Genomic DNA, 71,701 nt, shown 5'->3' with positions numbered 1-71,701 from the left:
TCGATACGAAGTTTCAAAGACTTTCAAGCCGCCTTCTAGCACCACTTCGCCAGCAACCGACGCTACCAGAAGACAAGCGTCAGCCTCTTCACCCTGAAACAAGGGCCCAAGGAAGCGCTCCGAGTGTACATCCAGCGCTTCAACCAGGTGTTCATGGATATCCCCTCGGTCTCATCCGAGACCATGATGAATGCCTTCACCCAGGAACTCACCGAAGGGGACTTCTTTGGGTCGCTCATCCGGAAGCGGCCCCGGGACTTCGACCACATGTTGAAAAAGGCCAACGAATACATAAACGTGGAAAAGACCCAAGCAGCTAGAAGGAAGGAGGTGTCGATCGAGCATTCAGCACCAATCGAGCGTCGACCGACTAGCAGCCATATGCCGCCCAAAGGACCGAGGGCTGAAGGAGCACGACTGCACCAGGAGACCAGGGCACATGTCGTATAACACGTGGCATCTGGTCGGCCAAAGGCGCCCAAGAGCAAGGTATAGACGTCTATGTTTTGTTCGTTCCACCAGTCGGTAACGCACAACACACAGAACTGCCGAGGACTGACGCCAATCGTCAGTCGACTGGCCCCCAAGGCATATTGCCATCGCTCTCCATCTCCTGATTAACGGGATCACCGCTGCTCGACCAAGCAACGAGAAGAGAGAAGGGAGCCCAAGCACCATCACCGTCTGCAGAAGGAGGAAACCGATCCCTCTAGAATCTCGACCAAACAGAATAGGTCATCCGCCCGGGAAGAGGAAAACAAAAATAACGCTTCCCGAGGAGAGATAGACATGATTGTCGGAGAGCTGACCGACGGAGACTCCAACCGAGCCAAGAAATCATATGTTCGGCGGTTGGAGATCCACACCGTCGGGTGCAGCAAGGAGAAGGCCGAAGGGCCTCAGATCAGCTTCGGCCCCAGCGATCTGGAAGGGGGTCGAAATCCCTCATGATGATGCTTTAATCATCCGAGCGGTGATCTCCAACTACACCATTCACCGGACCTTCATCGGCATAGGAAGTTCGGTGAGCATCATTTTTAAGAAGGCATTTAACCAGCTGCAGATCGATCGCAGCGAACTGCTGCCCATGACGATACCGCTTTACGGATTCACGGGCAATGAAGTTCTGCCGATCAGCCAGGCAAGATTAGCTATCTCACTGGGAGAGGAGCCGTTGAGGAGGACCCGGACCACCAACTTCATAATTATGTACGCGCCATCGGCCTACAACGTCATCTTGGGTCGACCAACCCTCAACGAATTCTGGGCGGCAGTATCCACTTACTGCTAGAAAATAAAGTTCCCAGTGGACGATCAGGTGGGTGAAGTCAAGGGCGACCAACTGGCCGCTCGGGGCTGCTATGTGGAAATAGTCAAAACCAAGGCCAAAGCAGCGCGGAAGGCTCTACAGCTAGAGGTAAATGCTATTACCGAGAAATCCCCCACCTTTATATATAAAGGAAAAAAAGAGGTTCAGATCCACCCTAGCCGATCGAAAACCACGACCTTCGTGGTTGCCGACCTAGAAGAGAAGAAGAAGGCAGAGCTGATCATCTACCTCAGGGAAAACCACAATGTGTTCGCCTGGTCGACACATGAGTTACCCGGCATCTGCAAGCGTGGCTTAGCACGAGCTCCACGTCCGACCAAACGTTGGGCCGGTCAAACAAAGAAAACAGAACTTATTTGGTGTAGTGTTAGCACGCTTATCTGTTAAAAAATCACTTTTGGGGGCTTCTGTGATGGCCAAGTTCAGAACTTGCACGATGACGTTGGGCAGAATTCTCTCGGCGTGCTTTCACCTCGCCATTGTTTAAAGTAATGATTTTTGTCTAATGCCTCTGTGCTGAATGGTTTTGGTAATGGATTCATTTAATCCAGATGTTGTATGGATATTCAACACTTAGAACTTTAAAATTGGAAATTTTAAACGGTTGAACAAGAAAGATCATATAAATTGAAAGGGCATGTAGAGTGACTTGAAGATCCATTACCAATTCAACTTTTTTTTTTCATATTTGCAAGAAATTATTTCTTTTAGATCATGCTGATATACTTTGTAAACCAATTAAGCTTCTGTTTAGCTACTGGAAAATTAGTTAAATCCTTAAACACTATTACAAAGGTGATAAGTCAATCTAACACAGTCTATCAGGAAAAATAAAGAAAGAAATGCCATCAAAACATCAAGATGATAGCACACTATCCTATCTAAAACAATAACATAATCACATATTGACAAATGCAAACCATAAGTTTGGCAGTAAGGTTCTAGTCCAGGTAAAGCAGATATCTACTTGTGTGACTAGCATCAAAATCATGGCCTAAAATTGAAACATCTTAATTAGCAAGGCAACAATATAATTGTTGGATTTCCATACCAGTATCGACAACATGGAATTTAAACTGATGGTTTGCATCCATAATTACAAACATTTAGCCAATTACATTACAACACCAACATTATTTAACACTAACTAACAAGATGAACTAACAACATAATCAGTATTACGACTAGGAGAATCAGGTTCACCATTATTGATATTAAATAAATTTTGGTACATGGATTATTCCTGGATTATGCCCATGAGAACCATTGTGTTCACTTTCAATATTGCCAGATGAACTAGTATCGAGCGTTACCCACTTTTTCCATCCATGTTATCCACATCTGTAATACTATCTTCCAGGATTCTTGGTTGATCTAGAAACACAAACCATTATTCTTTGTTTACAGTCCCTATTGTTGGTGCAGCGGGTCGCCAAGAAGGGAGGGGTGAATTGCCTGAAACAGAAAAAGATACCCTCCTCGTTCTTTCAACTCTTAAAGTGCAACATAAATAAATAAAAGAAAACAATAGAACTTAAGAAGACTCAGAGTTTGACTTGGTTACAACTTAGGTGGTTGTTAATCCAAGGCAGTTGCAAAAGCTCAGTAAAAATCTCCTTCTCTGAAGGCGGAGAAGCCTTTTACACACTATGAAAGCTTAATCATTGCTAGGAATTGAGTACAAGAGTTGATCGTTAATTTCCTAGCTCCAGGGCCCTTTTTATAGGGTCTGGAAACTCTATCTTCGGCTTGAGGGCACCTCGCATAAGCATGGAGTGCGCCTCCAGCGTGGCATTTGGATAAAGTTTTATCCAAATGCGAAACAGTCACTTTGACTGGGTTGAGGGCGCCCTCAACGCCATGGAGGGCACCCTCAATGCTGTAGCATATAAATAGTTTCAGCTTCTTTTCACTCCTTTTCTTCTTCTGAAGCTCCGATCGCTTGGGTGATTGCAGCCAACCGAAATATGGTTCACCCGAACTCAATTTTAGGCATTCTCCTTGAGTAGGCTTCCGCTCCAGCTTCTTATCCCTCAAATGTCGTGTACGTTCTTCTCATCCACTAGTGTACTCTTCCACAGCTCTTTCGTCCCTCAGACGCACCGAGTCCGTCGGCTCCCTACCCGTGTTATCCTTCTCGCCCGCTGTGTCTTCCGTTCGACTTCCTGTGCTCCTAAGTTTCTGCACAGTTAGACACAGGGATCAAAACCAAACAAGACCCAACTTAACTTGGTTGATCACATCAAAACAATCACGTGGTCCAACAATCTCCCCATTTTTTATGTGCATCAACCCAAGTTTAAGTTAGGGTAAAACAAACAAGTAATTTAAAGAAATTACAGAACTAACATCATTTCAAGCATAAAGTTTTGCAACAAAAAAAAAGAAATTGCAATACTAATAAAATAAAATAAAATAAAATAATTTGACAAAATATTCTAACTCCCCCTAAACTTACACCTATCTCTCCACCTTTGATCACATAAAAAAAAACAGGGTACACATAAAAAAACAAGGTACAGAAAAAAAATTTTGAGAAAGAAAAAAATTTTCATGTTGGAAATTTTCAAAATTTCCAAGTTAAACAAAATTTGAAACAATTTCCAAGTTAGAAATTTCCAAAAAAAACTTGAAACGTTTAAATAGTTGACAAGAATTTAAAAGCATTATCTTAATTGCTTGTTAGTTTGTCAATTAAACATTTAATTCGATAATCGGCTTCCAGGCTGTGGCGAGGTACTAGACCTTCTTGGTTATTGAATCATCAACCACTTCTAGACAAAGTCTTTTAAGGAATTTAAACATTTAACTTTTTTTGAAAGCCTTAATTAAAAAATGTTTAGTCTAAATAAGATTTTAGAACTCAATATAGGTTCTTACCTACTAGGTTAATCAAAAATTTAGGAGGTATATATTTTCTGGGAATTTTTTTAAGTTAACCTTGATGATGTATAATATACCAATTTAACTTACCATAACTTCTAATTTTTTATTTTTGAAAGTTATTCAAGCATGCATGGTCATTTTTCATTTTTTTTGTTTTCTATTTTTAATTTTTTATTTTCTAATTTTAGATTATCATACAATTGTAGAGGACATGCTTTTGTTAAATTCAATTTTAATTCAACATTTTCCTTTTCTAGTTTAACTAGATCTTTAGTAAGACTTTTAATAAATTTAAAGGACTGTTTGGGAGATAGAGCATGTACCTCACTTACCTCAATTTTTTATGCTCCCCCTTCATCGCTACTTTCTTCTTCTGATGATCCTCCCCCTTCATCTATGCTCATTTCTGAGCAGGTCTCATCTTCATCTTGGTGGATTGTTGTTAGAGCAAGTCTGGCGTAGGCTTCGACTTCAGATTCGGAGGACGATGATTCATCCCATGTGACCTTCAGACTCTTGCGTTTAGAGGATGACGATCTATGAGACTTTTCTTTCTCCTTGTCCCTTTTCTTTGATTTTGGACAGTTATCCTTGATGTGTCTTTCCTCGTTACAGTTGTAGCTTCGGACCTTCCTTTTATTTCAATAATCTCTCTTTGTCTGCGATTTAAACTTATTAGACCGAACAAATTTATTGAGTTTACTTACCAGAAGAGCTGCTTCATTTTCATCAACTAATTTATCGGAGTCTGAATCGTTGGTCCTAGCCTTCAGGACAACGTTCTGACTCGGTCCTCTTCTTTGTCCTACTCATCGAGATTCGTGTAATTCGAAAGTAGAAAAAAGATTTTCTAAAGTACTTACCTCGAGATCCTTGGATATATAGTAGGAATCTACTATAGTTATCCATTAGGATGTTTTCGGGAATGCATTTAATGCATACCTTTGTGCATCCTGATTCGTTACTGTTTCTCTAAGGTTTGTTAGTCCGGTGATCAGCTCCTTGATTCTTCCGTGTAGTTGTGCTACTGACTCTTCTTCTTCCAACCGGAGGTTCGTCAGTTGATTCCGGAGCACGTCCCGTCTCACAAGCTTTGTTTCGGAAGTCCCTTCGTGCAACTCCAAGAACTTTTCCCAAAGCTCCTTCGCAAAGTTGTAATTTCCGATCCGATTTACTTCCTGAGGTGGTAGCATACTAAGCAGGTGAAACTCGGCTCGTCTGTTTGCTACGAAGTCTGCTTGCTCCTTCTTGGTCCAGTGATACTCTTCTTTTTCTTCTCCTTAGGGATTTTTGGGAGCTACAAAATCATATTTAATTATTAATAATATTTCAAAATCGATTTTTAAAAATGCTTCCATTTGTTTTTTTCCACAACGCAAAATCTCCCACGAATTTAGGTGGAAAGATTATCGGTCCGACCATCGTCTTGATCTTGTTGCTTTAAACGGTGGTTAGTCCTTCTGAGGCGGTTGGGATCTGATACCACTTGTTGGTGCAGCGGGTCGGCAAGAGAGGAGGGGTGAATTGCCTGAAACAGAAAAAGATACCCTCCTCGTTCTTTCAACTCTTAAAGTGCAATAGAAATAAATAAAAGAAAATAATAGAACTTAAGAAGACTAAGGGTTTGACTTGGTTACAACCTAGATGGTTGTTAATCCAAGGCGGTTGCAAGAGCTCAGTAAGAATCTCCTTCTCTGAATGTGGAGATGCCTTTTACACACTATGAAAGCTTAATCATTGCTAGGAATTGAGTACAAGAGTTGATCGTTAATTTCCTAGCTCCAAGGCCCTTTTATAGGGCCTAGAAACTCTATCTTCGGCTTGAGGGCGCCTCCCATAAGCATGGAGGGTGCCTCCAGCGTGGCATTTGGATAAAGTTTTATCCAAATGTGAAACGGTCACTTTGACTGGGTTGAGGGTGCCCTCAACGCCATGGAGGGCGCCCTCAATGCTGCAGCGTATAAATAGCTCCAGCTTCTTTTCACTCATCTTCTTCTTCCGAAGATCCGATCGCTTGGGTGATTGCGGCCAATCAAAATAGTGTTCACCCGAACCCAATTTCTAGCCTTCTCCTCAAGCAAGCTTTCGCTCTAGTTTCTCGTCTCTCGAACGTCATGTACATTCTTCTCGTCCACCAGTGTACTCTTCCGCAGCTCTTTCGCCACTCAGACGCACCGAGCCCGTCGGCTCCCTACCCGTGTCGTCCTTCTCACCGGATACGTCGTCCACTCGACTTCCTGTGCTCCTAAGTTCCTGCACACTTAGACACAGGGATCAAAACTAAATAGGACCCAACCTAACTTGGTTGATCACATGAAAATAATCACGGGGGCCAACATGTTACATATTGATGCTACTATAACTTGATAATGTCATGAAATAGCAACCTAATAATCAAAATTTGATTACTTAGATTAAAATAAAAATTACAACATTCTAGAGAAGGAATACTGAAGATATTTTGTTATGGAACTAATACTATAGATTATATTTAGTTCAAGCTTACCTTTATAGATTAGCAATATCATATCAGAAAATAATGAAGAATCAATACTCACATGAAAACTTTGAAATTTGTGAATCTAGTATATTTTCAAAAGAATTCAACTTACTAATTATGTAACAATGCAAGTAGAAAGCTAATTTTGACATGTCTATGCAATCATAATAATGTGATTATATGCTCAAAAAATAATTCTTTTATGAAGATATTGGTTTAAGTTGTAATCACAATTAAACTCACAGCTTTACTCTAAGGTACTACAATATATGCTTTACTGCAGTCCACTGTCCTTGTCCAGGGTTACTTTGATATTTGCTAACTATGCCCTTGGCAAAACAGATTTTTGATCTCGTGCATAGCATACATTAGGCTTCCAACAGCCGTAGCATAAAGAACTGCCTTTATTTCCTTTATCTCCTTTGATGTCTACAGAAACATATCTTTAGATAAAGTTACTCCATCCTGAAAAGGTAAGAAACCTTTCTTGGAGTTTTGTATGCTTAAAACGAGCAAGGATTTTTCCCATGTATGAAGCTTGGGATAAATAAAATATTCTTTTCTTGCGATCCCTTATTACTTTGATCTCAAGAATATATACATTCTCCCAAGTCCTTTATGTTGGTGCGGCTAGCACTAACGATTTAACCTAGGTTTTGATGAATGACAAATAGGTTAAGTTAGTCTTGTTGTTGTCTGACACTTTGATCGAGTGTGCAGGAGAAGTCCAGCTCGGTCGACGGGCTGACCGGATAGCTGGCAAGAAGTCCAGCTAGGTCGACGGGCTGACCGGATAGCTGGCAAGAAGTCCAAGCTAGGTCGACGGGCTGACCGGATAGCTGGCAAGAAGTCCAAGCGGGTCGATGGGCTGACCGGACGCTTGGCGAGAAGTCCAGACGGGTCGACGGGCTGACCGGACGTCTGGCAGGTAAGTGAGGTAAGTCACTGGAGGGGAGTGACTGTGAGGACGCGTTCCCGGGAAGGGGACATTAGGCGTCGATCCGGCTTAGATCCATTTCGGATGTCTAAGTCGAGATCGTGACTAGATTTCGGTCTCGGAAAGACGGAATCTAAGTCATACTACCTTATGCTAATTCATACTATTACAAATGTGCTAATAATCTGTTTTGCAGGATATATATTGCCTCGGACTAACTTTGTTTTGCAGGAAAAAGGAGATTTCTGGAACAAGGTGGTCCGGGCGCTCGGAAGGGATCCGGGCGCCCGAGCCGAGTCGTCGCCACGTGGAGCATCACGGTTTGTGCAGCTACGTCGCATTCCAGGCGCCCGGAAGGGATCCAGGCGCCCGGAACAGCATATAAAAGAAGCCCCAGGCAGGAGCTTCAAAGACAATCAAGCTGAGAATTCTTCTGCTGCTGGTCTTGCTGCTCAACGTTCAGTGCGACGCCAACAAAGCTCTGAAACTACGCTCCATTCTTTTCCCTTCTTGTCGGTATTTTGTTTTTAGTTTTCATTAGCATTCACTGTACGGTTCTTTTGTAATCATTATTTCGAATTGCTAGTGATTGCCCAACGAAAGTGGTCAAGGACCACGGGCCTTCGAGTAGGAGTCGTCACAGGCTCCGAACGAAGTAAAACAACTGTGTCTATTTTACTTTTCCGCTGCGCCTATACTCTTGTTTTTCGAATCGATATTCACCCCCCCCTCTATCGAATCTAACGGTCCTACAAGTGGTATCAGAGCGAGGTTCCGCTCTGATTTGGTGCAACCACCAATCAGATAGGGGTGAATTTTCTTTTGTTTTTTTTTAATTTTAAAAACGGGTGTTTCGTTAACTTAATATTTCTTTAATCAATTTAAATTAGTGCAACACGAATCTAGTTTTTTTTCTTCCCGCACTACTAATCCAAGACCAAGTCTTGGGATATTTTTTGGTCATTTACCTGTGCACAGAATGTCCCAACAAGAAGGATTCAGCATAATACGACCTCCACTCTTCAACGGGGATGACTTCCCTTACTGGAAGAAGCGCATGGAGGTCTACCTCAAAACTGACTTTGACCAGTGGATGAGCATTACAAGACCTTACAAAATTCCAGTGGACAACGCCGGGAATCTAGTGGATCCTGAAGACTGGACAGCAGATCTCAAGAAAAAAGCGTCAACAGAAAACAAAGCGATCAACACTCTACAGTGCGGACTAACAAGAGAAGAGCTAAACAGAGTCGGTCCACACAAAAACGCTAAAGAATTGTGGGACAAACTGATCGAGCTGCACGAAGGAACAAGCGACGCTAAGGTAACAAAACGAGACCTGCTTTTAAATAAAATTTTTAATATAAAAATGCAGGAAGGAGAAACAGCGAATCAACTCCACGCGAGGATCAAGGACATCCTCAACGGGCTCCATGCGATAGGCCACCAGATGGAGAACAGAGACTTGATAAGGTACGCATTAAACGCCTTTCCACGTAATAGTTTGTGGGCATCAATAGTGGATGCCTACAAAATTTCTAAGAATCTTTCTAAATTAAAATTGGATGAGCTTTTCTGTGAATTAGAATTGCACGAACAAACTAATGCTGGAGCCGAGAAAGGTGTAGCCTTATTTGCAGGTTCCTCCAAGAAAAGCAAGCCTGAATTTGAAGAAGAATCTGACCAAGACTCCGAAAACGAAGAACACCTGGTGAACTTGGTAAGAAAAATGTTCACCAGGAGAAAGAAGAGCTTCAGCAAAAAGGATCTTCAAAAGATCAGCTCTCCCTCAGAACAAAAGAACGTGACTTGCTACGGCTGCAACAAAAAGGGACATTACAAGAACGAATGCCCAAAACTAAAGTTCGACAAACCAAAACCAACAAAAAGGAAAGCACTCAAAGCAACGTGGGACGACTCCTCGGACGAATCAGAGGAAGAAGAGCAGAAACATCAGAGCCACCTCGCACTGATGGCCCGCGAAGCCGAAACTGAAAATGAGTCGGAAGATGAAGACGGGTCCGAACTCGAAACAAGCCACGTACTCGTTTCCGAAGGCTCGAATGAGGTATATCTTAATTTAAACAAAAAGTTCTTTAGAATCATTTCTTGTTTAAATAGTAAATTAACCAAAGTAGAAAATGAAAACAAATTACTTCTTGAGGAAAATCAAAATCTCAAGGAACAATTAAAAAATTCAAATCCAACTCAAGATCTAACACTTGAGGAGGAGAATTTATCATTAAAAAATGAAATAAACAATTTAAAGGAGATGTTAGAAAAATTCACAACAAGATCAAAAAATTTAGACTTAATCCTAAATAATCAAAAAGCATGTTATAATAAAATCGGACTAGGATATAAGTCGAATTCAAATAAAACCTTCAAATCATTAATAACCCAATACAAGTCAACCAATCTAGCTTGGGTTCCGAAAGCGTGTCTAACCACGCAAGTAGGACTTAATCAATATTATATACCTAAAGAAAAAAATACATTATATAAATAAACCAAACCAAAATCCAAAATACAAACCTAAATCAAATTCAAAATCTAAACAGTTTAAAAAACAACAAAATTATCACCAAGTTAACTATAACTATAAAAAGAATCGACACAAGCCTAAAATCAAAACTTAAATTAATGGCCAATAATTCAGGGGGAGGCTCCAGAATAGCTGGCACCTCCAAAACTAACTTACCCGACAGGGTAACCCAAAACTAACAAACCCGGCAGGGCAATTAGAATTAGAGACCAAGTTTAAACTTGAATCATGGTATTGGTGAAATTTTTGGATGATAGTACGTTAGGGAAACTTGGGCATCGCATGTCTAGAAAGATATGGTTTCGATCTGGTGCATTTGGCCAAGTGGAACTGACCGAAGCTACCCTTAAACGAATCCTAACCAGTTAGACCAAGATTTAGTACTAAGTTCCGTGGATAGGACTATTCGGAAAACCTCGAAAGGTTGGTTATTTCTAATGATGTCCTTGTGACTCACCAAGCTTAGAAGTTTATCCGAAGAATGCCTATTTGTGGAAACCAAAGCTAAGTCTGAATCTAACACAAGTTAAACCAAAACTCTGTAATCAAACCAATTTCATCTCACAAAATCATAGGATTTCCTGATTGATAATATAGATCGGGTGAGATGAATAAGGCTTTAAAATTAATTTTAAAATTTTAAACTTAAATTAATTTTTTAAATTAATCTTAAACTTAAAAATTATTTTCAAAATTTTAATTTTAAACTTAAAAATTATTTTCAAAATTTTAATTTTAAACTTAAAAATTATTTTTAAAATTTTAATTTTAAACTTAAAAATTATATTCAAAATTTTAAACTTAAAAATTATTTTCAAAATTTTAAACTTAAAAATTATTTTCAAAATTTTAATTTTAAACTTAAAAATTATTTTCAAAATTTTAAACTTAAAAATTATTTTCAAAATTTTAATTTTAATTTAAAAATTAATCTCAAAATTTAAATTAATTTTAAACTTAAAAATTATTTTCAAAATTTTAATTTTAAACTTAAATTAATGCATGCTCAAAAGACTAACTTTAGATCCTACTTACTGTAGGAAACCAAGTGGATTTTGGACAGTGGTTGCTTCAAACATATGACTGGAGATCACACCAAGTTCACTCAACTCACTTACAAAAGCCTAGGAACAGTTGCCTTTGGAAACAACGGCAAACTCAAGGTAATTGGTATAGGTAATATTGAATTAAAATTAGACTTTATAATTACAAATGTCTTACTTGTTGAAAACTTTAAATATAATCTTCTAAGTATAAGTCAATTGTGTGATGCTAGGTATAAGGTCAAGTTTCTATCTACAGAATGCTCAATCAAACATCTAGATAATCCTACCATAAGCCTAAAAGGTTTTAGAAAAGACAACATCTATGTCATCAACTTAACCATTTCTTCCATTAAGTGCTATTTAACACAAAAAGAAGAAACTTGGTTATGGCATAGGAGAATGTCTCACACCAACTTTAGAAATATAAGTAAACTAAATGGACTTGTAAAAGGCTTACCGAAGTTACCTAACTTAGATTCAACTATATGTAATGCTTGTCAACAAGGAAAACAAACTAAATCAACCCACAAACAAACAAATCAACCACAAACTAACTCAATCTTAGAACTTATACATTTAGATCTTTTTGACTCCCATGGAGTCAAATCCATTAATGGAAACTTATATTGTTTAGTAATTATAGACGATTACTCTAGGTTTACTTGGGTAAAATTCTTAAAATATAAAGATGAAACTTTTGAAATTCTTACAAATTTTTGCAAACAGATTGAAAACGAAAAAGATATTAAAATTAAAAGAATTAGAAGTGACAATGGGGGAGAATTTAAAAATCACAACTTTAACAGTTTTTGTCTAGAAAATGGTTACCATCATGAGTTCTCATGCCCTAAAACCCCCCAACAAAATGGAATTGTAGAAAGAAAAAATAGAACCTTACTTGAAGCTTCTAGAACAATGTTAAATGAGTATAACCCGTTAGTACAGCCTGCTATGTCCAGAACAGAACAACAATAAATAAAACTCATAACAAAACTTTCTTGAAATATTTTATAATAAACAACCAAACATAAAATACTTTAAGGTATTTGGGTGCCCAGTTTTATCTTAAATACAAGAGAACACTTAGGAAAATTCACCTCTAAAATTGAAAATGGAATTTTTGTAGGATACTCCCTAAATAGTAGAGGCTACAGAATTTATAATAAGGTTACCTTAAAAATTGAAGAAACTACTAATGTAAAATTTAAAGAAACTAAACAAGACATAGAACCTACACAACCACCGGAGTTTGTTCCAGAAATCAACCAAACACTAAGTCATGAAGAAGAGGAACAACATCAAGAGAATCAACCTCCTAAAACAATAAGGGTAAACCCAAATCATCCAACTGATCAAATAATTGGTGACCCAGACTTAAGAGTTCAAACCCGATCATCCTTTAGAAACCTAAGTCAAATTTCATTAATTTCAAAAATTGAACCTAAAACTGTGGATGAATCCCTACTAGACCCAGATTGGATTATAGCTATGCAAGAAGAACTAGTCCAATTTGAGCGTAATGAGGTCTGGGACCTAGTCCCACTACCTAAGAATAAGAAAATAATAGAAACAAAATAGGTATTCAGAAACAAACTAAGTGAAACTGGGGAAATTACTAGAAATAAGGCTAGGCTGGTTGCCAAAGGATTTAGTCAAGTTGAAGGACTTGACTATGACGAAACATATGCCCCAGTAGCCAGATTAGAATCCATTAGAATGTTACTAAGTTATGCAGCCCATAAGGGATTTAAACTATACCAAATGGATGTTAAGTCTGCCTTTCTTAATGGACTAATCAAAGAAGAAGTTTATGTAGGTCAGCCTCCTGGGTTTGAAAGCTTAGAACACCCTGATTATGTTTTTAAATTAAAGAAAGCCCTATATGGACTTAAACAAGCACCCAGGGCGTGGTATGAGAGGCTAACATCTTACCTAACATCTAAAGGATTCAAACAAGGTCAAATTAACCCAACCTTGTTTGTTAAATCATTAAATACAAATATATTTATTGCACAAATATACGTGGATGACATAATATTTGGCTCAACAAATTCAGAATTTTTAGAAGAATTTATTAATCTAATGGAAAAAGAATTTGAAATGAGCTTAGTGGGAAAACTAACATATTTCTTAGGATTACAAATCAAACAGACAAATGAAGGAAACTATATTTCTCAACATAAATACACCAAAGAATTACTTAAAAAATTCAGAATGGAAAATACAAAAGAAACAAAAACACCGATGGCTGTAAACACAATCTTAGATAGTGACCCAAATGGAAAACCAATTGATTTAAAGTATTATAGAAGTGCAATAGGTAGCCTACTGTACTTAACTGCAAGCCGACCTGATATTTTATTTGGAGTTAGTATGTGTGCTAGATACCAAACTTGTGCTAAGGAATCCCATTTGACACAGGTTAAAAGAATTTTTAGATATCTTAAAGGAACAACAAATGTAGGAATCTGGTATCCTAGGACAAATAATTTTGAACTAATAGGGTATTCTGACTCAGATTATGCTGGATGCAAACTAGACCGCAAAAGCACGAGTGGTGGATGCCAATTATTAGGTGCATCACTTGTTAGCTGGTTTAGTAGAAAGCAACATCGTGTTGCTCTGTCTACAACTGAGTCAGAATACATAGCTATAGGCGAATGTGTTGCACAAATATTATGGATGATGCATACTCTAAAAGATTTCAACCTAAATATCACTAATGTAAAAGTATTAATTGACAATATAAGTTCAATTAACTTAACCAAGAATCCTGTGCATCATTCAAGAACCAAACATATTGAAATTAGACACCACTTCATCAGGGATCATGTTACTAAAGGCGATATTGAACTCAAGTACATTGAGTCCAAATCAAATTTAGCTGACATTTTTACAAAACCTCTCCCTGAAAGTGAATTTAGTAACTTACGACGAAAATTAGGGATGTGCTTAATAGACTAGGATCTTTCAAAGATACTTTCAAAAATGATTTTACCAAATTATAAGTCAAATTTATTTGTTTTCAAAAACTTACCATTTTTAGATTTTCAAAAACAGTTTTGGCCTTAGACTAGTTTTGAATCCTTAGAAAGTATGTACCCATAGGACTAGTTTTTGAGGATCTCACCAACACCCTAGGTTTACCTTGCTTGTGTTTGACAAACATAGAAAGGGGTGAGATGCATAGGCCAACTGTCTGGACTTAAGATGCTTATTTCAGTGCATCAACATAAGTCTGGACGTTAAATACAACTCAGATATTAATCAGATTAAAGTTAATCAGTCAAGTCAAATATAAACTGATTGCTTGTAATCAACTTAATCTGACTAACCATGTGAAAGCTACTATCTTCTGATAGCTAGTGAGTACCTAATTGGTTAGACAGCTGGTTAAAGTCAAATATCAAGTTCAGGGGGAGAATTAACTCAAATTTTGTGTGTTTGAAAAATACCTTTTAAAACCTAACCTATGTTTGAACATTGATTTACAAAATTTAAATTTAACTAAGTTTATTCCCACCCAATTTTCAAACCTAATTTGAAAAATTAACTATTTCCAAATTTAGCCTTCATCAAATCAGCCTTAAAAATTAATTTTGGCAAAAAATTTATTTCTTGAAAAATTATTTAATTTTTGCTTTGTTTTTGAAAAATCGAAATTGAAAAATTTACCTAGTATATGTTATTTAAACATAAAAAGTAAATTTGAAAAACCTATTTTGAAAATTTCCACACGCTTGAGAGTTAAACTTCAAAACTCAACCTGTCTCACCCAAGTCAACTTGACTATTTTTCTGACTTGGTGTTAAAAATTGCAATTTAATCTTTCAAAATTTGATTACCTGTTACAGTAACTCTTCACTATGATTATTTACCTTTGTTCATTTTTTTTGATGAATGCCAAAGGGGGAGGAGGGTTAGGTGGTAAAGTTAGCTAAACCAATTTGAAAACACAAACTAACTTTAAAACCACACAAATGCATGTTGTTTATTGCATATGCTTTCACTAACTTAATCAGGTTGTCATTCCATCAAAAAGGGGGAGATTGTTGGTGCGGCTAGCACTAACGATTTAACCTAGGTTTTGATGAATGACAAATAGGTTAAGTTAGTCTTGTTGTTGTCTGACACTTTGATCGAGTGTGCAGGAGAAGTCCAGCTAGGTCGACGGGCTGACCGGATAGCTGGCAAGAAGTCCAGCTAGGTCGACGGGCTGACCGGATAGCTGGCAAGAAGTCCAAGCTAGGTCGACGGGCTGACCGGATAGCTGGCAAGAAGTCCAAGCGGGTCGATGGGCTGACCGGACGCTTGGCGAGAAGTCCAGACGGGTCGACGGGCTGACCGGACGTCTGGCAGGTAAGTGAGGTAAGTCACTGGAGGGGAGTGACTGTGAGGACGCGTTCCTGGGAAGGGGACATTAGGCGTCGATCCGGCTTAGATCCATTTCGGATGTCTAAGTCGAGATCGTGACTAGATTCCGGTCTCGGAAAGACGGAATCTAAGTCATACTACCTTATGCTAATTCATACTATTACAAATGTGCTAATAATCTGTTTTGCAGGATATATATTGCCTCGGACTAACTTTGTTTTGCAGGAAAAAGGAGATTTCTGGAACAAGGTGGTCCGGGCGCCCGGAAGGCAAATTATATGGAGCATCACAGTTTGTGCAGCTACGTCGCATTCCAGGCGCCCGGAAGGGATCCAGCGCCCGGAACAGCATATAAAAGAAGCCCCAGGCAGGAGCTTCAAAGACAATCAAGCTGAGAATTCTTCTGCTGCTGGTCTTGCTGCTCAACGTTCAGTGCGACGCCAACAAAGCTCCGACACTACGCTCCATTCTTTTCCCTTCTTGTCGGTATTTTGTTTTTAGTTTTCATTAGCATTCACTGTACGGTTCTTTTGTAATCATTATTTCGAATTGCTAGTGATTGCCCAACGAAAGTGGTCAAGGACCACGGGCCTTCGAGTAGGAGTCGTCACAGGCTCCGAACGAAGTAAAACAACTGTGTCTATTTTACTTTTCCGCTGCGCCTATACTCTTATTTTTCGAATCGATATTCACCCCCCCTCTATCGAATCTAACGGTCCTACACTTTATATCGAATTGTTTGGACAACCATACCCTTACTTCTGACAACATTTTGATATTGTTTCCAACTACCAAAAATGTTATCTAAGTATAGTACAAGAAATACCACCACGTTTCCATCACATCTTTTGTATACACAAGACTTATCCGGTTACTAAATCCATAGATCTGGATTACTTTGATAAACCGGATGTTCCAAGACCTTGAAGCTTTGCCTCAGTCCATAGACTGATTGAGCTTGCACACAAGATGCTCTTAGCCCTTTGCAATGAACCCTTCTGGTTGCTTTATATGGATGTTTTCTTCAAGACTTCCATTAAGGAATGCTGTCTTGACATCCACTTGCCAAATAGATAAAAGAATCCAGATAAACTTAAGCATGACTACCAGTGAAAAAGTTTCCTTTTTCATCTAGCCTTGCTTTGAAAGTTTCTACCTTCCTGTCTATCCCTCTTTTCCTAATATAGACCTTTTTACACCCAAGGGCTTTTATACCATTTGGTGGTTCTATAAGCTTCCAGATTTTATTAGAATACATATATTCTAATTCTGTTATTCATTACTCTTTGCCAAGATATTGCATCTTTATCTTGGAGTGTTTCGTCATATGTCCGGAGATCAGGTTCATGTCCTCCAGGGATCGAGTCCAAAAACTCTCCCAAAACATGAATCTTTTTAGGTTGCCTAACAACCCTCCCACTACGACAAGGCACTTTCTGTAATTGTGTATCATTTGTGATACGTGTTGCAGTTTCCTTGTGGTATCTCATCTTGTACAGTTGGTACTAGATTAGACATGCCTTTTATTATTTCCTTAAGAACAAATTTTCTTATGGGCACATGGTTTATTACATAGTCCTTTTCTAAAAATCGGTCATTGATGCTAACAATGACCTTCTGATTTTTAAGACTATAAACCTACTTTCATTTCACTAGGATAACCCACAAACAAGTGAATTCCTGTCCAACTTATCATTGTCTCTCTTCTGCATATGTGCTGGACTACCCGAATCCGAATATGCTTCGAAATAGGCTTACGCCTATTCAGCAATTCTATATGAGTAGAGAGTTCTGACTTTATAAGGTACTATATTCACTCCCGTTTCCAGAGTATATCCTTAAAATGATTTTGATAATATTCTTAATAACTCATCAATCTACTTATTTCCATAAGAGTCCTATACCTTCCTTTTCCTACACCATTCTGTTGGGGTGTACCAAGGTGCAGTTAGTTGGGATTGAATCTCTACTTCTGATAAATGACTCCTAAATTCTCCCAAGAGGTACTTGCCACTATGATCTTACCGTAGTGTCTTGATATTTTTACTTTGTCGTTTCTCCACATCAGCCTCGTACTCTTTAAACTAATCAAAGCACTTAGACTTGCAGCACATCAAGTAAATATATCCGTATCTCAAATAGTTGTCTATAAAATAGATGAAATATTTGAAACAACCTCTTGCCTGGATGCTCATAGGATCACACAAATCAGAATGAACCAATTCCAATATATCTTTGACTCCATACCCCTTAGACTTAAAAACTTCTTGATTATTTTTCCTTCCAAGTAAGACTCGTAGGTTGGAAAGATTTCCACTACTAATGAACCCAAAAGTTCATCAGCTACCAATGAATCCTACTCAAGTTAATATAACCTAGCCTTAGAAGCCAAAGATATAATTGGTTCATTTTCGAAGGTTACTTTCTCTTAAAGTTAGAAGATGTGTTACTAATTTCCATTTGTTGCATCGTGAGAGTTATTGGATTTATAAATTGCCAACCAACGCACCAGATAACTTCCTCTTTTCTTAATAACAACTTTGTTATTTAAAAAGAGAATATCAAGTTCTTTGAATAGCTTAGAAACCGAAAACTAGTTCTTTCTAAACTTGGTGCGTAAAGACAATTACTCAAAATTCATGTTTTATTCTTATCAAAGATAAACATCTCCCACGGCAACAGCTTTACAATAGTGTTCATGTAGACGGTGTTTTAATTTTCATTTAGTTGTCGGGTTTCTGGAACCCCGCAATGAATTGCGGACATGATTAATGACATCCGTATCTACAGGTTCTGGTAGATAACACCACTAAACATGTTTCAACTAATAAATTAAATACACCTATATTGTTCTTAGTTCTAAGAAGACAGTCTACCTTAATGTCTAAGTCCTATTTCCAATCATTACAATTGGATTACTAAGTCTTTTCTATAGTATGACTACTAGGGAATTGACAAACATTTTAAATCCTAAGAATCACAAAAATATTTGGTCAAGATCAACTCCTTAAAAATCCCCATGAATTTTGTATGTCACGATAGTGTGAACGTATACAAAATCGAAGAGGAGATTTTATTCATTAATTATATTATCTCGTCAACTTTACTTTATGACGAATAAAATTAATAGTTGATCTGTCTTTGATCAAATATTTGGTCAAAACTTTTTGAATTTAAAATAACATTGATTCCTCAAACAATATTATTTAAATTCACCAACACCTCAAACATCGTGAATTTTGCATGCCACGTTAGTGTGGACGTATACAAATTCAACTTTTGTAAAAGGAGGGTTTTAACCCATTAATTTTATTATCTTGTCAACCTAACTTTTTGACAAATAAAATTAATAGTTGGTGTCTTTTGGTCACATAAATAATAGCAGTGACTCCGATGGGGAGGATACTATTAGATGTGTCTAAGTGTATACCATTACTTGACACTAAGTCCATTAATAAGATTATGCCCCTTCCATTGGGGAAGATCACACGCTCTTAATTAACTTCCTATAGTCATCCAAAAATGGAAGTCTGTTCTAGTGATCCACAAACAAGCTCATCCGTTATGGAGGAAGGCACTCAGAGCCAACGCGCAAGCTTGTTTGCATCACTTACAAACCAGTAATGGAGACCATGGGATTTATTTAAAAATCCCTCTCCCACTTAGTTATTTATAAACGAGGAATTTTAACTATGCTAGCCTACTAGTCATGTATACTAACATGCACACACAACACAATATAAAAGCAATAAATAGAAAATCTAATTTTCAACTATTATGGCTTTTATCTATGGTTGTCCTCCGTGTGTTGTCATCCCAAGCTGCTGCCATATTTGGCCACCGCCACCGGGTCTAGCTGTCGCATCCATCTTGCTCCTTGTTCCGCTGCGCCTCTTGTCCTCAGAAGGTTCTACGCTTTGCAAGATTCGATTCGCGACATAAATAGAATTTTACAATTTTGATCCTATATTCCATAAAAGGAATGTACATGTATCTAGATCAAAAATAAAATCCTAATAAAACTAAATACCAGCTCCTGCTGTATTTTATAATACAATCATGCACACACATATAAATGCCCTTGACATGTCCAAGGGTCCAATCACACACATAAAACTATAAGCCATAATAGTTGGATCCTGCATCCACAAAGTTAGCACATCCTACTATTATCCTGCCTAAATTATGTATGATATGTGCATAATTAAACTAATACCAAATACACAGAGGTAAAACCCTAGCTCCGATACCAATTGTTGGTTGCTACTCGGAAAACCTAGATGTTCCACTGTACAAAAATTTTGTACAAAGGTCTGAACCTTTTCCTAGCTACCATGTGTTCTTTTAAATTAAATTTTGGATCGCCTGCGGAACTTAACACGTTTGATCCAAAACTTAATCTATTTGTTCTTTTAGGTTTTGACTTGGGTCTCCTGCGGAACTTAACACGTTCGACCCAAATCACCTTAAGTTATTAATTCCATTAAATATTAATTTTCATAATTGGTTCCCAGTACTGAAGTGGCGAGGCACACGACCTTCTTGGATATGGGAGCAACCACCACCGACTAGACAAAACCTTTTATAGAAAGCTAATATTTAATTTTCTAAAATAACTTTAGGTCAACCGAAAAGAACAATCAAATCACAAGGAAAAAAAACAAAGAAACACTATATCGAAAACAAATTCGAAACACTAGAATCGTATGCCTCTTGTATTTAGTATTATTTCCAAAAATAACTAGTATGATGCGGAAAGAAAAATTACTAGTTATACCTTTTAGAAAGACCTCTTGATCTTCTACCGTATTCCTCTTCTAACCTCGGACGTTGTGTGGGCAACGATCTTCCGAGATGAGAACCACCAAGCACCTTCTTCTTCCTTACAAGTTTCGGCCATCAAAACTTCTCCTAGGATGAAGAGGTTTGGCCACCACCACCATGCTCCAAGGGATGCTAGAAAAGAGGCTTCTTTTCTCTCCTTCTTCTCCTTCTTAGATCCGGCCACCAAAGCTATCTCTACCATGAGAAGGTTTCGGCCACACAAAGGAGAGGAGAGGAAAGAAAGGGCCGGCCACACCCAAGGAGAAAAGAGAGGAAAAATAGAATAGAGTCGTTCACCTTGAAGCCTCCTCTACCCCCTCTTTTATAATCCTTGGTCTTGGCAAATAAGGAAAATTTAATAAAAACTTTCTTAATTCTTTTGCCATTGAAAAGGAAAATTTATTTAATTAAAATAATTTTCTCTTTTCAAATTATAATGGCCGGCCACTCTTCTCCCCAAAACAAGGAGAGTTTTAATTAAAAAAAAATTAAAACTTCCTAATTTGTTTCTAGAAATTTATAAAAATTTCTCCAATAATTTTAATCCCTTCATGATTGGTTAATAAAAAGAAATTTTATAAATTAAAATCTTTCTTTTAAACATGTGGATAATTTCCAAAAAGAAAAGTTATCTCTAAAAATTAAAATCTCCTTTCAATCTACAAATAAGGAAATATATTAAATCTTTTCTTAATCTTTTGTATAAACTAATAAAAGAGAATTTTTAATTTTTAAACTTTCTTTTAAATCATGAATATAATTAAAAGGAAAGTTTTTACCAAAATTAAAATCAACCTTTTAATCTACAAATAAGGAAAGAGATTTTAACTCTTCTCTTAATCTTTTGTAGAATCTTATAAAAGGAAGGATTTAAATTTTTAAACTCTCTTTTAAATTATATTATCCACATAAGAAAAATTTTAAAATTTAAAATTCCTTTTTATTTAATAGGGTCGGCCACATGAATTCACCTATGAACATACCCATGTCGTTCCCTAGCTTGGTCTCCAAGCTAGCTTGGCACGCCCCTCTACGATGGGTAAGAAGGTGGGTATAGGTGGGTATAGTACTCTATAATTAAGAGGCTACGATAGGGACCGAGAGGAGGAATTGGTTTTGGTCTCCCGATAAAATTAAGCATCCCGTGCTCGCCCCGAACACACAACTTAATTTTATCAATAATAATTCATTCCACTAGAGAACTATTATTGAACTACCGCACCAATCCCAAATTACATTTTGGGCTCCTTCTTATCATGAGTGTGTTAGTCTCCCTGTGTTTAAGATAACAAATGTCCACTAATTAAGTAAGTTACTGACAACTCGCTTAATTAATATCTAGCTCCAAGAGTAGTACCACTCAACTTCATCGTCATGTCGGACTAAGTTCACCTGCAGGGTTTAACATGACAATTCTTATGAGCTCCTCTTGGGGACATTTTCAACCTAGATTACTAGGACACAGTTTCCTTCTATAATCAACAACACACACTATAAGTGATATCATTTTTCAACTTATCGGGCTTATTGATTTATCGAACTAAATCTCACCCATTGATAAATTAAAGAAATAAATATCAAATATATGTGCTTGTTATTATATTAGGATTAAGAGCACACACTTCCATAATAACTGAGGTCTTTGTTCCTTCATAAAGTCAGTATAAAAGGAACGACCTCAAATGGTCCTGCTCAATACACTCTAAGTGTACTAGTGTAATTATATAGTTAAGATAAACTAATACCTAATTACATTACGACCTTCCAATGGTTTGTTCCTTTCCATCTTGGTCGTGAGCTACTGTTTATAATTTATAAGGTACTGATAACATGATCTTCTGTGTGTGACATCACACACCATGTTATCTACAATATAAATTAATTGAATAACTACATTTATCATAAATGTAGTCATTTGACCAATGTGATTCTTATTTCTAGATAAATGTTTATACCAAAAGCTAGGCTTTTAGTATACACTCTAACAAGGAGTTCATTGGTTGAGAGGGAGTCGACGAAGAAGAGCTGAGCTACGGCGATGAATTGCTGTGGAGAGGTGATGAGAGAAGGAGGTCGCGACATTCGTACGCGAGAGAGGGAGGTGCGACAAGCTGATCGCGGAGAGAGGGAACACGAGGAGAAAAATCACAGTGCTTTTGCTAGGGTTGGCGTAGAGGATGGAAGGAGAAGAGAGAATGACATGATTTTTTTTAAGGCTTTGATGCTAACTTATTCTTACGATGATATATATATATATATATATATATATATATATATATATATATATATTTGTTGTTCGACCTCGTGCTCAACTCCCATGCCCGATTAGATGTGCAAGGGTGCCCGGATGTCTGTGGGAGTCACATGATGGGAGTCATGCATCATATGAGACCTATATATATAGGGACAGATTCAAGAATTAGAGTTGCAAAGGGCTTAAACTTAATGAGGTGGACTGAGCTTTGAGTATGAAAAAAGTGGGTTTTAGTGGACTAAATAAAAATTTTACATAGGTAATAATAATAAAATTTTTGGGTTGGGCTAGAGCCCAGGGCAGCTCTAAGTAAGATCCATCTTTATATATATATATTATTAGAAAGTAAATTGGATAACTTTAATAATTATATGACGGAGGGGGTCCTGTGACAGAGGGTATCTTTTTAGTCGGGCTTTCTAGAGTTATTTCTTTATTTAATGGAGTTAGAACTTTGATAAACTCTTCGATGCGACTTTCGCGGGGTTGTGTCAGACTTTAGTTAAAATTCCTACACGCGTATAAGCATGCAGTTAGGTATATGAACTATGCATAGGTACATTAAGTAGCATCATGACGAAATCGAAATCATAGAATCTATCATCCTTCACTCACGCTCATTCTCTCCCTCTCCTCTCTTAATCTCTCAATCTCTCTCTCTTCTTCCCTTCTCTCTCTTTTCAAGCATTAGTGACTGAACCACTCTTCCGATTGTCTAGATAATTCACAGTGCAAAGTGAACTTCCTACAAGATATCAACCTATTTGATCTTCTTGTGCATGTTATTAACTTAACTAGAATTCAGTCTGGTGTCAGGTCCCATCAAATTTTTTAGTTCTACACACTTAATAAATATATTAAAACACATAATATCTAATTTTAACTAATTGACATATATCAAAATCCAAGTTTGATTATTAGTGTTAATTGTACCAACATATTTTGTTTAGAAAAAATTTACTAAGGATTTTATTTAATTTTTTTAAAGCTTCTTTGAAATATGTGGCTTGAGTATTTTTAGTAAATATGACTTTCAATTTTTACTAGTTGATTTTCTAAGACCATAAAGTGGTAGTATATTTGTTGTTCATATACTAACTTGACCATAAGATGTAACCTCTCTCTATATATATTTGTTCGACCTCGTGTTTAGATATGTGGGGGGTGCTCGGATGTCTATGGGAGTTGCGTAATGAGAGTTGCGCATCATATGAGGCTTATATATAGGACGGATCTAAGAATTAGAATTGCAAGGAGCTTAAACTTATTGAGGTGGACTGAGCTTTGAGTATTAAAAAAGTGGGTTTTAGTGGCTAAATAAAAATTTTAAATAAGTAATAATAATAATTTTTTTTATCCAATAAAAATTAACATCGTGTTATATATATATATATATATATATATATATATATATATATATATATATATATATATATATAAAATTTTGTTATTATATACCTCGCATTTAGTGTTTTTAAAAAAAAATTACTTTCTTACATCTAAATTTTAGTGTGTAAGGTAATATTTTATTATATATATTCATAAAAACACTAATAAATCTTTTTATTAAATAATAAATAACCTTTACAATTAAATTTACTGACCAATTAAATAAATTTAAAAAATATAAAAACTTTTAAATGAACTAAATCAATTATTTTAGTGCATATACTCAATTTGATGTCACTTGATCACCTTATCAAATAACTTTAACATGAAGATTTAACTTATTTACAAATCCTACTTCCAAAATGAATAAAACTTGGTTCGAATTAAAATACATGAGTTTTCTGTCCACTCTTAATTAATTCCTTAAAGTTTCAAGTTAAATTTTAATTTGGTTTTATTTTTTAAGCAAATTAATTGTTTTTTAAAATTCATCAAAATTATTAATTAATCTCAAAATTAATAAGAAATGAAACTCGATACGGCACTGGGTCCCCTCGGCCTCATAGTGGGTCCCACAATTCTACCGGCCCTTTACAGATCGCCACTCCATCACGGCGACACTTGTCATGCGTGTGTCAGACTCTTCATTTTGGTATTTCGTGGAACACTTCCATCTGTTAACTAAAACTGCTCAGCCAATGCAATACTTCCACGTGCCCCACGTGCGCTCCTTCGCGTCTCTAGTTCTGGCGGTTATGAGACGCCTGCGACGCAGCGTAACCTTCTTCCCCTGAGTATTTATTACTCTTATTTTATAGTTGCCAGCTGACGGCAGGCGAGGGAGGGGAAGGGGAAGGAGGCGAGGCCACTTGGCGCGGATCGAAACCCTAGTACGGGAGAATCGTTTTGCAGTGGAGGAGACGACGGCAGGATGGCGGAGGAGGACGGGCGGAGTGAGAGCAGCAACTACACGTCGGAGGACGAGGGTAGCGAAGACTACCGACGGGGCGGGTACCACGCTGTCCGGATCGGCGATTCCTTCAAGCAGGGGGCATATGTTGTCCAGGCTAAGCTCGGCTGGGGCCACTTCTCCACCGTCTGGCTCGCTTGGGATACCGTCCACTCCGTGAGTTGCCCTAAAATCTCATTCGCTCTTGATTCTTGATGTCCAATGAAATCCCAACTGTCTTTCTCTTAGAATTACTGAAATGTTGCGGTAACTACTGTCAAATCCATAAATCGCCCTTAACTGTCGATAGTGCACCAACTGAATGCAATAGAACTTACTAGAAGTAGAGAAAATCTTGGAAACATGCCAAGAGCTGGGTTTTTTTTTTCGTTTGAAGTAGAGAAAATGTTGCTGAATTTGGGTTTGCGCCGTCAATTTCAGCGGTATGTAGCACTGAAGGTTCAGAAGAGTGCGCAGCACTACACGGAGGCTGCCATGGATGAAATTAAGATATTGAAGCAGATTGCTGACGGTGATCCTGATGGCACTCGGTGTGTGGTGAAGTTGCTTGATCATTTCAAGCATTTGGGGCCAAATGGACACCATGTCTGTATGGTCTTTGAATTTCTTGGGGATAACCTTCTAACACTAATAAAGTACACAGATTATAGAGGGATGCCACTCTCCAAGGTGAAGGAGATTTGCCGCTATGTCCTTATAGGGCTCGATTATCTCCACCGGGATCTTTCTATCATCCACACTGATCTCAAGCCAGAGAATATTCTCCTCTTGTCTAGCCTTGACCCAGCCAAGGATCCTTATCGATCAGGCACTCCACTCATCCTTTCCACCGTCATATCTGAATATCCATCACCAATATCTCCTGCTCGGTCCAAGGGTGATGATCTTATGAGAAGCCAGAAGAAAAAAGTCAGGAGGAAGGTGAAATGTGCAGCTGCTGCTACAGCTGGGAGCTCAACTGCAATAGCACGGGACACTGCTGCCTCAGAGGATAAAGGAGACTCAAAAGCAGTGAATGATGTTGGTGGTGGGGAGGCACAAGATGGCACATCACAAGGTCATAGGAGAGGGAGTAAAGCAACAAGAAAGAGATTGGCAATGGAGGCAGATCTCAGGTGCAAGTTAGTTGACTTTGGAAATGCATGTTGGACATATAAACAGTTCACTAATGACATCCAGACACGGCAGTATCGGTGTCCCGAGGTGATTCTTGGATCTAAATACTCTTCATCTGCTGATCTATGGTCATTTGCATGTATTTGCTTTGAGCTTGCCACAGGGGATGTTTTATTTGATCCACATAGTGGTGATAATTTCGACCGAGATGAGGTGAGTTTCATGGAACTTTCTATTTGTGTTTATATGATTCATTGGCTGGGTTCTTTTTTGTTTAGATGATTCATTGGATGGTTCTTTGATTGATACCTTAAATCAAGTAAAAAATGATTTTGCTGCTAGAATTGCTTGTTCAAGTTGGTTACCTATGCCATACTTGTTGTTCCAACTTTTGGTAATGTGTATTGTTCAATTCTACCTGTCCTGCTAAACAGAACTCTCCAAATTCTTTGGTTGATTATTATTCATCATGTTTCCTACTTTTCATTGAATTAAATTTCTTGGATTGTGCTTAATGTGCAACACATCTGGTGTTATGTTTCTTAGAAGCTATTTTATCTTTGATGTGCTTCTCATAAATCTCTTCTGTAATCAAACTAAAGTTGCAATAACAATCTTGTGAACTCATGGCCCCAGTAGGAGCTGGTGGTGCAGCCATCCCCACTAAAATTTTAATTTCTATAGAAGTAATATCCTCAAACAAATTTATATATTGTCCAGTTGTCTTTTGCTTCATGCTCCAAGATGTCTTAATTCACTGGTAAAAAATCATCTCATAAGTAGTCCCATGTGCGTTTGAAATTAAGTGCTTTTTTTTTAAACTAACAACAAAGGGGGCTGAAAAGAGAGAAGCATTTGATTGATTTCAAATGGCTAAACTTGGGGACTAGAAATTTTTTATTCTTTTTTCAGGTCATAAAACATTTCAGGACTCAACTTGTCTTTGTTGAAAATCTTTCTCTAATAGATCAAGAACCTCACTTGTCAAGGTTCTTCCCCAATAAATCAACTATTTTCTCTCCATTCCATATCTTACCTAACTTCAAACCTCAATCATTTTGAAACAAATTCCAAGTTTTTTCTGCCTTGGTGGAGAAACATCTCTTATTTTTTTTTTTGGCTTTGTATTATTCCAAATTGATTTATTATTTATTTTAGCCATGTGATTGCAATATTTTTCTTTCAACAACAAGAGATATACCTATCTTAAGGCTTCCTTTCCTTTATATGATGTACAAGAAGATTATTTTTGTACACGTTGCAGCACCTATAATTCTGTGCTATATGCATCCCATTTAAGAGGATCTAATTATTAGTATCCATAGAGGATTTTTACTCAAATGAGTCATGTGTGCATTGGTGTTTGATGACCTATAATATAAAAGAATATTCAAAACCTATTCTTGCAAATTACAAACTTAAAATGAAAATTTTGAATGTTCTGAAGGTGCGTTGGATGTACCAAATCTGACCAGAAGAATAAAATGACCTTGAACAGTGTGCAATTTGTGCCACCTTAAGCTCTATCTAGAAAAATTCAATAGTGGCCATGATACTGCAATTGGATTGTTAGAATGCAAAAAAAAATATATCAATACCACTTCCACATACCTCATGTTTCTTAAGCACAATCTTCTTTAAATATTAAGCACCTTTATTTTCTTCTTATTATAGTGTTGCTAGATTTAGCTATTAGTTAAGTTTTAAGATAGACATTTATATTTTGCATTATGAAAAAGTCAATGGTATTAATCTGACTAACAAATTTGGCAACACACTGCAGAGAAATATTACGAGGAACTGATAGAGACAAGGATTGCATGATTTCTAACTGAAGCAGTAATCTATAGGACACATGCTTTTATGCATAGTATTTACCCTTTAAAATTGATGGTTATTTCAGAAAGGGACACATCTTGAACATTCAAGCTCTTAGCTTCCAACTTTGTTTTTTGCTCCGGCCTCTTACTGGAAAATACATCATTCAAAAACGCAAGTTGTTCGAAATAGATAAATCAATGTTTAGGTGTTTCAACCAGATTGCTTATAGTAGTGTGTGCTAACTTCTGTTGCTTCGGTTTGCATTTCTAGAGCCATCCAAGTACATTAGTCTGTAGAAAAAAGAGTTGTGTTTAATTTTTGTGTTGTAACCTTTTGTTACTCGTTTTTGTAGGACCACTTGGCATTGATGATGGAACTACTTGGGATGATACCTCGCAAAGTATGTGTACATTTTCAAAGGCAGTTCCAGAGTAACTCGTCATCGAATATTATCTCACAGATATCCTTTGCCTTTTCAGATTGCCTTGGGTGGACGATATTCACGGGACTTCTTTAACAGATATGGTGACTTGAGGCACATCCGTCAATTGAGATGTTGGCCCCTTAACAAAGTTCTCATGGAGAAGTATGAATTCAGCGAACGAGATGCCAACGACATGGCTGATTTTCTGGTTCCGATATTAGACTTTGCCCCTGAGAAACGTCCCACAGCAGCCCAATTGTTACTTCATCCATGGCTAGATACAGGGCCACAGATTCATGAGCCAAGTTTGCCTCAATCAAATAAAATCCAGCCTTCAGCAGAAGGCCCGGCAGAGAAGCAGGGGAAGGAGAAAGATGAAAGGGAAGCAATGGCGATAGGACTCGGTAATATCACCATTGATGGATCTACAAAGTTGGTAAAAGATCCTCAACCTCACAGCAAGTTATCCAAGGTAAATATCCCTGCTTCTACGCAGTGATGTCTCCGACTTAAAGCAGAGGTTCTTGCATAGCATGTGTTTCCGGATACCCAGTATCAAGGTTTGAGGTGTTTTGATTTTGGGATGTTTGCGAGGGATAGCATGATTGGAAAAGATACGCCGTGGGATAGCATTAAGAGTCCTTTCTCCAATCGTATCAAACATTTGTCCTTGTAAGGAACAAAACATGGTTTTTTTTTTTTTTTTTTTTTTGTTTGTTGAGAAATGGAATTGTTGGACTGTGGATATTCTTGGAGGCTTCAACTGTGGATATTGGATGGGTTCATTATTCAATTGTGTTGATACATAGAGGGCACTAGTTATATTTAAAGGAACAATAAGTGATTGAAAATAGTGTTGTAAACTACTAAAGTTAAGTTTTGTGATTTTTGTTTTGTGATTTTTAAGTTTGTTTGATGAGATAATTAAGCTAAGTATAAATAATATTTTATTACGTTTTCATTTACATTAAAATTTTAACTGAGATAAATATTGTAAAGGTAGAATTTTTTTTTTAGTAAGTATAACTTTTTAAAAATTAATTTGATAAAATCTTTAGAATTAAGCTACTTAATTTTTTCCCCAAATTGTGAGGTCGTCAGACTAGGTAGGCCATTGTACGGTACGCATGCTTATTCCCTCTCGCCCATCAAATCTCTCTCAGCCCTCCGAACAAAAATAGAAGGCACGTGTTTTCCCCGTGGCCTCTCTCTTCTGTCTCTCTGCGCTCTTCCTCGTTCATATAATTCATCCTCCGCCTCCGGTCTCTCCTTCCTAGCCGCCGCCGCCTGCGAGGCATCCCATCCGCCGGCGGCGGCGACGCATCAGAGGGTGGCCTTCGAATGGCAGCATTGATTCCTGGTTGAGGTTCCGCAGTTAGGTTTCTCGGAACCCATGGATTCCGGTGATCAGCTTAAAGGTCCAGCCTTTGGGGCAGGAGGAGGAGGAGGAGAGGGATTCTTCGTCGCGAGTTTCTCTCCTGGGAGTTCCATTTCAACCTCCTGGAATCGCTCAATGAAGCGGAAGCGGAACGCGAGCGCAGCCGACGCCCACATCCTCGTCTGCCCCGATTGGGACAACTTCGAACCCGGCACCAGTGTTGCCAGGGCGGAGACCAGGAACGAGGAGGAGTCCCTTCGCGAGGCCCTCCTCAGCCATCAACAAACGATCCAGAAGCTACAAGAGGAGCTGGAGGAGGAGCGGAGCGCTGCGGCCTCCTCTGCGCAAGAGGCCATGTCGATGATAGTCCGGCTCCAGCACGAGAAGGCGGAGATCGTCATGGAGAGCCGCCAGTTCAAGCGCGTCACCGAGGAGAATTTGAAGCATAACCAGGAGGAGATCTCGAGCCTTGAGGACCTTCTCTTCAAGCGTGAACAAGCTATGCAAGCCCTCTCCTGCGAGGTCCAGGCCTACCGCCACCGCCTCCTCAGCTACGGTTTTAGCCTCGATGGGGATGCGCCTCCTTCTGAGCCGCAAACACCTGATACGGCGACCTCCTCTTTTGCCATCCCCCAAATCGAGTTCCCGCCGGAGTCTCAGTATCCTTCAATAAAGTGCATCAGAGACGCTGGTGCCGAACTCGATCAGTACCCTTCTTGTGAGACTCCACGCGAGCACCTTCAGAAGCTGGAGCAGTGGATTTACCAGCTCGAACGGACGCCAAGTAGCATATTTGGTAATGTCATGGATAAGGGAGTCATCGTGGGTCATTCTCCACGAGCTCGGCCTTTTCATCTCAGAAATCTTTCCTGCGGAAGCTATGGATCTGTCCTGGAATTCAACAAGGGGGATGAATTTCCGACATCGTTCGATGCAGTATCAGATTATGAGGAGATGAATGACAGAGTGTATACAGTGGATGCGGTGCATGGCGCCAGTGATGACTATGTCAGCACACCAAGGGAACTACAGACTAGGAGATCTCGAATGGGTAATGTAATTGAGAAAGCGGAAATAACTAAGCTTAATATGCGTCTGCAGGAGCTTGAAGCTGATAGAGAGTCTATGAGACAGACATTAATTTCCATGAGTGCTGATAAAGCACAGATGATGATACTGAGAGAAATTGCTCAGCAGATGTGCAAGGAAGGAACCATTGATAGCAGGATCATAAAGAAACCATCTTTTTCCCAGAAGTTTTCTTGCATGCCAATTATCAAGGTAAAAATTTATTCACTAATGTTTTCTATGAGTGCCTTTTACTTGTGTAGATCAAATTACAATAGGCATTCGCCTATGTGAACATGAAATGGAAAAATAGGATGTTAGTATTTGCAGAGATTATATCATGCATAGGCTAGGTCAATTATTATTATTTTTTTAAAAAAATACTTTGGTTTTCATTCATAGTTGTTGGTTTCCAGAAGATGCACTTTGTTTGCTTCATGAAACAGAAAAAGGAGAAGCATCATCTAGTCATGAAAACAAAAGGCATTGGGCTAATTATCCAAAGCTCACCTTGCCTAACTTGATTATTTTTAAACCTTAACAAGGTGAATCCCAACCTTTAGCTTCTGTAACTAATCCCTCTTCCGTAAAAGAAGGTATCAAGTTGATGTTACAACCGTGACCCATGTAATCATGCCACATTAGCCATTTAATTATTTTTGTATTAAAATTTGTAACAGTTTTCATTTCAGAAAATCTTAAACTGGATTGATATCCGCAAGATGAAAATAGAGTTTTTAAGATGAAATCGTATTGCCGCCATATAATTATGCAAACCATACTTGATTTAGACAGTGAATTTATCGAAGCAAAATAGAGTGACTAGTTGATCTTTGGTTTTGTCATGCATTAGAGATTGAGAGCAAATTTTGCATCAGGATGGATATATTTCCACAGTTATCAAATGTAAAAATTTTAAGAGGCAGATTACTTTTTATTATATGTCATAAGTTAACTACAAAGTTCCATGGTTTATGTTAGCTTGGTATGTTTCTGTTGATTCTGTGGGCAGGATGTTTGGATTGTCAATCTTTCAAGTAAACCATCTAATTACAAGAAAATCTTCTTTGCTTCTGTTGCTTTTTTATTTCTTAAAAACATTGTATATTGTAGATATGAGATTCCATTATATTTTAGTATTCTATGCATGTTGAATCTCTTACTATTAGTCTATATTCTCATAACTCTTCAGATTTTAATGGGATAATGTTGAAAGTAGTGCAGGAAAGAAAAACATGGTAATGTTGTGTGTAACTCAGCTTGGGGGAGTAGTGCAATAGCTAATTATAATCTCAAAATTATCTGCCATGGAAACTACCAATGTTTAAGGTTTAACTTCAATCACTAAATAAATATTTAGTCTATTTCTTGATGATAACTGTTTTAGTTGATTATGATTATATATAATAGTTCAAAGAAAACATATTTTAATTTCAGGTGCATTTATTAATTCAAATCAAGTTTGTGTCAGCAATCAGTGATCTAAGTGTCATTTTGGTGGTCATTTAAAAAGGATAGTGCATTGGGACACAAAGTATCATGATAATGAGCTAACTTGTGGGATTTTACTAGGAGCCTGAGTTGTATCCTAATTTAATAGGATCTCATCATTGGCAACTGAGTTTGTTGAAATGATCGGCATAACCTTAACATCCAATGTGATCTTGAAGTTATGTTACAAACCAATAGCAATAGCATGGAGTCAATCAATGTATACCTTCTTTTTGTGTTATCTATCACAGCTCGAAGAGACTTACAATCATATTAAACTCAAAAGATGTCACTTTTTACATATCCCGAGTCTCCCAGGTCTCATAGCAAGAGAAGAAGCAACAAAATATGCTCATGAGATTGGGAGGGATAAGAGTGTCATAGGAGGGGAATCATAATTGTGCATTAATGCACTTTCAACGGGCTTTAGCAAGCTCAAGATATCAGCAGTTGGAGTGGTAAGATGTTTTAGTTGGCCTTGGCCTATCAACCAAATCCGAACTGTTGCAGCCTATCTTACATAGTTCCTTCCATTCAACCTCTCTTAGGTAGTTATCATCAAGCTGGAAAAGCATAAAGGGCCACTTGTAAAAGGCAAATTGAAGATGTTTGAGTAATCCAATATTTTGAATAGAGGGGAGTTTATTGGTCACCAATTAAAAATTGTTTCCCCAAAAGAGAGATACTTGTCATTCAAAACAAGATGTTGCTTGTTGCTCAAAAATAGGACAGTAATGGTGATAACAACTTTGTGGATAAATAGGAAGGTAGAACATCATAGGTGTTGAGATAAACATTGAGGTAGTACATCACTGGTGGTTGGCAACTCGAAAGGGATCAATTGATCCCTACGCGAGACTATGGTGCCTTGATGATGCTAAGTCGCCTTCCTTTGGAAGAGCTACCTTCTTGGATCAACATCATTGTTGACGTTGATCGTCCTTCATGAGCCTGTGAAAGGATAGCACATCGTGTGTGGAGGCAGTCATTGTCTCCAAGGAGAATGTTCAACGGACGGGTGTAGGGGATCCTGACCGCTGCGAATGATAATAATACATCAACAGTGTGCATTTGTTGAGTCAAAAAGCATAGCAAGAGAGGAAGCTCACGACAGGTCTTAATATTTCCGCAAAGAGGGAGGGGTGGAAATCACTGTGACTTGATACAATGTTAGAAATAGGGGGAAATCATTAGGACTTGCTACTTTTGATAGTCTCCTCTACCTATGTCTATTATTATCAATGCAAGATTCTATTTTTACACCTTGTAACACTTGGATCCTTAGCACTTTGATGACCCAAATCTGATTGATTGTCCACATAACAAATGCTAGTCTCAAATTCAAATTTCTCTCATTCTCTTGATTTTAAATCTCTCTGAAGTCTAAAGAACTCATCATACCATGAACCAAATTTTTACTTCATTTTTATTATGTTTCCCCAGGATGTCATTTCATTTGTTGTATTATGGAAGAATCCATCCCAAATCAAGTAAGTTTTTACATTTCATTTTTTCTTCATTGTTTTACAGCTAATTAATATAGATGATGATACAGTAGAAAATAAAATCCAATGCAGCAGACTTGATTGTTATTACTGTAGTTATAGAACTTATGCCTAACTAAGGTGACTTCTCTTTAATCCTTGTAGGTATTCTGTTGGTATAGCAGTGGGAGCTGTTGGCTTTCTGCTATTCTTAAACAAGCCCTGTCGCACAACGCAAAGGAGGCTTCTCAAAACACAGTTGTAAGCATCAATTATATGAGATGGGTGAGGGAGTGTAATCTTTTATTATACTAAACTGTGCAAGCAAATTCCACTGACAGAGGGCATTAACTTTTTTTTATGTTGATTTCCATTTATTATATTGGTTTCAGGGGCGGATCTAGAGAGAAATTTTAACGAGGGCTAACAGAATATCTTTTGTAACATAAAAAAATATATTTAATAACAAAAAGTTCAATTTGACATCACAAAAAGATAAAATACAATAAATTACAATTAGACTATTACTTATTGAAGTATTGGTTAATACTTTGTGACATATTAGGTGGTCATTGGATAAGAAAGAGGAGTTAACTGCATCCTGCGGCTTTTCATCTTTTGAAAATGCTACAATATTTGTTCATTTTCAATTGTTGAAAAGATGTTTTTCTCGATGTATACGACTAGATTGTCATTCATCCACTCGTCTCCCATTCTGTTACGTAAATCAGTCTTTATCGTCTTCATCGCAGAAAATACTCTTTCAACAGAAGCGGTCGCAACTGGTAAAATTAATGTCATCTCAATTAGACGATAAATCAATGGATAAGCTTGGTTTTTTTGAGTTTCAATAATTTTCTGAGCAAAACTTTCCAAATCTTCAATTTCAAAAAAATTTGGATCCTATCGTATATTATGAATGAAATTCTGAAGTTGTTGTTCAATAACTATACAATCATTTGTTGAGAAGTCCTCAGGATATAAATCACAAAGTCGAACGAGTTTCTGAACATTGAATTCAGAAAAAAAATTCCTTGGATGAAGACATGCTATACAACTAAGCAATTCTGTGCCAACTTCTGAAAAACGAGTATCCATCTCTTGTATAACTGAATCAACAACCTAAGATTGTAATTCACAAAAAAAATAATTAATAAGTAAAAAAACTATGATCGATGAATATAATAATAATAATTTTTTTTAGAAATAATACCTGATAGAAAATCTCCACACGATAATAATGCAAATTGGTGATGACTAGCCTTCTACGTCTACTACGACCACCAATCATACAATTGTCTTTTATCTCCGGCACTGGGATCTCATTCAACTCACAAAATGTGTTGACTTTATCTATAATTGTATGTCATCCGTCTTCCCTAAATATTTAAAATTGATCTTTCACACTCTCAATCAAACTTATGGCTTGGACAATATTTTGATCATTTTGTTGTAACACAAGTGACAACTCATTTGTCATTCCCAATATCATCTTCATCAAGTGCAACATGAAAACAAACTCATAATTCTCCATTTTCTGAATCAAACTTTTGGCAACCCCTCTACTATCAAAAGAACTAGAATCATCATAAATATTCTCCAACACTTGAATCACTGAAGGCCACATAGATAATAGACGACCCAATGTCAAGTAGTGTGATCCCCAACGAATGTCTCCTGGCCTTACTAAATTAGTTTCTTGATTTTTGCCACTGCCTGTACTAATGTCTCCACCCTCCAACATTGCAACAATCCTATCATGTTCAATTTGCCTAAGTTGATCTCTCCTTTTACATGATGCTCCCGTTGTGTTAACAATCATAGTGACATAGTTAAAAAAATCACTCGCATTGAAATTACTCTTAGCAACAGCAATAATAACTAACTGTAATTGGTGAGAAAAACAATGAATATAACTTGCATATGGATTTTCTTGCAAAATGAGAGATTTCAACCCATTGAATTCACCTCGCATATTTGAAGTTCCATCATATCCTTGACCTCTCAGTCTAGATAATGATAATCCATGTTTCACAAATAAAGCATCGATAGCATCCTTTAAAGAACGATAGCTAGTGTCAGATACATGTACAATTGCAAGGAATCGTTCAATCACCTGTCCTCTTTTGTTCACATATATCAAAACAACTCCCATTTGCTCCTTCACTAAAATGTCTCGAGATTCATCAACCATTAAGGAGAAAACATTGTTTCCAATATCTTCGATTATGGAAAGTGTGATCTCAGAGGCACAAGCACGCGTAAGGTCTTTTTGAATTGCTGGAGAAATCATTTGATTGTTTCCGGGAGCATTTTGATTAACAACCTTTGAAACTTCCTTATTTCGTTGACTGTACCATTGAAGCAATTCAAGAAAGTTTCCTCTATTTAAAGAATTACTTGACTCATCATGTCCACGGAAAGATAGTCCTTGCTTCAAAAGAAATCGCGTAACATCCAACATTGCTATTAAACGAGTGCGATAAGAAATCTCTATATCTCGCCCATGTGCTCGTAATATATTTGAAATACTATGTCTTTGATCTTGAAAAGATTCAACCTGTACTCTAGCATGATTGTGACAACTATCTACGACACCATTATGCAAATTAAATCTTTCTAAAGCATTTTTCCAATTAATAAATCTTGTTTTTACAAAGGCATCCTCTTTATATCGACCTCCTTTATTTGATGGTTTAAAAAGATAACACCATAAGCAAAACGCCGCATCTTTTGATATGCTATATTCTAACCATGTATATATTTTATACAACTATCTTGGAAACTCCTTTCTTGATTACCAAAAGATCTTTTTGGATACATATGCCCAATTGGTTGGCAGGGCCCCCCTAGTCAAGTACTCTCTTCGGACTTGATCTCGAATAGAAATATCAAACTCTTCAATTGATTTTCGTAATCCAGGATCACTAACAATACCATTTAAATCTAATTCCACATGAGATTGAATTTCCACAACTTCATTAATATTAGGATCATTGGAAGAACCCTCACGAAAACGTTTAGGTTTAAAAAACCTCTCCATAATCTACATAAATAAATAATTAAAAATAAAGTCATGTATATGGGGTAACTAAATTAATATTCACAAATCACAATTAATTTAAATCCTAAACTCCTTAATTTAAATTGAAATAAAAAAGTAAAAAAAATAAGTATGGTAAAAAAAAAAAACCTTGAATTATGTGAATGCGTGAGCCCAACTATGTTGTAAATCAAGAGTAAGACGGATCCTTTACTTGTACTTGCTGGAAGAGCCAAATAACAACCTTCTGATCCCGGACAAAATGCACAGAGTCCTGCAATGAAATTAACAAGTTTTAATCTTAATCTAAATAATTGTTAGGATCAAATCACAATATTTCTCACTTTCAACAGACAATAGGGTATTATTTTTTAGATTTCAGGAAGTAAAAAAAAACATTAATCAAATCAACAGCGGCTTGCAGCTGTTGGCCTGATGCAGTGGATGGGCAACGTCGTGGCGGACAGGCGGTTCGGGGCCGCGGGCGGCAAACTAGTCGTCGGCGTCGCGGCGGACCGACAGACGGCGGAATCAACATTCAACACTACACAAGAAAACAAAATAAAAGTAGAGAAAAAACCATAGAGGGAGGCGGCGGACCTTGAACCTAGTGGGCGGTAGGGCAGCTGCTTGCTGCTGCAGTCAGCGGGCGTCGCCAGGCGGAGCAGCGGGCGGCGGACCGACGGGTGTCGGACTGGTGGGTGGTGGACCTGCAGACATAGGACGACAGAACGCTAACGGCAGACCACGGACGGTGGAACGAAGTGTCAAGTCGCCGACTGCTGAGGCGGAGTCGAGATTCGCGATCGCGAAGAGGGAGAAAGTGCAATTGACGAACTGACGACAAAAAAAAACATAACCTATTGGGCATTTGGGCTTGGGCTGCAAAGGCCTATAAATTGTATTAAAAAAAAAAAAAGAAAAACAAGATGAAAACGTCGCTGCTTCATTTTTTGTCCAGTGGTTGCCGGCTTCTCACGCCGCCGCCGGACACAGAACTTCTCATGACTCCTCTTTAGCTCTTTCTTCGGCAAATCTTGGCGAGGGCTTCAGCCTCCTCCAGCCCTCGCCTAAATCCGCCCCTGATTAGTTTTAAACCACCATTTTTAAGACGCATCATAAAAATAGTGCGTTTGACGTAATGATCAGGGATCGATTCCCAGGAATTGATGACTTGAGATTTTTTTCACCATGCGTTTGACGTCTGTGTACCTACATGTACTTCCCTTCATATTCATGGGGTCGACATTAGGAGGATCATTAATATAACGGATCTATATTTTTTAAATCACCATTTTAAAATTTTTTTATTATACTTGCAAACTTACAAAACAACATAGTAATTATTTTAATTTTTTCTTCTCGTTGAACTTAAATAAAATTTTAAGAATATTGGAAATTTTAAGAATGTTGCAAACTTACAAAACAACATAGTAATTATTTTAATTTTCTTGGGTATTGGAAATTTTAAGAATAAAAATATTATTATTTTGATTTTGTTTCCCCTAAAAATTACCCAGTTGATGTTGAATATCGTTCGATACCCAAAGAAAACAAACCGGTCCAGCGTCGGCAATGTCTTGTCTATCGAGATCGGTGTTGAACTCGCTCGTAACCGACCACCGCGGCAACGGCGGCAGTGGCACCGCCGAGCCCGAAACAAGGTACGATCCTAGATCCATCCAATCGGCGGAGGGAACGAGAAGGACGAGGACGATCCCAGCCGGGGCGTCAAGGAGGACCTCTCTGAGCTATCTCAAACCCTAGCCCGTCAACTATGGGGCGTCGCCTCCTTTCTCACGTGAGGTCCCCCCTAATCCAGCCGCTCGCAGTGAGGTGGGACAACGGGCGGAGGAACTTGATTCCGAGTCGATAGTGGGAATCCGAAACAATTTTGCTGAGATTGGAGGGAAACTCAGGTCCGGTATCTCCAGGCTTTCCGGCAATATGGGCGTTTCAGAGATATCCAAAATCACCTCCAACTTCCTTCCGTTTCGGGACGAGGAAGTGGAGGAGGAGGACGACGATGATAGGCACTTTGGCGCTGGAGTTATTGGTATTACGGATGAAGTGATGTCCTTCGTCCATAATATCTCGATGCATGCGGAGACATGGTGGGATTTCACCCTCTTGTAAGATGACGAAGATTCTGATGGTAAGGTTTCTTCCATATTGATTAGATGTAGATAAATTTATATTTTTATTTCGTAATTCACGAAGGTATAGCATATCTCACGGGAAATGAATTTGGCAACTTCTAAAGCAATCTTTACTTTCCTAGACTTCCCCTATTTCATGCTTCGATACTCTTCCCTTGTCTTTGTAACGTTTTACATCTGAGTCGTATGCGAACGAGATATCCAGCAACAAGGCTGGTGGAGTGATTCTGGCAATGTTCAATTCAGTAGAAAGGAAAACTAGCAGATTTTTTTTTCTATCCAGTTGAGAGGGATTAGGATTGTTAAGATGTGTTTGAATCATAGGTATGTGTGATGGATGCATTTCTTGCCGGGGCAAACTACGTCAAGGCTTCCAATTTTCTTGGCTTTTGTAGGGATCAGGAATTTCCAATTTTCATTAACATGGCGTCTTTGTTCTTTGTTACGTCTATTGCTGTCTAAGTGTCTCAAGTGATTTGGAATGCCTTGAGTTGTTGGGATGATCAGGAGATGCTGCAGCATGCCTTATCTGGCTTTGGGGTTCCGTTGTGTTTCGTTTTGCCTTGGTTTTTTGGTGTGAAAGGTATTTAACCAAAAGGGCCTTGGCTTTCTGTCTGCTCAAATATGCTTCCAGGATCTTCTTATTCATTCTGCAGTTTGTTCCCTTTTTTTGGCAATATCATATATCCCTCGAAGAAGAACATTATAATTTATGCTAGTGGAAAATTTTCCCCACCAAAGTCCACCATTGATGCAGAAATTCATGCTGTAATGAACAGCTTGAATAATTTCAAGATATACTATCTTGATAAAGAAGAAATATTAATCCGTACTGATTGTCAGGCAATAATTAGCTTCTTCAACAAATCTGCTCAAAATAAACCCTCAAGGGTTCGGTGGATAGCATTTACAGATTTCATTACAGGGCTTGGAATAACTGTGCGCTTTCAGCATATAGAAGGTAAAGACAATGCCTTAGCTGATGCATTATCTCGACTTGTTTGTTCCATTACAGGTATATGGCATCCTCAAGACAAAGACTTGACTATTCTAGCCCAAGTGGAGGAAATCTTGAAGCAACTAACACAGAAACCCAGTATTAAAGCATCCCAACAGTTAAGGGACCTTATCGGCTGTTGGATCAGTATGAATCACTTACCCAGGGAAGAAGCCCAAATCCTGAATTCCTTGGACCTGGAGAAAAGGAGCTCAGAATTCACCTTGAAGATATTGAATGGACCGCAGCATCCCACGTCCTCAACCACATATGGGAACTCAAGCTTATCCTCAATGCCAAAGAAAAAGACTTTTACTACAGAGGGCAGTACAACAAGGGCCTTTACTTTAAAGATGCCCTTCCAGAAGTAACAAAGACAAAAGAAGCATTATTGGACCTCTTTATTCGGGCACAAAGCATCGTGCAACGAGTAGAGGACACACCGCCTTAAGGAAAGGAGCGTGATGGACCCAGAAAATCCAAAGAAGATCTATCTTTATCAGAAAACGTGGATTGAGCCTCGGGGAGCCGTCCACCTGTCTATAAAGATAAGATGCTTCCTCATTAAGTATTCTAGACTTAGCTGTAAAGGTCTAGGCTTAGCTGTAAAAAGCAACTAGTGTGTGAAATAATTGGAGAAAAACAAAAGAGATAAGAACCCGTGAATGATGATGGGGCCCAATGAGCACCCAGTTCACGCTTCAGACTCTCTTAAAGTTTTTCTATATAAACGTAACTCAAGCTCATTGCTGGACACACATCGCACTTCGATACAAGTCCAACTCTGAGATCTAAGTTTGTAAGTCTTTGTAACCTTAGTCTTGTAATTTTCTCAAGTTCTCTTTATTACACTATCTAAGTTTGCAAAACTTAAACTTTTTGTACTTTACTGAACGCTTCGCTTCGATTGATGGTATCAGAGCTAGTTTTTCATGGCTGAGTAGTCCTTAAAAGGTTTTGGTGTTCAAGTAGAAGAGATAGGGTGTAACAAATAAGTCTAATTCCTAGCTTGACATTAATAGATATCTTTCTTTAAAATCTGTGCTTAACGAATTACAACTGTTGATCAGTTATAGTTAAGTATGGAGGCATGTCTAGCGAATTGTAACTGTTGATAAGTTATAGCAAAAACATGAACTGATATAGTATCTTATCTACTTGTTTCTGGTAAAAATTTCTATAGTAATAAGGCGACCGAGGAACGACGAGTGGATTGCAAAATAACAGGTCCTAACTTGGCTATAAAGGCAGGAGGCCTAGAGTAAGTCCAAGGGCACACCTGTGTGAGCAAGAAAACTTTTAGAACCTTCTAAGCTGTAAGCTATAGAAATATTTAATCAGAAATCCGTAGTAAATGTCAAAACATTGGGAAGAACAAATACAAAAATGGTACACCAAATCTCACACTTCGAACCTTGAATACCTTGACCTTGCCTCAAAACAAGAACAGCCAACCAAAAGAGAATTAGCTCACAATCTGTCCGTAATTTACGATAGAATTTGTTTATCCTGCCGAGTACATCTACAAAATTTTAAACAACTCCAGGAACAAATAGAATCGTTGAAACTTGAAAATCAAAGGCTAAGAAAAGCAGTAGAAAGCTTGACACAAGAAGTAGTTCAAAGTAAACCTTTCACTGAAAAACAATTAAAAGAAATAGTCTTGAAAACGATAGAAAGACCCAAACAGACTGAAGAACAAGCCTTAAAATTATCCGAGGAATTAAGTAAAAAGATAAGCAGGGTTGAAAGACTACTGCAGAAAGTAGAAACTTGGGTTTCTACATGAGCTTTATAAACACTCAAGCAACAACCTCTTATAAAGAAGCTTTGCAAGCAACAGAAGGAATAGAATCACCTGCTTTGGGATTTTGCAAACCATCTAATTATAAGGGAGGCATAAGCAATAATATTGCTCTTATTAAACAAGCAAATACCCAAATTCAGTTACTTGTAACAATTTTGGAAAAACTTGAAGGTCTGGAAGAACGTGTTAAAAGACTTGAGACAAAAATAGTCCCTCAACAACCACAACCCTTACCAGAAAATATAATTCAGAGCCTTACGGAAAGAATTAAAACCCTTTCCATCCAAGAAAAAACAAAAGAAGAAAAAGGCAAATTAAGGGTTTTTACTGATCCATTTGTGATATTAAAGGAAGAAAGGGCTAAACTCAAGAAATGACTACCCGGGCTCCAAATCCTCCTGTTACAACTCCACAAGAGTAGCTGAGGAAGCACCCTTATTTGAGGACCAGGTCAGAGAATATCGTCAAAATCAGAGGAGACGATATAATGTTCAAAGAAGGATTCAAAGAATATCCAGAAGGCTCACTGGAGGAACCCTTCATAATTCTCTGGAACAGCAGCTTGACCCCAGGCACAGTTAAGGTTATCTATGCAGGAAAGAGCAGCAATAGTCCCTGCTGAAGTTCTTTATCACTCCAGAAGAGATGATACACACCACCGAGTTTATATGCACAGATCTGAAGAAGCTATGCTGGTTACTAGCAATCAAGTTGATAGAGCCTTTATTCAACCGGAAAGCTTTATTCAACTACAAAGGAGCGGTATGCGATTTCTACATATGGGAGTAATCCAAGTCCGAATACAAATTCTCCATCGACAAGAAGAAGGGACTCTCGCACTAATTATCTTCCGAGATAATAGGTGGCAGGGAGATCAATCCATATTTGCAACTATGGAAGTTGATTTAACCCATGGAAGCCAGATGGTATATGTGATTCCTGACACTATGCTGACTATTTCTGACTTTTATCAGAATATTCAAGTATCCATCCTTACAAGGGGCTATGAAAACTGGCAAAATGGTGAAGCGAACCTACTAATCACCAGAGGATTAGTAGGAAGATTATCAAATACCCCAAATGTCGGCTTCGCCTACAATATACAAAATGTTGTAGATTATTTAACAAGTCATGGTGTTCGAGCCCTTCCTGGACGAAGATACAATACCAGAGATATACAAGGACACAATTGGGTAATACGACAATCAACCATAAGAGTACCAATGCAGCCCACGGAGGTAAACACAAGAAACCTTCTAGATGGAAGTATTTCTTTACAATTTGATGCATACCAACCTGCTACAACATCTTCACCAGTCCGATATAATTCTAAAGATGAAGAAATTCTATCTGATGAAGAAGAGATTACTAATCATACTATTGCAGTATTGACAGAAGAAACAATAAAAACAGATGAACTATTAGTTCAAAGAATCACCCCTACAGCATTATTACCACAACGAAAGAGTTCGGGAGCTGCGGGCTATGATATTGCTGTCGACCAAGAATACAATCTTAAAGCACAAAAACAAATGAGTCTTACAACTGGGATATGTATCCAAGTTCCCAAAGGAACTTATGCACGAATTGCCTCAAGATCTTCATATGCACTTCAAGGTGTCATAATTATGGGAGGAGTTATTGATACTGATTATCGAGGTGGAGTCAAAATCCTAGCTTACAACTCCTCTAATGATGATATTTATCTTAAAAAGCAAACATACATTGCACAATTAATTCTGGAAAGAATTTCAAATCCACTAGTAAGAGAGGTGACTTTATTACAAAACACACAAAGAGGAGATCAGGGCTTTGGATCTACCACCATACAGGTATGTTCCAAAAATAGAGCCAACCCTTTATGCTCTGGATGTTATTACTGTTGCAGTGATGAAGATTGTGCTCAAGAATATGATTTCTATATACAACCAGACAAAGGTAAAACCCTTGTATCACAAGAAGAGCAAATAGAAAGACAGGCACAAAGACGACATGCCATGCAATACAAATCATTTGAAGAAGAAGCTTATCAAAATCTTATTTGTGGCCCAAAGTCATTACCATTAACACAAGCTGCAAGGCAATTACGAAACTCCCGGGAGTACCGACAACAACTACAAATATTACACTCCCCTCCTCTTAATACTGAATCTTCACAGTCATCTAGTTCTACAAAATTTTTAGCTGTTTTCAATACTTCTGACACTGATGACAATGACTACCTTGAATATCTTCAATACCTAGCTTTACAGGATGCACCATCCCCCGCTGAAAATAAATTTACCAACCCGTTCGCGAAAGGTGATGGGGATGATATCAATACTGCTTCAGATGATGATATTATCATTGCTGCTGCTTCAACTTCACATACAAAGGATGATTGGATTTCAGACTATCCTCAATTACAGCAGCTCCAAGAAACCATTTATTCTCAAGAAGCAGCCTCAAATTATCAGCCTCCTGCTGATACCACTATGAACCCAGTAGGGTATCCTCCCAACAGGCAGATGAAGGAAGAACCAGTAAGCCTTGCGCCCCCAAGAGAGCCACGAGGAACATTCAAGAGAAAAGAAACCTCTGAATGGTGGAACTTACCCACTGCACATCAACAAACAGGGGCGATACTCACGTTACCAACACAACTCAACAGAATTGAAGATGTATTTCTGAGATGGGAAGCTATCACAAAAAATGTTGTGGCCTTACAAAATTTCGCCGATACTCAAGACAAGGCAGATTTCATTGAAAATTTACTTGGAGAAGCAGAAAGGTTAACTTGGATACAGTGGAGGATGACTTATCCAAATGAGTATCAAGAGCTGATAAATGCAAGTGAAGGCAGGAATGGAACTTATTCCTTTCATGAATGAATATATGAATCTTGCTGCCAAAACAGGAAGGCTATTCACAGGGCCAGAATTGTCAGAAAATTTTTGGCTTAAGTTACCTGGAGACCTCGGACGAAGAATAAAAGCGGCATTTGATGAAAAATATCAAGGCAATACCATGGGGGTACACCGAAGGGTAATATTTACATACAAATACTTAGAAGAAGAATGCAAAAAGGCGGCATTCAGCAGATCTCTCAAAGATCTAACTTTCTGCAATCAAATTCCAATTCCTGGCTATTACCAAAGTCCAAAGAAAAAGTATGGGGTAAGGAACTCTACAACCTATAAGGGTAAACCTCATCAATCTGATGCTCGTATTGAGAAAAAGAAGCATCTTATAAGAAATAAAAAATGTAAGTGCTTTTTATGTGGAGAGGAAGGACATTTTGCTAGGGATTGCCCAAAGGAGTACAAAAACATCAAGAGGGTAGCCATATTTGAAGGATTAGAGCTCCCTGATGATTATGAAATTCTCTCAGTCAAAGAAGGAGAAGAACAATCTGATGCTATTTACAGTGTTTCTGAAAATGAAGACCACTAGGTTAATTCTATCCTCAGTTCAGAATTTCTATGTGTATTTATCGAACATACCAATACTTATATGATAGGAAAATCTGGAGGATGGCAACCTATGGTTAGGATTCCCAAAGTACAACATGATTGCAACCATATATGGGAAATTAACGGTGAAATAGACCCTCACTATCAAAAATGTACATGCTGCAAAAGGGAGACCATGAAGAAACATCGGATGCATTGTAGCTCTTGCCATATCACTTCCTGTGGAATGTGTACTCGAAATTACTTCGACATGGTAATACCAATAGAAAGGTCAGTCCCTATACCATTTGTTCCGCAAAACCTGATACAGGAACAACAAAATTATATTTCATGGGCAAAGACGGAAATAGAAAGATTACAACAAGAAGTGGCAAGAATTCAATCCCTTGCAGAACACCAGCAGAATATTCTTCGGCAGGAATTTAATGAAGAGAAAGAGGAAATTCTTAGAAGAGCAAGTGCAGATAAGCTTGAAGTGGATACTGAAAATGAAGAACTGAAGCTTAGAAATGATGCTCTTGAACTTGAGAATGCTGATCTTAAGAAGATACTTCAAGAAAACAGGATGATAGAGAATTATGAAGCCGAGGAAGAAGTTAACGTTCTTATTGATTCCGGAAGAGAAAAAGTATTTTCAGTAGAAGAAGCCCAGCAGCCAAAAAGAAAGAGTAATGGGTTATTCAACCTGATAGTAGAGCTGGACATTCCTGGAGTTGAAAAATTCAAGGTCAATGCTATTCTGGACACAGGAGCAACTACTTGTTTCATTGATCAGATATCCATACCACCTTTAGCTATTGAAGATAATACTTTTGTTGTGAATTTCAGTGGAATCAACTCCAAGACAACAGCCAATAAAAAGCTCAAGTATGGTACCATGAGAATAGGAGAACATAACTTCAAGATACCCTATATATATGCATTCCCTCTTACACTCGGAGGTAATATAGCTATGATCCTTGGTTGCAATTTTATTAGAGCTATGTATGGAGGTGTCAGGATTGAAGGGGACGAGGTGACTTTCTACAAAAACGTTACCACCATAAAAACCCAACAAACAGTCCCTGTGGTAGCTACAATTGAAGAACTCGAGTTAGAAGAAGAAGAATACTACCAAATCCAAGAACAGGTTTGCACCTGGACGCCCAGTCAAAATTTAACTGATTTCATCAAAGAATTAACAGATACTGGTTATATTGGTGAAAACCCAATGAAATATTGGGCTTCTAACAAGATTCTTTGTAGCTTAGATTTTAAAAACCCTGATCTTGTGATAGAAGACAGACCTCTTAAACATATCACACCAAAGATGCAGGATTCTTTCAGACACCATATTGAGGCATTACTAAAGCTGAAGGTTATCCAGCCAAGTAGCAGTAAACACAGAACAACTGCAATTATTGTGTATTCTGGAACAACAATTGATCCAAAGACTGGTCAGGAAAAGAAAGGAAAAGAAAGAACGGTGTTCAATTACAAAAGGTTAAATGATAATACACACAAGGATCAGTACAGCCTACCTGACATCAATACAATCATTTAAAGAGTCGGAAGAAGCAAAATTTATTCAAAATTTGATTTGAAAAGTGGATTTCATCAGGTTGCAATGAGTCCTGAATCTATTCCATGGACAACCTTTTGGGTCCCAGATGGGCTTTATGAATGACTTGTTATGCCATTCGGTCTTAAGAATGCTCCAGCTGTATTTCAGAGAAAAATGGACTTCTGTTTTAAAGGTACAGAGCAATTTATAGCAGTATATATTGATGACATTCTTGTTTTCTCAGAAACAGAAGCAGAGCATCAGAACCATCTTCAAATACTTTTCCAGACTTGCAAGAAAAATGGGCTCATCCTAAGCCCAACAAAAATGAAAATAGGAAGCCCCACTATTGAGTTCCTTGGTGCAACTATTGGTCATTCCAAAATCAAACTCCAGCCTCACATTATATCTAAAGTAGCTGATTTTAAGGATGAAGAGCTACAAACAACTAAGGGGCTCAGATCATGGCTTGGTCTCTTAAATTATGCTAGAACTTACATTCCTAATCTTGGAAAGATGATAGGCCCTTTACACTCCAAAACCTCACCAACAGGAGAAAAGAAAATGAACTCCCAAGATTGAAGCGAACAGTAAAGTACAAAAAGTTTAAGTTTTGCAAACTTAGTGTAATAAAGAGAACTTGAGAAAATTACAAGACTAAGGTTACAAAGACTTACAAACTTAGATCTCAGAGTTGGACTTGTATCGAAGTGCGATGTGTGTCCAGCAATGAGCTTGAGTTACGTTTATATAGAAAAACTTTAAGAGAGTCTGAAGCGTGAACTGGGTGCTCATTGGGCCCCATCATCATTCTCGGGTTCTTATCTCTTTTGTTTTTCTCCAATTATTTCACACACTAGTTGCTTTTTACAGCTAAGCCTAGACCTTTACAGCTAAGTCTAGAATACTTAATGAGGAAGCATCTTATCTTTATAGACAGGTGGACGGCTCCCCGAGGCTCAATCCACGTTTTCTGATAAAGATAGATCTTCTTTGGATTTTCTGGGTCCATCACGCTCCTTTCCTTAAGGCGGTGTGTCCTTTACTCGTTGCACGATGCTTTGTGCCCGAATAAAGAGGTCCAATAATGCTTCTTTTGTCTTTGTTACTTCTGGAAGGGCATCTTTAAAGTAAAGGCCCTTGTTGTACTGCCCTCTGTAGTAAAAGTCTTTTTCTTTGGCATTGAGGATAAGCTTGAGTTCCCATATGTGGTTGAGGTCGTGGGATGCTGCGGTCCATTCAATATCTTCAAGGTGAATTCTGAGCTCCTTTTCTCCAGGTCCAAGGAATTCAGGATTTGGGCTTCTTCCCTGGGTAAGTGATTCATACTGATCCAACAGCCGATAAGGTCCCTTAACTGTTGGGGATGCTTTGATACTGGGCTTCTGTGTTAGTTGCTTCAAGATTTCCTCCACTTGGGCTAGAATAGTCAAGTCTTTGTCTTGAGGATGCCATATACCTGTAATGGAACAAACAAGTCGAGATAATGCATCAGCTAAGGCATTGTCTTTACCTTCTATATGCTGAAAGCGCACAGTTATTCCAAGCCCTGTAATGAAATCTGTAAATGCTATCCACCGAACCCTTGAGGGTTTATTTGTAATGGCTATGCTTTTATGCACATATGTGAGCAGAATCATTTGTGAGCCTCTCTCCCATATTCATGATTAAGATTTCTTGAAAAGAGTTGCTTTTGTAGTTTCTTCTTTAGTTATTCTTAAAAATTAGATTTTTTTTAACATTTTTTATAAATTCCCAGCATTTTTTAGATCTTTATTGGATTTTTTACCTGTTCTTCAACCTAACATGTGTCATGCATGTGAAGAATTTCAAATTTCTTTGGCTTCAACAGCTTATGCCTATGCCATCTTTCATATTTTCAAATGTCTTATGCCCAACTAGAGCATGCATATACTATCGACCTGCCTTTCACCTAGATTGGCTGCTTTAAGAATTGAACTTTGCCCAAATATTTCAAGTGAAGGGAACCTTTGGAAAACCTATTTTGTGCTTTTGCATCCTAGACTAAGTAAACAAGGCGCAGAACTTCTCTCAACACCTCAGGTAGGTTGGCTTGGATTTGATAATTTTTCTGAATATTTATTCTAGAGACTTTTTCTTTGACTTTTGCAATAAGAAGGCGCGATGGAATGCATGCTTTTAACCATACTATGGCAATGCAGTCATTGATTTCCTAAAACAAATAATAGTTACAATCATGTAACAAGGACATTGCACCATACAAGGGTATCAGTATCTTGTTAGGTTTGGTAACTGTCCTTAAAATGGAAGCATCATCACCTTGTGTGTGCTTCTCTGCCGGTGTAAATAATAATATGATCTATAGATTTGATTGATCTGAAGCTGATGAACTCAGGAAATTAGAGTTACACTAACAGTGGTATTGAAGTTAGTAATTGTGGCCTTTATCCCTTACATTTTGATCCTTTTGTCCTGATCTAAGCACATAACAAACTTTTGAAATCTTTCGGCCAATCACTTTGACATTAGAACCCATATTGTGTTTCTTTGTTCAGTAATTGAAAATTTTGAATTCCATAGAAGACTACAGTATCTCTTCTCCAGTGTCAATTGTGTGATGTTAAACCAATATGTTTCCACAGAATTTGATAACATCTGCTTTGGTAGGATACGATCCTCGTAAAGTGGCCTTCTCCCAGTTTGTTAGTTTTGGTGAGAAGGTTGATTGCACGAGTGAAGGTTTATTTCTCAATTTTTTATCTGTTCCAGTTTATCTGGAATGGTTGTATGATGGTGACTTAATCGTTGTAATTTTGATAATACTAGAATCCGTGAACTTTAGCTGATGATTTTTTCAGGTTGAAGCAAACATAAATCAGACGAAAAAAATGTCTTCTTAACATTTAGAGTATTTATTTTCTGATTCCTTTTTTCTTTAAATTCTTAACATTTAGAGTATTTATTTTCTGATTCCTTTTTTCTTTAAATTCTTTTTGTACTCTTGCCAGCATTTTTTTTTTGGTTAAATGATAAATTTTACCGTGATGTGTTCTCCAATGAGATATTGTGTTAAAAGTACACTTCGGGGTCTGAGAGCTCGCATGAATATTTGAGTGGAACAAGAGGAGAAAGAAAGGAACATTAGTAAGAAAGAGTGAACTGAGAAGGGATAAGGGGAAGAAAGACAGAGGAGAGGACTTGTCCTTTGTTTTCTACTTGAAAAGTGAGAAAATGAGGGGAAATGAGAAGAAAAGATGGCTAGACTAGCATTTGAGTTAAATTTAGTATACCAGATCTGAAATCTTGTTTGATGGTGAAAATTAAACTTGACCTGGAATGTTTTGTATATTTTACAAGCAGATCATTGACCGCAAGGGCTGCTTTTTCTCTTATATGAAATTTTTTGCTATTTTCGTCGAGTCTGTTTTTTTCCTTCTGGTAAGTAACAATTCATTTGATATAATGGATATCTGTAGGTTGTGGAAGCTAGAGCTATGTTGTTGCAGAAATTGCAGAATCAGACGCAAGTCGGATTCACCAAAACTGGTAGATGCCTCCGACTCCCCGATGATAAGTCTGAGAGTCGGAGCTGGTCGTAGCCTCAAAGGATGCATTTGATACCTTTCCATCCGAGAACCAACAAATGGAATCCTTGCATGATGATAATAAGCACCCCCACACTCAATTATCAACAACACTGTTGCTGAAGAAGAGCCGCCAAACGACCCTTCAATAAGTTCAACGTTGCCTCCAACCTCTCAGTTGAGGCGACAGATGATGATGACCGGAAGATGAGGCTTGTGCTATTGCTTCAGGGATCATCAGCATCCTTATCGGTGAGGATGCGTCTTTTAGTGATCTCGAGGAAGAAGACAAACAATATGCTCCTAAAGCTCCGAAAAGATGAGTCTGGTTTCTATCACGTTGAGATTGCATGGAAAGGGCTCGACTGCGTGCTGTTCCCCGTGGCCGCAGACTCTGCAACTATGGTATGAACGAATGACGGTTTTTATAAAATTGTTCTATTGTATTCTTTTGGAGCATTTCCAGCCATGATGTTGCATGAAATAATTCGACCAACTTAATAATTTGCATAATTAAAAAACAAAATAAATTCAATGTGATTATATATATATAGAAAAGGAGATGCAAACACTTACTGATGATCTTGAAAGTAGAGGAGACTTCCCTGATGAGGTAAGCTAAGTGCTGCTTGACATGACAGTAACTATCTACTGTGCCCAGCTCCGTTTTGAATTGTATTTTAAATCTCAGGTTCATCAGTCATTTTGTTTTTCTTATATTTTTTCTTTCTCTCACATCTTAATTTACCTTTTGATCTTTATGGATTCACCTGTTTTTTTTTCTTTCCTCATCACAGGATACATATGACCCTACTTGGTAGACATGATGCAGAATGAGGAGGTCAGGAGAGGACCAGCCAAAGTTGGGTGGTAACATCAAGAAATAGTATTAATCTTTTCCCCTGTCTCTCTCGGACTTTTGACCGAACAGAGGACAGACGAGTGGCCCACCCAGCCCCGTCTTCGTAAATTATTACGTAATTTATTTTAAAAAAATCATTTTTTTAAAAAAATATAATCAACAAAGAAGCTAGAAAGTCGAATTAAATAAGGGAGCTGAGGTTACAGTATCTTCTATCAATTGAAAGATGTCAGAAAACTTCAATCTTGACAGGTCTCACGTGCGGAGCACGTTATCTTTTTTCCTCCTAATTTTTCTATTTTTGTTTACTGTCCCCTCCTTCTCTCTCCCCGTGTGATTCGGCCCCTTTGCATCCACGTTCCCTCCTACAAGACTGCTTTAGATCGAGCAGCTGATGGAACTGATCCATTCCCAACTTTTCCAGCCTTTGACCTGATCTGGGAGCTCCTTTTCTTTGGGGGCGGGGAGGTTTAATTAGTTTGGACTAGATCTCTCCTTGCCTCCGTCGCTCTTTTTGATCTTCTTCCCTTTTAGCTCCTGATCATTTCGCCTTTCTAATCTTTGGTGAAACCTGCGTGTGTGTGCGCGTGTCCGTGCTAGAGAGCTTTTAGGGTTTCGTAGTTGTGGCGGAGATCGGCCATAATAACTCCATTATGCTGGTTATGATGTCGCATTGCTTCCTTTTGACCGGCGCCGTTGATGTTGCCTCCGGAATGAGGTGCCCTACGACGCCTGAAGGCCCAAAAGGAGCTCTCCGCTTCGCTCCTGTCTGCTCCTCTTGTTCTCCCTTCTGATCCTTTCTGCGGCTTATTGCTCTCTTTTTTTTCCGATTGAAGAATTTTTCCTGTCTCCGGCGATGCCACAGTACCGGCAACAGGCTTCGTGGAGGCTGGAGGGCGGTGGGCAGGTCATAGATCTGCATACCGCCGTCAAAGATGGGATCTTGGGCTGCGCGGGCGGAGGCGGAGGCCTCTTGACAGGGAAAGATGAAAAATTGGGGACTGCTACCGAGAAGCTCGATCTGAAGAAGATGATCCAGGAGCTGGAGCCGGTGACAGGCACGGACGTGCCCTCGGTGTTCATCTGCCCCATCTCGCTCGATCCCATGGTAGATCCTGTGACACTCTGCACCGGCCAGACTTACGAGCGTGTGCACATCCTCAAGTGGTTCTCCCTGGGGCACCTCAACTGCCCCACCACAATGCAGGAGCTCTGGGATGACGCCGTCACCCCGAATCGGACCCTCCGCCAGCTGATCCACGCTTGGTTCTTGCAGCGCTACCTGCTCTTGAAGAAGAAATCTGAGGACTTGCAGGCGACGGCTGCAGAGCTCGTCCGAAGCCTGAAGAAGGCCAAGGGGCAGGCCCGAGTGCAGGCCCTGGATGATCTCCAAAGGATCATCGCCGCCCATCCATCAGTTAAGAAGACGGTCGTCGACTCAGGTGGTGTCGTGCATCTCTGTTCCCTCCTCGGCCCATTCACCTCTCACGCGGTTGGCTCCGAGGTGATTGCTATACTTGTCAATCTTAGTTTGGACTCTGATGCAAAGACTAATCTGATGGAACCTGCGAAGATCTCCCTTGTCATAGACATGCTGAACGAAGGGACGATTGATACTAAGATAAACTGTGCCAAACTTATTGAAATGCTGATGGGAGAGAAGAGTTTTCGGTCGGAGATTGTGTCGAGCTTGAGTCTTTTGGTGGCCTTGTTGAGATTGATCAAGGATGAGCGGCACCCAAATGGCATTGCCATGGGCCTTAGCTTGCTCAAAGCTATATCTTTCCATGAGCAAGTTCGGAGTTTAATTGTGAGCATCGGAGCAGTTCCCCGGCTCGTCAAGCAACTGCCCAATCTGTGTCTTGAGTTGTTGGAACCTGCTTTGCTCATATTAGACGACCTCTCGACGACAGCAGAAGGTCAATTGGCATTGAAGGATTGCCCTCAGACCATTCCTGATACAGTGAGGCTGCTGATGATGTCCGCCACTTGTACGCGATGCGCGTTGTCTATATTATGGACAGTCTGTAGGCTCGCCCCTGATGAATGTGTTCCGCTTGCTAAAGACGCCGGCCTCGAAGCAAAACTTCTGTTCGTCATCCAGAGTGGATGCGATCCAGAGGTAAAGCAGCGGGCGATTGAGCTATTGAAAGTCTTAGTTATTTAGCTACCCTCTTCATTTCTAAGTGCAAAGCTAAGACAATCCAGGGATATGATGATCAGTGCTTTGAATTTGTTTGGATTGCTTAATTTGGAAGAGCTATATTGCTAGGTCTGAAAATGGCAAAAGACGAATCATGGCAATTTGGCTCGTCTTGGATGTACAGTGTGCAGGCTCATTCTTATTAAACAAAAGAAAGCATCTAAACACGGGAGGGAGGGAGGGAGGTTGTGGTGAAGAACAAGCTTCATGGCTTTGGATCCAATTCTTGATGATACACAAGTTCTTTTTTCTCTCAATAACTGATGGTTCCCATGTTGCTTTCCCATCTTTTGCTTTGTCAATTTTTCTGGATGTGTATCGAAGAGAGCTTGTAAATTCTTTTCCAGTAATTGTTAAAACTGCTAGATTTTTTTTTTTGTTTTTGAATCTTTTAAACAGGGTTATCCTTGTTACATACTCTTGTTCAAGCTGATAAGCATTTGGTAGTTTCTCTATATTTAGGGATCCTCTTGCCTTTCTGAAAGTTCTACTGACAATTCCTTCTCATCGAGCCAGCTCTCGCCTCAAATTCTGCAGAGCAGAGGAAGTTGTGTTCAATCTGAGAGTGGATTCAATTATGGAGTTTTTGACGCTGTGCAGTCCTAATCCGGGTGGAGAGAACAGCCAATTTGGTGCATGATGGAGGTCGAATCTGAGAGTGGATTCAATTATGGAGCTTTTGACACTGTGCAGTCGTAGTCTGTGGAAATCACTTGACTGCTGTGGCCCCATTGGGAATTGACAGCACAGTCTTGAGACTTCAAAGGACATGGGCGCACCTGTGGCTGTTCCCCCAACCAGCAGTTGCCCACGGTGGGCTTTATTGGATGCAAACAAATGCCAGTTAGGAGTCCAGATCAACCACCCTCATTCTCAGCTATACTGGAGGACCAGTCAGTCAGGATGATCCATCAACGTGACCAGTCTTAACTCAGATTGCTATATAATTATTCCAAGTGTAATCATTTGTTTAACTCTCTTAACTCTAGCAGTATATCATGTTTTGCTAGTTATGTCATGTGCATATGTCTGTCTGGTCATTGTATCTTCTCATTCTGTCAAATTTAAGCAATAATTTTCGAGTTTTCTTTCTTGAAATTAGTTGAGATTTTCAATAAATTCATAGGTAAAATACATTTAAATGTAATAATTAAAAGATTTATTATTCAATATTTATTGAATTGTCAAGGATGTTTATGAGCTAGCTCTTGATAGTGAAATTTTGATTGGTTTGGGTCAACCAACCTAACAGCATTGTGTCCATGTCTCATCAAGCATGAATCCCCATAAATATCCGTTTAACATTTGACTTAGGTTGGCAACGTTGCTTAGAAATATCCTCAAATTTTAATCAGTTCACGTAGAACTGTAAATGATTCAAACGTTCTTGAATAAATTTAGTATTCGACTTGATAAGAGCTTATTTATATTTATTCAATATGCACAAGACATAACTATTTAAACTAAATCAACAAGTTTGAATACATGTGCTCAATTTTTTAATATATGTGAACATTCATGAACAATATCCATGAACAATGTCCTTGAATAATATTTGTATACAACATTTATAAATAATATATTCTTGAATTATATTCATTAATAAAACTATTATCAAAATATTAAATAAAAAATAAAAGAAATAAATAAATTTAAATTATGATAGTTTAATAATTGATCCAACAAGTAAAAATTTTAAATAATCAAATAAGTTTAAATTTAGAGTTCGATAATATCTAAAAGATCAAGTTCAAATCAAACTTAAATTGAGAAGTTTAAGCTAAGCTTAAATTGAGAAGACAAGAATATCTAAAGGAATGAAAGCTTAAACCAAATTTGAATCAACTAATAAAAAATAAAATAAACTTCAAAATAACTTTCACACGCTAAAACTTAACTTATTTATACTTGAACACACTAAAACCTAACTCGCCTTATTTACGGCCTAAGTCCAATATACTCTAGAAATGCTTAAGTTAACAAGTAATACTCTAGATATGTTTTTCTATCAACTAGAATGGAACCAACAAAGAGCAATTCCCATATCTATACTCCTGACGTGAAATATGCAAGGTTGCAAAACAAAATCGATTTTAATTAGACTGGCTCAATTTAATATAATTTCTGTAATGCTAATCTTGATATTTAAATTATATTTGGTTAGTGCATCAAACCCATACTATAGTGTAACGCAAGGGCAACACACATAAGGATAGCAGTAGCAAACTAGTGTGGTAAACCCTCTCCCAATAAAAAAATTAATTTAACATCATAATAGACCGATGGCTCACATATCAAATATTAAATTAATAAGAATATATACTACACTTGATTTTAGCCAAAAGACTGAGAAAGATATAAATTGGGTAGTTACATCCTACCGTCTTTTAAAGATCCAAATAGCGCCTGAAGCGCTTAATTCAGCGACGTGGGACTAAAGTTCCATGCTCTTCACCCTCTTTAGTATAGTCTCATGTCATAACATATTGTATGGAACAGGGGTTACTCGCAGCCATCCTTATCCTCAACTGCCCATCTCTTCGCCGAAGCCCTCTGTCGATATAGCCGCTCGATTTGTTGGGATCACAGTTTCCAATTTATACAAGAGGGAAAGGCTCTTGGTGGCAGCATCCATGTATTGTGAAGACAAGAATATCTAAAGGAATGAAAGCTTAAACCAAATTTGAATCAACTAATAAAAAATAAAATAAACTTCAAAATAACTTTCACACGCTAAAACTTAACTTATTTATACTTGAACACACTAAAATCAAACTCGCCTTATTTACGGTCTAAGTTCAATATACTCTAGAAATGCTTAAGTTCATGAGTAATACTCTAGATATGTTTTTCTATCAACCAGAATGGAACCAACAAAGGCCAATTCCCATATCTAAACTCTCGACGTGAAATATGCAAGGTTGCAAAACAAAATCGATTTTAATTAGACTGGCTCAGTTTAATATAATTTTTGTAATGCTAATCATGATATTTAAATTATATTTGGTTAGTGCATCAACCGATGACTCACATATCAAATATTAAATTAATAAGAACATATACTACACTTGATTTTAGCCAAAAGGTTGTGAAAATATATAAATTGGATAGTTACATACTACCTTCTTTTAAGAGATCCAAATCGCGCCCGAAATGCTTAATTCAACGACGTGGGACTAAAGTTCCATGCTCTTCACCCTCTTTAGTATAGTCTCATGTCATAACGTGTTTTACGGAACAGGGGGTTACTCGGAGTCATCCTTATCTTCAACTGCCCATCTCTCCCTCCGCCATCTCTCTACCAAAGCTCTATGTCAATATAGCGACTTCATTTGTTGACATCCATGTATTAGCAAGGTATCTAATGATTTTTAAAGAAGCAAAACATAAGACTTAAATTAAGAACTAACTCAATTTAATATAACTTTTATAAAGGTAATTTTGTTTATTTAAATTATATTTGGTCGGGTGCGCCAGCCTATGCAATAGGGCGACACGCAAGGATTCCAATAGCAAGCTATTATGATGAACCCTCTCCCCATAAAAAATTAATTTAATATCATAGTGGACCAATGGCCCACGTATCAGATATTAAACTGATAAGAACAGATACTACACTTGATCTTAGCCAAAAGGCCGAGAAAGGTATGAATTGAACGACACGATCTTTCCTTGCTTTAAAGTTCTCAGTCTCATTGGAAGAGGTTGATTTAGCGACATGGGACTAAAGTTTCATTGTTCTTCATTTATCAGACCTCACCTCCTCTCCGCCTCTTGTTTCAGGTTTAAGTTCAGAACGAACGAGTACTCTCTTTCTCTTTCCTAAACAACGATCAAATCAAAAGGGGAGTGAGGGTGACGAGCACCCGACCGAGTCCGAACCTTGTGTTTAGTAGTTCCACAATAGGGAGACTCACCTTGTACGCGAGAGGATAGAACAAGTGCCGGAGCGAATGCGAGAGGGACGAGTCAAAACCCCGTCCCACGTCGCGAGGCAGTAAGCACTTGGCTCCTCCCCTTCTCGGCTGAAGCTCTCTGTCGATTTAGCGGCTCGGTTTGCCCTCTTCTCCGTGGCAGCCACCTTCCTCTCCATCTCCATCTGTTCGCCGTCGACGCCCCTCTCCTCGGTTCATCTGTTCTCCGCCCTGCCCGCAGAAGCTCCCCGATCCGTTGCATTTGCAGCTTATCCTCCTTTTCTCCTCACTTGCGCTTGCGCTCCCACGGAGAACGGGAGAAGGCATCCCCAACGCTCCCCGTTCCACTGCCGCTCAAGACGGAACCTATTTGCTATTTGCTATTTGCTATTTGCTATTTGGGTGCCGAGGTCGACCCCGCCCGATTCCAAGTTCGGTCACAAGCTCACAGTCGATCCCAGCGCCTACCACGGAGTGGAGTCCACCGTCGAGAGGGTAAGCAACTGCGCTTCCATTCCATTCCATTCCATTCCTCCTTTATTCATCATCCTTGTGCTTTGGGAATTCGTTCCTTTGATCTCCATACTTACCACTATTCCCTTTTCCTGAACCACGAAGTATTTACTTTACTGTGAGAATAAAATTTACATTTGTAGATGATCTAGTTGATGGGATCACAAGCATACTTGTGTTAGGAAATGAAGTAAAATATCAAATCTGGTTTCGGTTCCTCATCCTCACCAAGTTGATGGGATCACAAGCTAATTAAGTTTAAGTTTAAACATGCTACGCATTTGCAATTTACAGAAAGATTAGTTTGGATTTCTTTTGACATGTATTTCGAGCCTGCTTTAAACATGCTAAGTTGCGGTGATAATTTATCATTTCTGCAGATGTTTATCTTGCTTGAACAGTGATGCTGATTTTTGGTAGGGGTTTATGTGGTCGACTGTTCATCAGCAATCTAACCCCTAACACGCCTTCTCATGTTGATCGTGCTTTAAAGGGATCTTCTCTGTTTGGGATGTTTGCCTTAAACGTACTAATAATCTTCAAGAGATAAATAAAATAAAATAAAATAAAAAGAAAAAGCTACAGTAAGCTCTGGAATTTATCTTTTTCAAATGCTCCAACTCTGCACCAAATTTCTGCTTCAAAACAATTTTTCTGAACTTAATTACTGGTAATTGTGTCTCTTAACTGAATCAATAATGAGGTTCCAGTTTCTTTTTCCAAACTAGCAATCTGTATTACTCCACATCCTACGAACAAGAAAATCATTTTACTCTCCTGAGTTGTGTTCCAATTGGCCTACGTGCAACGACAGTGTTGGAATTGCTAACAAATCCTTTTCTGCAAAGAAAATGATGAGTCTTTTGTTCCATACAGGAGAGGCCAAAGTGGATGCAGATTAGCTCACTTGACGAGTTAAAAACAAAGGTGGGCACGTCATTGGCATGATTCTCCTGGTCAAGATGTTTGAAAGTAGCAAAATGGTGGCAATACCTGCTAGGATGGATTTTCTATTGATACGACGAATATGCTGGGGCCCTGAAGTTGGGGAAGAAATTAAGAAGGCTAGCTAATGTGGCGGTCAAAGTCAAAGAAGGTTCAACAATCAGGGTTCGCAAGGTCGTTGAGCTCGACCGAGCACATCAGCCGATCGGACCTTTTGTCCGAGCGGCTCCCGAGTCCTCCTGGCTCGATTGGAACCTGAGTCCTCTTGGTCCGATTGGATCTTCTAGACATACTACTCGATTGGGCTCTTTGTCCGACCCGATGCCGAGTCCTCAAGGTACCTAACCTTCGGTAGTCAATCGACCCGCTCAAGAGCGATGTCCGATCGAACAGCAGATATGACTCGTCCGGCTCACTGTTGAAGTGTTACAATTAATAACCCCTCAGCAGATATTTGTTTTTGGTATTTTATGTAAACGTTGTTAGAGAATCAAAGAAATTTCTATGTTGTTCGTACGGTGGAAGTTTCCACCCTACAAGCTCAGAGATGATCAGTTCAATTTAGAAAAGACTGTAGATTGGCAGAATGGTTGATCCTATTTTAGTAAGACATTGATATTCCTACAGAGATGAAGAATGGGATTATATAAGGGGTCTCCTCCTCAAGGCGTAGGTAGGCTTTGCTCTCAAAATTCAGTATTTATCATCACTGTCCTTCACTCATTTCTTTAGCACCTTCTCTAACTTGAGCGTTAGAGTGCTTGCACCGAAGAGCCTTCCCTGGCCAATCACTGAAGTCGCTTCCTTCTTTGTTCTTCTTTGACACACAGGTTCGCTCGTAGCACCAACTTTCTCTTGAGGGGATGTACCCGCTCGGGATCCTCATAAGGGAAAGGCTTCGGTTGCCAGTAACTCTCTCGATCAGGTAAGTGTGTCGTTCTGACTGGAAATCTTAGAAGACAAATTACCGAGCCTTTTTTCGACCCTTGGCGATTGGATAATATGGAGGACGATTGACTCGGAGGACCACCTGCTCAAGTTTGAAAATGCAATCATCCTCCATCAATACATGGATAGTGTCAAGCGTCGAGTGTTCTTAACTACCCTCTCTGGCTTCGCACAGAGATGGTTTAACCGACTCCTAGCGGACTCCATCTACAACTTCAAGGATTTTCAAAAGTCTTTTCTGCACCACTTTGCTAGTAGTCGCTGATATTACAAAACCACATTAAGTTTATTCTCCCTCAAGCAAGGGCCTAAGGAGGCGTTGAAGGTATACATCAAGCGGTTCAACCAAGTGCCCACGGACGTCCCTTCAACTACTCCGGAGATTTTATTGAGTGCTTTCTCCCTATAACTTACAGTTGAGGTCTTCTTCTGATCCCTGATCAAGAAGCCGCTAAGGATTTTGATCATATGCTAGGAAGGGCAACAAAGTATATCAACGTGGAGTAAGCACAATCCGCTTGATAGAAAGAGGTGGCCACGCCTGCTATTGTCTCTACCTCAGAGCGCCAAGCCCCTCTCCCTACTCCTACACACAAAGGACCCAGATCGGACCCCAGTCGCATCTCTCGAGTAGAGGACAAACATGTTTAAGCATATGGAGGTCATTTGGATCCCGTTCGTCTAGCCCCGCCAATAGGTCCAACCTTCCTGCACTTAATACAGGTTGGGAACATTTAGGAGTGTTATAAGTACAATAAGAGGATGCGCCGTATGGCCAACCAAGAGTTCTGGCAGTGATCATTGTTTCCAAACAATCGGCGTAATTAACAACCGAATGAACCACCTAAAAGAGGCCCTCGAGACGCTGACCAGCCTCGGCCAGTGCTCCAACAGTAAGAAAACAAGGCCTCTAGCCTCGCCCAAGTCCAACCTAAGCGTCCCTTGACTCGGCAAAAAGAAAACTGCGCCAATGTTGCCTGGGGAGGCACAAACATGATAGGCTGTAGCCCAATCGACGAAGATTTCAACTGGGCCAGAAAGTTACACACATACTGACTGGAGATTCACACAATCGGCTGCAGCCAAGTGCAAGCACAAGGACCGGAATCAGTTTCATCCCAAATGATTTGGACGGGGTGGAATTATCCCATGACTATATCTTGACCATGAAGGTTGTTATATCCAATTATAAGATACATAGGACTTTTGTTGATATAGGAAGTTCCGCTAATATCATCTTCACAAAAGACATTCAGCCAGATGTATATTGAGAAGAGTGAACTTTAGCCCATGATGACGCCTTGGTACGTATTCACTGGCAACAAAGTGCAGTCGATCGGATAAATCAGATTGAGTGTTTCTCTGGCGAAGGAGCCCTTGATGTGAAATCGGGGCCGACCTTCATAATTGTGGATACACCCTCGGCCTATTCTATAGGATCGAAATGTGCTAGAAGATGAGGAGGGGAGGGGGGGGGGGCAAATAGCGCTCAGCATGTCACATTTTTCAGAAATCGTTCGATTAGGATAACCCGGTAGAAATAAAGATAAATGAATAAAACAAATGCTAACACTGTTTTATTTTACTGGTTCGAAGTTTGTGACGACTTCTACTCCAAGGCCCACACTTATTGAGTGTCTACTTTGGACAATTCACTATCAGTCCGGAAATTACAACTACAAAGATGAAGTACAAGAATAATTAAAGTACTATAATATACCGACGACTTTGCAGAGTTGGAGTTTCGAGCTTTCACTCCTTGGAGCAGCTTTACGGCTTCATGGGATCATCTTTGGAGCAACACGCAAATGAGTAGACAATAATTCAAGTTTCTATACAACATTGCTCAAAACAACCATTTATGGACTGCTGAAGGCGCCTTCATCCCCATGGAAGGCGCAACCAGCTGCGAAAGTTATCCCCAACTCGGAATCGATAACCTCCGCAGCCTGCATTGTTTATCCATCCGAAGGCGCCTTCAAGCTCACAGAAGTCACTTTCCATCCAGTCTCCAAGGCGCCATCAGGCGCATGGAAGGTGCCTCCATGCCTTTCTGTATGAGCCTTCGGCCAAGGTGCTCGAGGTGTCTCCAGCACCATGGGAGGTGCCTTGAGCATTGTTCATCTGAGAGCAACCTTTGTGTTTCAGCTCCTGCAAAACACGTTAGTCCAAATATACATACATACCCTACAAAATAGAGTTAGCATAATAAAATATGATTAATAAAATATTTGACGGTCTCTTGACTGTCCGATTCTGACTTTCAGATTTTTTCAAAATCCTAGATCGAATTGACGCCTACTGTTCTCTCATCTACTCCTCTTAGGAGACATTACCTTTTACAAGACCGGTCCTCCAGACCGTCTAGACTTTTGCTCAGTGGTTGACACTTCAAGACTTCATGTTGAACATCTGATCCATGACCAATCTAGTCTTCCACCTGATGTCTATGACCTCAAGGATTTTCACCTAGGGTCCTCGACTCTAGTATTTCGACCAAAGTCCTTGACCCGCTAAGATTTCTCTCAATCCCCTAGACCAGGACTTCTTTGCCTAATGCAGCTAGGATTTCATGCCTGCCAAGCCTCAATTAGGACTTTCCTGCACACTCAGTCACATTTGTTACATCACACGACAACTTAACTTTGAAACTTTTTCCATGATCAAAACTTGGGTTTCATCGTTTGGTGCTTTCTACACTAACATATTATGTGATTTTAGGTCAATCGGCGTTGAACTTGTTTCGAGCGGTCGTCTCGACTTTCTGTCAAAAGATCAAATTCCCAATGGATGACCAGGTGGGTTAAGTAAGAGGAGATCAGCTGGTGGTGCGCAAGTGCTACATCGACGTCGTTAAGACCGAAGCTCGCGTATCTCTTAAGATCCAGCGAACAGAGGTCAACGCAATACATGAAGTGCCCCGGTGTTAATATACGAATAAAAAGAAGAAGTGAAGATCTATCATGGCCGACCGGAGGCTACTAGTCAAATAGAAGTTGACCTGACCCCCGAGGTCAAGATAGAACTAATCGCGTGTTTAGCGTGCAACAATGATATATTCACTTTAACGTCCCAGGAGATTATTGACATATCTCCAACCGTTATGGAGCATGTGCTCCATATCCTACCGGATGCTCGGCCAGTTAAGCAAAGGAAGAGAGATTTTAGAGTTGAGCAAAACAAGATCATTCGGTCAGCGGTTCAATTCCTGACTCTTGTGTCTTAGTGTCGAGTTATAAGCGGGTTTCCCTATGCCCTTGGACTGTCCAGTCGGAGATTTAATTTCAGACTATTGAAGCAGAACGTCGAGTTATAAGTGGATTTCCCCTTGCCCTCCGACCATTTGTTCGGAGGTTCAATTCCAGACACTCGATCCTTAGTGCCGAGTTATAAGGGGGTTTTCTCGTGTCCTATCAACTGGAGGTTCAATTCCAGACACCCGAGCTTTACTGTCGAGTTATAAGTGGGTTTTACTGTGCCCTTTGACCATCTAGTCGAAGGTTCAATTCTAAACTCTCGAGCCTTAACACCAAGTTATAAGCGGGTTTCCCCGTACCCTTCGACCATCTGATTGATGGTTAAATTCCAAATTCTCGAGCCTTAGCACCGAGTTAGAAGTGGATTTCTCTGTGCCCTTCAACTATTCAGTCGGAGGTTCAATTCTCGACTCTACAGCCTTAGCACCGAGTTATAAGTGGGATTCCCCTTGCCCTTTCGTCGAGTTATAAGTGGATTTCTTTGTGCCTTAATCCATCCAATCAGAGGTTCAATTCCAGGCTCTCGATGTTGGTGCAATATTCCCTAGGTCAAGGTTGACCTGGTTGACTGAGGTTGAATTTGGTCAAGCTCGAGTCTTGATGTTTGAGTTTCGATGTTTGATAATACATCGAGACAAGACATGGAGATTGCAGGTGCAATTGTTCATGTGGGAGATTGTGAAAAAGAGTCAAGTAGGTCAAGGTGGACTGGATACTTGACTGAAAAATCCTGGTGAGTGAAGCCAGGTGAAAGTCCTAACTGGGAGGTTAGGCAGAGAAAATCCTAGTGAGTGAAGCTAGGTAGAAGGAAAGTCCTGGTGTGAAGCTATGCAGAAGGAAAATCCTAGTGAGTGAAGGAAGGTGAAAGTCCCGGTGAGTGAAGCCGGGCGGCTGGAAAATCCTGGTGAGTGAAGCCAGGTGAAAGACCTAATCAGTGAAACTAGGCAGTATGGAAAGTCCTGGTAAGTGAAGCCAGGTAAATGAGAAGTCCTAATGAGAATAGCGCTGGCCTTGCGGGGCTCGGACCCCTGTTAGCTTGACTTAGACTTCGATTTGGGTTTGGAAGTGATTTTTGTTCTCTCCTCGCGAGGCCTTGACGATTCGGTCAAGGGAGGTGGTAGTAAGGAAATGGACAATGACGCTATGGGTCTGGTTGGTGTGGGAGGATCTAGCAACATCTGAGCGGGATAGGTGGGATCTTAACAACCGACCTCGTGCATAGGAGCGGTTGGCACCGAACTCTCTCCTCGCTTAGACAATGGGTGAGGTACAGACATGCCGGTGGAGATTCGGCGTGTAGGTGTAGCCGATCAACGTCTCTTGTGACGAATACGCATAGGCATGTCGGAGGTGGTGGACTCGGAAGGGACTTGTTCCGGACCAAGAAAGGCCGAGGAGGCGACAATTCTCTAGTATTGACCATCGCATAGCTACTCGTGGCCCTGTTGGCACAATTATTGTCGATCAGCTCCTCAATTGAGGCGAGCGTCAAGGAATCACAATGAGCCAGCTCGGTTTCCCGCTAGACTTCCGCGCGTCGATTTATCTCTTCATTGTCCAACTTGGTGGACTCAGATACACACGCTTTCTAGCTGCAAAACAAGAAAATGAAATCAGTTAGATATGACACCAGAGGGAAGTTGAATTTCTTATCAAAGTTGTAGGGTAGTCCAGGTCGAATGGGTCTGAGCCAAAAATGTACAAGAAACTCTCTAGGAGCACCTTGTGGATGTTGAATTTTAGACCGGATAGAATCTCTGAGGCGGTGATATTCATGGGCTCCCATCGGAATTCACCTAGTTCAGGCGTTGGGGGTAATTCCATCTACCAGCCGATCGGAGATGAAACATGAGAGACTGATCAAAGATAAAAGTAATGAGATTTTCAACTTTTGTTAGAAGTAGACGTTTTATCAAAGAAGACGAAACCCGTCCTGGCTTGAAGAAGGAAAATGCCCAGTTCGGATTTCTAGGATAATAAAAATTGTAAAAGGCGCGGGGGTGTAGAGGGACACGGTATAATCGAAAGAGAATAGCGACTGATCCTGCCCTGAAGCTGAATAGATGGCCACCGGGGAACAACGCTGAGGTGGCTCTTCGTCTACACTGATGCTCCATCGCTCCTGCAACCACAAGTCATTAGTGCCAAGCCGAGAGGGTTCCTGGCAACGGCCCTCCGATGCTCAAGTCACACACCGGCAAGTGAAGAGAATAGAGGAAGCAAAGAAGTGAATGGTGGTGCCAAAAGACGTATGCGCGTACCTCCGCGGATGGCTGCTTCCCTCCTTATATAGAGCTTCGACGGGTTGAGTACACACTTCCCGGGCGGATGCGCATCCCCAAACTTTCCCCAAAAGCTAACATCGAGAAAGGATCCCTGACATCTTACCATAACGGGGTGAACGCATCTCTGCCAAGGCGGCGGAATCTTCTTCCCTACGATTTTCTATCCATCCGCGCTGTCAGCCGGCGGCATCGACTCCCAAAAGGATGTTGGCACATATCCCCCATCTTAGTTCTCGGTTGTTAGTCTGATTAGACTTCCCTTGATCGATCCGGCCGACCAACTCTTTGACCTCCTACGAGTATATCTAGACCGATCGGCGTGAGTGCCATTGGTCTCGAGGCGTTGTAGGCTCAGCCAACCCTTTTCTTCTTCTGACCGATCGGGTTGTAGGCTTGGCCCACCTTCTCTGAACTCTTCCGACTGATCGGGTTGTGGGGAATTTGGCTCGACTAGTCTCTTAGCTGACCCCCTCTTGACTTTGACGACCACCCAAGCGTTGAACTTCCTTGGAGGTGGGCCTTCCTGGGTTATCACTGGATCACATGCCTCCCCTTTAAGTCTAGTCGAAGGAGGTTGTAAGTCTGACTGACTAGACAAAATGGAGCGAAAATGTGATTTCCTGCCTGGTGTTTCGGTCAACTATGCCTCTTGGTTGGAGCTCTGTTAACTGGCCTCGATTTTCTTTTCGAAGGGGTGCTTCCGACGAGCCGATCGGTCGGCATGAAGGATCGTCTAACCACAAGCCTTCTATCCTTGCTCGGTCGGCTCATGGAGTCGTTGCCTAGGCGCTCTCTGCAAAATCTCTTGGAACCCGCACCAACTCGAGGCATTGATGTGCAGCATGCTTCCTTAATTACTCTAACAACCGCCTTATCGATGCCCGCCACGCGTCGCCACCTGTCGGCGCACGTTTGAAGTGACTAGTTGGGATGTGACCTTTGGGTTATTTGAATTTTAACGGCCAGATCTGCCTCTAGGTGTTCGTGCTGTCGATCGGACGGCTACGCGAGGTCTCTTGATGTTTATAAGCTCGTCGCCGCCGCCTTCCTTCTTCCGTGCTTTTCTTTCCAGCGACTTCGTCTCTCTAGCGATTTCCTCCGTGTTCTCCGGCAAATCCTCCGTGTTCTCCGGCAAATCCCTCTACTTCTCTTGCTGCTTCCGTCTGAGTCTATTGCCTTCTTCTGTGGCTTCTTTCTATTCTATCTTCTTCGATTTTCCTGCGAGCTCCTTTTCTTGCCCTTGCCCCCCTTTTCTTTTTGCCCTTCTTCCCGACTCCTCTCGTTTCATTCCTTCTGCCATGGCCGGTGCATCACAGCCTTCGTCTTCTGCCTCAGGCCCCTGGTACGATACTATGGAGTCTAGGTTCGACGAGGATGATGCTCAAACCCTAGCCAATACCTTTGAACTTCGTCTTGGCTACGAGATCCATGTCCCACTAGCCACCGATCGGCCTTCCGCTCCGCCGACCGGCTGTGTCTGCTTCTTCCGCGACCAATTTGCTGCCGGCTTGCGGCTTTCCCTTCATCCCTTCATCCTAGATGTTTATAAATACTTCGGTTTATCCCTTTCCCAGCTAGTTCCGAATTCCTTTCGCCTTTTGTGTGGGGTAATCATCTTATTCCGCTTACATCGCATCCCCTTGACCCCTTCGATTTTCCACTTTTTTTATTACCCAAAACTTTCCGATCAGCCAGACACCTTCCTCTTGCAAGCCCAACCGGGCCTGGTCTTTTTTGACAAGATGCCTTCTTCCAATAAGCATTGGAGAGAATACTTCTTTTTTGTTCACTTCCCCGACCGACCCTCCCTCCAAACCACTTGGCAACTTTCGCTGGGGCCTCAACCTTCGTTACCCCGCTACAAGAACACTCCTGCCTATTTGCTTGCTGCCTCCATGCTAGCTGGCTAGAAGTTCAACATTCACAAGTTGCTGGAGGAAGGAGTCCTGACACTCTTTGGCCTTAGTCCGATCAGCCCAGACGAGCCGGTCAACTTAGGTACACCATTCATTTACCTCTTTTCTCTCTATCTAACTGATTTCTTTCTTTATTTTGCAGTCGACATCATGATGAGAGTGCGCTTGGTCGGGCAATCAAAGCTTACCACCGTCGATGTTGACAAGGTAGTGGTCGAAGTCTTGGCCGAGCGGGGGTTTCAGCCGGAAGATCTCCCAGAACCGATACCTTCCGAGCGGGGGCCTATTCAGGAGGCCGGTGGGGAGTCGGGCCAGATGCCAGTTGAAGGAGCAGTGACGGGAGTGCCGATCGCAGAGCTTCCGACCGATCAGCTAGCTCCAGAAGAGGGCTCGCAATTGGAAGCGCCACTTGAGAATACGCGCAAGAGGCGCCGAGGAAGAAAGCTGCTCGCTCCGCGTCTTCAGCAGCGAGGGTCGCCGATCGGCCTAGTGCTTCCGACCCAATATTGTCGGAAGCCGCCAATGTCTCTTCCGACCGGACGCCCTCCATCACTCTAGTCGCCTCTCCAATTACCAACCTGCCACCACTATCGGGTCAGGGCCGCATCTTAAGGTCGAGTATCAACCCTGAGCCCTCTGCCTCCCGTGCAGGCCAATTGGTGTCTGCCCGTTCGGCCCCGACCGGCCGGAGACGCATTACAACGACCCTCCACCTTCCTACCGAAGAACTTTCAGCGACAGGGAGCTCGGCCTGTCAGACTGAACACTGAATCATCATTCAAGGCCACTTGGCCGAGGTGTGGGAAGATGCATGCGCCCGAGCGGTGACCACGCCTCCGGGTGTGCTAGCGGATAGCCATACTAGGCAGCTTACTAGCGTAAGTTTTTTCCTCAGCTCTCACCCCAACTAACGTGACTCTGTTTCTAACCCACTCCGAGTTTTGATTTTCGCAGTTTTGGGTGGATGGCCTGGCGATGTGCCAGAGGCTCGCCTTCTTAGAAGATGAGCTGAAGCGGCTGAAAGAAACTCCCAGGTAGTCGAGTACCACTCATGGTTTGAGCGACACCCAGGTGGCCTAGCTGCAAGCCGACTTAGCCAAGAGCGAAGAGCTACTGACCGCCGAACCGGGTAAGAGCGCCGAGTAGGTCGGGTATATTAACCGACTCAAGAAAGAGATCTCCACCTTCGAGGGAAAAATCACTCTGGCCACCAACCGCAAGCAAAGGGCTGTTGAGGATATGGAGAAGAAAAATGTGGAAGCCCGGGCTCTCGAGCAGAAGTTAAAGCAAACAAAAGACAAGTTGAAAAATGCCGAGGGTCTGCTGGCATCCGAGCGGCAAGCCCGCGAGTCCGAAGAAACCACTTTAAGAAGCTAGCTATCCGACAAGGACGCCGATCTTGCGGTGGTGAAGGCAGACCTGGAGAGCGTCTGGTCAGACTTGGAGGCCCATAAAGAAAGCGAGCATAGCCGATTCGAGGAGATGAAGGTGGCTTACATTCGATCCGACATCTTTTTGGATAAGTTCATTGCCCGGGTTCTCAGACTCTTTGGTTGCGCCGTGGACAACATTTTTGATCAACTCAAGAAAAAGGGGCACCTGCCTGCCAATCTGCCCGGCGCTACAATTGATCGTGACCAGCTCAATGACTCTATCCCTGACGATGCCCTGACTTATTTGGAGTGAACCCTTTAAAGTGTTTCTTTTTGCTCGATCTGCTAAGTGATCTTTTGAGCTGTACTTGTCTGCCACCGTGTGTACCCGGATGGCATAAACTTTTAAGGCATAATTTGATCTTGCCTTATCTTTGACAATTTTCTTCGATATTTCGATGGTATTTGAATATGATTAGGTGATCGTCTTGTCCTTACTTATTGATCGATCATACGAGTGCAACCTTTACGCCGCTCGACCGCCGATAACGCGAGGGTTTAAGGTCGCCGCTCGACCATCAATGACGCGAGGCTTTAAGGTCGCTGCTCGACCGCCGATGACGCGAGGGTTTAAGGTCGCCGCTCGACCGCCGATAACGCGAGGGTTTAAGGTCGCCGCTCGAATGACGATGACACGAGGGTTTAAGGTCGCCGCTCGACCGCCGATAACGCGAGGGTTTAAGGTCGTCGCTCGACCGTCGATGACGCGAGGGTTTAAGGTCGTCGCTCGACCGCCAATGACGCGAGGGTTTAAGGTCGCCGCTCGACCGAGGTTTAAGGTCGCCGCTCGACCGACGCGAGGTTTAAGGTCGCCGCTCGACCGCCGACGCGAGGGTTTAAGGTCGCCGCTCGACCGGCGACGCGAGGGTTTAAGGTCGCCGCTCGACCGCCCGACGCGAGGGTGTGGTCGCCGACATCCGGCCGTGGTCGCCGACCGCCGATGACGCGAGGGTTTAAGGTCGCCGCTCGACCACCGATGACGCGAGGGTTTAAGGTCGCCGCTCGACCGCCGATGACGCGAGGGTTTAAGGTCGCCGCTCGACCGCCGATGACGCGAGGGTTTAAGGTCGTTGCTCGACCGCCGATGATGCGAGGGTTTAAGGTCACTGCTCGACTGTCGATGATGCGAGGGTTTAAGGTCGTCGCTCGACCGTCGATGACGTGAGGGTTTAAGGTCGCCGCTCGACCGCCGATGACGCGAGGGTTTAAGGTCGCCGCTCGACCGTCGATAACGCGAGGGTTTAAGGTCGTCGCTCGACCGTCGATGACGCGAGGGTTTAAGGTCGCCGCTCAACCGTCGATGACGCGCTTGTTAAGAAATGTATTGGTGAAATCAAATTTTTTCTTTCCTTCCTGCGTCTAACAAGAATACATACATGCAAGGGTACATAAATTCACTCGCGCACCTCTCATCCGGATCTATAAGGTTGGAGGTGGTTTGCGTTCCACGGTCGATCCAGCCTTCTCCCCTCCGCATCTTCCAAATAGCAGGCGCCTGATTGTAGCTTCTCCACCACTTTGAATGAGCCTGCCCATGGAGCTTCCAACTTTTTGACGTCGCCGACCGGCTTAACCCTTTTCCAGACTAGATTGCCCACCTGAAAAGATCTAGGGATTACTCGCCTATTATAACTTTGCCGCATTCTCTGTCGGTATGCTACCAACTGGGCAGCTGCCTTGTCGCGAGCCTCGTCGATCATGTCAAGTTTCATCCATCTTCTTTCTTCATTTCCCTCGTCGTGGTGCAACACCCAATCGGACTCAACGCCAATTTCCACGGGGACAACAGCTTCCCCGCCATACACCAGATGGAAAGGAGTGAGGCCAATTCCCTCTTTGGGGGTCGTTCGTAGCGCCCATAATACGCTAGGCAATTCGTCCACCCAACTGCCTCCCAGATGGTCGAGCCGCACACGTAGTATTCGAAGGATTTCCCGGTTGGTGACCTCAGCTTGTCCGTTGCTCTGGGGGTAGGCCACGGAGGTAAAAGCTTGCTGAATGCCATAACCATCACACCATTCCTTTAGCTCTTGACCAATGAACTGCCTCCCATTATCCGAGACGAGTCGGTGAGGAATACCGAATCGGTAGATGATATTCTGCCATATGAACTTCTTGACCATACTTTTCGTTATCCTCGCTAGCGGCTCGGCTTCCACCCATTTGGAGAAGTAATCCACAGCTACGAGCAGGAACTTTCTTTGGCCGGTCGCCATAGGAAAAGGGCTGACTATGCCCATTCCCCACTGGTCAAACGAGCATGCGACAGTGGACGTTTTCATTTCGGCGGCCGGTCGATGTGTCAAATTGTGGTGCCTTTGACAGGATAAGCAAGTGGCCACCGCTTGGCTCGCGTCTTCTTGGAGCGTCGACCAAAAATATCCTGCCAGAATAATCTTCCTTGCCAGTGATCGTCCGCCCGGATGTCCCCCGCAAGAACCTTGATGCACTTCTTGAAGGATGTATTCAGCATCTTCAACGCCCACGCACTTGAGCAGAGGACGCGAGACTGCCTTTTTATATAACTGCTCGCCCACTAATGTGAATCGAGCGGCTCGCTTCCATAAAGTTCGATCGGTCTCCTGGCTCCCCGACTGACCCACCGATTGGAGGAACTCAATGATGGGCGTCCTCCAATCTTCCGGAAATGGTATTCCTCCCGATCGATCAACATGAGCCACTAGGGAGACCTGTTCGATTGGGCTACTGGTGACGACCGGAATAACTGCGCTGGCTCGCTTGGCCAGCTCGTCTGCTACTTGGTTCTCAGACCGGGGAATCTTCTGTATAATAACCTCCTAGAAACTCCCCTTGAGCTTTTCGAAAGCCTCCGCGTATAGCCTGAGACGCGCGCTATTGATCTCGAACATTCCGTTTAGCTGCTGGGCCGCCAACTGTGAGTCTGAGTGTAGGAGTACCTTGGTGACACCGACATGTCAAGCAGCTTGCAGACCGGCTATGAGCACTTCATACTCAGCTTCATTGTTGGTGGCTCGGTAGTCCAGCCGAATGGATAACTGC

The 71,701-nt window shown here is 40.3% G+C and overlaps 4 protein-coding genes, 1 non-coding gene and 3 pseudogenes across 6 annotated transcripts; 4 read left to right on the top strand and 4 right to left on the bottom strand.

Moving 5' to 3' along the window:
• Positions 1-24,918: 24,918 nt before the first annotated feature.
• On the top strand, positions 24,919-29,249 carry LOC121979348 (serine/threonine-protein kinase SRPK-like). Of its 2 annotated transcripts, none has more exons than XM_042531328.1 (4): positions 24,919-25,211; positions 25,476-26,258; positions 28,345-28,392; positions 28,472-29,249. In XM_042531328.1, exons 1-4 carry the CDS (start codon positions 25,017-25,019, stop codon positions 28,913-28,915), a joined length of 1,470 nt encoding a protein of 489 aa, XP_042387262.1. In that variant the 5' UTR covers positions 24,919-25,016; the 3' UTR covers positions 28,916-29,249. The 2 variants fall into 2 exon arrangements, with proteins under 2 accessions (XP_042387262.1, XP_042387261.1); XM_042531327.1 differs by having other exon boundaries at positions 25,476-26,384; positions 28,472-29,247.
• A 358-nt stretch (positions 29,250-29,607) lies between these two features.
• LOC121979349 (myosin-binding protein 7-like) lies at positions 29,608-34,217 on the top strand. The gene is made up of 3 exons (XM_042531330.1): positions 29,608-31,075; positions 33,797-33,843; positions 34,003-34,217. The coding sequence occupies exons 1-3, from the start codon at positions 29,810-29,812 to the stop codon at positions 34,100-34,102; spliced, it is 1,413 nt and encodes a 470-aa protein (XP_042387264.1). The 5' UTR covers positions 29,608-29,809; the 3' UTR covers positions 34,103-34,217.
• A 247-nt stretch (positions 34,218-34,464) lies between these two features.
• LOC121982867 (zinc finger MYM-type protein 1-like) lies at positions 34,465-36,301 on the bottom strand. The gene is made up of 4 exons (XM_042535895.1): positions 35,257-36,301; positions 35,051-35,151; positions 34,893-34,959; positions 34,465-34,619 (listed from the first exon to the last, which is right to left on the bottom strand). Exons 1-4 carry the CDS (start codon positions 36,299-36,301, stop codon positions 34,465-34,467), a joined length of 1,368 nt encoding a protein of 455 aa, XP_042391829.1.
• Positions 36,302-38,431: 2,130 nt separating this feature from the next.
• On the top strand, positions 38,432-45,947 carry LOC121979346. Its single transcript, XM_042531326.1, has 2 exons — positions 38,432-39,035; positions 40,055-45,947. The coding sequence occupies exon 2, from the start codon at positions 42,434-42,436 to the stop codon at positions 44,711-44,713; it is 2,280 nt and encodes a 759-aa protein (XP_042387260.1). The 5' UTR covers positions 38,432-39,035; positions 40,055-42,433; the 3' UTR covers positions 44,714-45,947.
• A 2,203-nt stretch (positions 45,948-48,150) lies between these two features.
• LOC121979347 lies at positions 48,151-53,924 on the top strand (annotated as a pseudogene).
• A 1,703-nt stretch (positions 53,925-55,627) lies between these two features.
• LOC121983674 lies at positions 55,628-55,828 on the bottom strand. Its single transcript, XR_006112692.1, has one exon. It is a non-coding gene; the product is annotated as a U2 spliceosomal RNA (small nuclear RNA).
• Positions 55,829-56,470: 642 nt separating this feature from the next.
• Positions 56,471-56,567, bottom strand: LOC121983692 (annotated as a pseudogene).
• A 365-nt stretch (positions 56,568-56,932) lies between these two features.
• Positions 56,933-57,118, bottom strand: LOC121983622 (annotated as a pseudogene).
• Between the last annotated feature and the right edge of the window lie 14,583 nt (positions 57,119-71,701).

The sequence above is a fragment of the Zingiber officinale genome, chromosome 5A (assembly GCF_018446385.1).
Source record: "Zingiber officinale cultivar Zhangliang chromosome 5A, Zo_v1.1, whole genome shotgun sequence".
Taxonomy (NCBI): domain Eukaryota; kingdom Viridiplantae; phylum Streptophyta; class Magnoliopsida; order Zingiberales; family Zingiberaceae; genus Zingiber; species Zingiber officinale.
This window is presented reverse-complemented; position numbering and strand designations above follow the sequence as displayed.

Coding starts and splice junctions, on each gene's coding strand:
- LOC121979349 (XM_042531330.1), top strand. CDS start 29,810: ATGGATTCCGGTGATCAGCTTAAAGGTCCAGCCTTTGGGGCAGGAGGA. Junction 31,076..33,796: donor CTTGCATGCCAATTATCAAG/GTAAAAATTTAT, acceptor ATGTTTCCCCAG/GATGTCATTTCATTTGTTGT. Junction 33,844..34,002: donor AAGAATCCATCCCAAATCAA/GTAAGTTTTTAC, acceptor TAATCCTTGTAG/GTATTCTGTTGGTATAGCAG.
- LOC121979348 (XM_042531327.1), top strand. CDS start 25,017: ATGGCGGAGGAGGACGGGCGGAGTGAGAGCAGCAACTACACGTCGGAG. Junction 25,212..25,475: donor CTTGGGATACCGTCCACTCC/GTGAGTTGCCCT, acceptor CGTCAATTTCAG/CGGTATGTAGCACTGAAGGT. Junction 28,393..28,471: donor TTGGGATGATACCTCGCAAA/GTATGTGTACAT, acceptor TTGCCTTTTCAG/ATTGCCTTGGGTGGACGATA.
- LOC121982867 (XM_042535895.1), bottom strand. CDS start 36,301: ATGTTGGATGTTACGCGATTTCTTTTGAAGCAAGGACTATCTTTCCGT. Junction 35,152..35,256: donor AAATATTGTCCAAGCCATAA/GTTTGATTGAGA, acceptor ATGAGATCCCAG/TGCCGGAGATAAAAGACAAT. Junction 34,620..34,892: donor TGGCACAGAATTGCTTAGTT/GTATAGCATGTC, acceptor TAATTTTACCAG/TTGCGACCGCTTCTGTTGAA.
- LOC121979346 (XM_042531326.1), top strand. CDS start 42,434: ATGCAGGAAAGAGCAGCAATAGTCCCTGCTGAAGTTCTTTATCACTCC.